We start from the raw sequence: 60,948 nt of genomic DNA, 5'->3' as shown, positions 1-60,948 counted from the left end.
GTTTGTTCTCCAGCTGTGAAACAGATCTCTATTTCTTTAATTGGGATGTACATGAGGGGCACACACTCTCAGAGCTGCCATCTTGTGAGGAAGCTCTTGCTGCATGCAGAGGCCACGTATATGTGCTCCACCTAACAGCTTCCCTACTTGGGTCCCAACCACCAGCCACCATCAACCACCAAATATCTGAGTGAACCAGCTTTCAGATGATTTCAGACCCCACCCTTGAGCAGCCCCAGGCTTCTAATCTTCCAGGTGAGGCCCCAGATATGACAGAACAGAGATAAATCATCCCCACTGTGACTGTATCTGAATTCCTGATCCACAGAATGGTCAGTAACATATTGCACTTTAAAGCTAAGTGCACTATGTATTGTGCATTAGGACCAGATAATTTGTGTGTATCCTTAAACATTTCAGTAACACTCAGATCATCAAGAGGCTCCCACTAGAAGAAGTACACCAGAACCAAGACCGACAAGTGGAAAAGCAAAATCAACTCACACACCTCATCAGGGCATTAACTTGGAGACCAGAGGCAAAGACCTTGCCATTTAAATTATTTCTCTCATTTGTTCTACAGGAATGTGTGTAGCTCAATTCTTGTAGGTTAAGCATATGAGTGATGGAGTCCACCACAGGAGCTGCATAAGGAGTTGGAGCTTGATAGATGATAAGCTGGTTTTTCTGGAAGGACATGCCAGGGTTTGTATGTGATTGTCCAATGCAGCTAACAGTGAACACACTCAGAGAGCATCGGTCATCCTCCTTGGCAAACATGAATGGCAGGCTCTAGGGACAGCTGTGCTACGTCACACGATGGTACAACCACAGCAGTACCGCTCAGGATAGTCCACCGCATACACCTGGTGGTCAGTGCCATAGATGTAGTAGACATAAGTCTTTCCTTGGTACCAGTAGTGAACTTCTGTGAGGGGGATCAACTCAATGGTCTGGCGCTAAGGAAACAAATAGCCAAGGAAAATGTCAGTGTTCCATTCAAGTCACTCACCTGCTCAAGAACTTTCAGTAGCTCCCTACTGTCTGTGGTATGAAGATCCTGCTCTGGAGTTGGCATTTGGTATGGTTTGGCTCTGTGTCCCCACCCAAATCTCACCCTGAGTTATAATAATCTTCATGTGTCATGGGAAGACCCAGTGGGAGGTAACTGAATCATGGGGGTGGGTTTTTCCCACACCATTCTCATGATAGTGAATAAATCTCATGAGATCTGATGGTTTTATAAAAGGCAGTTCTCCTGCACATGCTCTCTTCTTGCCTTGCCTGCTGCCATGTAAGATGTGCCTTTGCCCTTCCTCCACCTCCCGCCATGATTGTGAGGGCTCCCCAGCCATGTGGAACTGTGAGTCCACTAAACCTCTTTCCTGTACAAATTACCCAGTCTCAGGTATGTCTTTATTAGCAGCATAAGAACAGACTAACACAGCATTCTACAATCTGCTACAATATGCCTTCAATCTGCCTTTCTAGATGTATCTCCTACCGTGCTCCTTCATGCGCCCTAAGCTCTGGCCAAAGCTAACTTCTCATCTTTAGCTACCATTTGATTCTAGGTTTCACCAAGTGGGGACAGGCATCCCCAGGGCAGTTCCAGGGTGTATGGAAAGTCACCAGCCAAGTAGGACAACTTCCAGAAACATTAATTTTTAGATGGAGTGCTGGGGGACAGTGGAGGAAAAAGTCAGTTTAAACATGTGTATATTAAAACAACCATAGAGGTATTAGGAAGTGGTTTATAACATTTGAATCAAATTTTAAGATAAAACATTGACCCCGAAGACATTTGAAAGTTTAATGGGCTGTGCCAGGCTATTTTCAGGATGGAGACCTCATTCCCTCCCACAGGGTGGTGCTAAGTCGCTCATTCTCTGGCCCCTTCTCTGAGAAGTTACTCAATAACTTTTTACAATCGTGAGGCTCTAAACAGAAACAGCAGCCTAATGTTGGGAGCAAATATTAGGCTCCCATCTGCACTGGCTTCTGGTGTTGTTTTGTTATTGGCAACTACACTACATAGTTGAGGTAGGAATGTTGCTCCTAATCATTTAAGCCAAGCTTTCTTGTGGACTTACTGTGGGTCAAGCTCTGTGCAAAAAGCCCTAAGTTCTTCTGCACAAGCTGCTCTCTTGTCCCAGACTCAGATTTGGGGACCCAAACCCAGGGAGAGGTGGCATGATTGGTCTGGGGTCAGGCCCTCTTTACTTGCAGGGAATTCTTCCTGTTGGGAAAAGAGCTCCAAGTCCTCTTGCTGTAGTTGATGGCTTGAAGACCCTAGGGAAAAGGCAAACCAGGCCTGGTGGGGGCCTGAGGCTGAAGCCATCTGGCTGTTTCGACTTCTCTCTCCATCCCTAGAAAAACTGCCCTGGCCATCCCTAGAGATCTGGGCAGTGGGGGTGTATTTTGAGAGGTAGGCCCCTGTTCTGTCATAAGAGAGGCCAAGGGCAGCACGACATTGCAGAAGGAAGAGGGGAATCAGAATCAGGGCACGAAATTTCCACACAGCTTTCCGTGTGATTTTGTGCTCCAGTTCTCTAGGCCTCAGTTTCCTCATCTGTGAAATGGGAATAAAAACTCTTATTTCACAGAGTTGTTGAGACAACCGAATAAGACCCCGGCGATTGAGTTTTCTTCATATGCCAGAAACTGGAATCCAAATGACAATTTTGGAAATAAAAGGTGGAAGATGCCTCTTGAAATTTCAGTGCAAAGGACCCCAAATAGGGACTAAAGGGCACAAGGAGATGGGAGTCAATGTCAGTGCTCAGAAGGCCTGGACACTGAAGTCAGCACTACTCTTGTTCCCAGAATTTTCTATTAAGATCCAATGGTGAGCATGGCAATACCACCACTCCCCCGCCCCAACCTCTGCAACCCCCTTGCCTCCATCTGCTTCTGGCTCAAAAAGTCTCCAAGTTTGAGGCCACAAATTGCTCAAGACATCAATTGCCATCAAGTGGTCATCATGTAATTGGCTGTTTATCTGTCTGTGCAGCTCAGCCCCCGCAATAAGCAGATTCCAGGTCTCAGAGTCACGGCCATGGCCAGGAGATGTAATTTAGCCACCTATGCCCTCATGGTTGGATTTCTGTTCTAACTTCTCCATCTTGAGTAAAATATTTGCATGAATCTTTGTCTACAGCTCTAGGACCAAAGGCAAAATCAGAAAAAAGATTCAGAAAAGTGACCTCCACTCCCATTATACTCCTTTTTAAAGAAAACTATGTATTTGCCCCCTGGTTTGCCCTTCCTGGCTCCAGGATTTGTTTACAATGGCTTGTTTTGGCAGAGGCAGGGCCTCAGGAGACCTGAGTTCTAGTCCTGGACCTGCCACCAACATACTGTGTGACTTGGGACAGGTAACTTCCCCTCCTTGGGCCTCAGTTTCCCCAGCTATCAAAATATTGAAAACTAGAAGGTTTCATCTAAAATCTGGACTTCAAACAGTCTGGAAACACTGGGTCTTGTGCCTACAGAAAGCTGAGCATTGACCGGCCCCTTTGAATGAGGCTCTGTCACCACCTCCTTATTGCCTGGCCCTGGTAGGCATGTAAGTTTGCAGTGTCTGAATTGCTTGATTTCTCAGTCCCCTTCCAGCTCCAAGATGGTCCATATTCATTTAGATAAAATGCATCTTCTCTCTCCTACAAATCAGGGAGATGTGCAGAAAGAGAGAGAGAAGGGGAAATGCTCATTGCAAAGGGACATTTTGAGCACCAGGTGCCAAACACATTAAGAGGGTTTTGCTGCAAAACCCTCTGATGTGCTTTACTGTCTTTTTTCACAGGTGAAGAGAGTGGCTTTGAAGGAGGAGAGAAGTGGCTGGCCCAGGATCCTGCTAGGATGCAGGAAATGCAGGATCTCGGCCCAGTCTGCAAGGCTCCCGTCCTGGCTGCTGAGTCCCACTTCATGCAGCTCCAGCAAAAGCACGTTACCAGGCCAAACTCCCACCTTAGGGCCCCCTGGCAGCCTGCAGCAACAGTATAAGGGGCCGCTCAGGGCTGCTCCTGGGGATGTAGCAGCCACCACCGCCACCTTGTGGCTGTCAGGATACAGCGGCCAAAACCCCAGAGGCTGGGAGAACAGGCTCGCGTTTGGGAAGTGCCAGGGCCTCAGAGGCAAGCCAGGCCTGTGACCTTCAAACTCAAGCTTTTCCTTCCCCTATCTGAACACCAGGGAGTCAGAATCAAAATCTCATGACACCACATTCGTGCTTGAAACCCTGCAATCGCTTCCGGGAATAAAAATGCAAACTTCCCCCTGGCCCAGGGTCCTTCCTGCCTCTGCGTCTTGCATGCCCTACTCTATGCCCTGGGGCCTTAGATCAGGCCCTAGCCCTTCCCAGGCTCCTCCCCCTGGAACCTCTCTCACTTCCACATCCTCATCCTTCCGCTCTGACATTCTCAGGAAAGAGGGCTCAGCAGCCCAGGAAGAGAAGTCAGAGCCAGGTGGCCCCTCACCCCCGGCTCACCTGCTGCAGGACGCGGGCACGGGAGGCCAAGGCAGCGCTGTGCTCTGCAATGCCCCTCTGGGAGGCCAGCGAGATGTCCCGCAGGGGGAAGTCCACGATGGGGTACACCTGGGGGAGAGAGAGAGATGCGGACCACCTGGCTGCCGCACGTGGAGCTTTGGAAGTCAATGGGGCTGGCCAGAGCCAGAGCCAGAGAAGAGAGCCGAGAGAAGGCCCCATATGGTGGTCTCAGGAATTTCAAAAACAGGAAAACAGGGGCCTGCAGTCAGAGAGAGAACCCTATCACCTGCAGCCCACTCAATCCCCCAGCTGCGTGCGTCCTGTGTGCCGCGCATCGTGCTAGGTGTGGGGCAAGGCAGTGACCACAGCAGGTGTGGTCCCCATCAGTGTGGACTCGTGGGGTCTGTACATGTGTAGCAGAAAAGGAACTCAGATTCATTTCTCATTTAAACATTCAAACGGCCCACTAAGGGTCAGGCACTCTCTGTGAGCTGTGGATACAAAATGAACCACAAATAAGCCCAGGTGCTTGCACTCAACCTACAGAAAGTCCAGGCACTGGGGCATGTCCTCGGTCCCCAAAGCCCCCACATCCCCTTCTGCCAGGCTTGAAAGCCTTCCACATATTAAGGGCAAGCATAGCCCTCCCCTGGGGCTCCCTGGGAGTTCATTGTGGAACTGTGGCCCCTCCCTCCACCCTCCTTCTAAGTGTCCACCTGGGCCCAGTGCTGCTGTGGACACTGAGGGTGAGACAGCAGTCAGAGCTCAGCACCAGGCAGGGTCAGCTCACAGAGCTGCCAGCAGCCAGTGACGCCTAGGGATGGGCCCCAGTCTGAGCTGAGCACAGGGGGAGGCCTCTAACTCAAATGGAAGAGAGGGGTACAGGGCTTCTGATGGGGGGACGCCTGAGGTGAGCCTTTAAAAAGCCAAATTACTGGAGCAAAGAAAGGGGCTGACACCCCTCCCTATAGTTTGAGGACCCCACTCAGAAGTCCCATTGAAGCCAATCTCTCTGCCAAGGCCAACGGCAAGAGTAAGAAAACCTCTTCTGCTAAGAACCAAATAGTAAATATTTCAGGCTTTCAGACCCTGTAGTCTGTCATTACCCAGCCCTGCCCCACCATCAGGAAAGCGGCCATAGACAACCTGTCAACAAATGGGTGGGACTGTGTTCTAATAAAGCTTTATTGACAAAAGCAGGCAGTGGGCTGGGTGTACCAACCCCTGGCCCACAGGACCCTCTCCTCTGGCTGAAGGCACCTCTCACTTCTGAGCTCCTAGCTCTGCCCTGCTCACTGCCCTCTGCCATTCCTCAAGGCTTCTGCCCCACTGTCCCCTCGCTCCCACACCACAAGGTCCACTCCCCAACTGCCCTGCGCCCAGGTCTGTGCCCAAGGTCACTTCCACAGAGAGGCCTTTTCCACCTCCAGCTGGAACGACACTGCCACCCCTCCCTGCCCCTTACCCTGCCTGAGTGTTTCTCAGTGCCCCTTCACCATCTGACACTGCTGTAAAAGGGTCCATCATAGTCCCCTCACCAGACTGTAAGCTCCATGAGGGCAGGGTCTTTGTTTTATTTGCTGTGGTCTACCCAGGGTCTAGAATAGTGCCTAATATAGGAGAAGGGTCTCAAGGTTTGTGGAAGGAAGCAGGGAATGAAAGAGGAAGGAAAAGAGTGGGGAAGAAGGGAGGAGGAAGGGAAAGAGAGAAAGAGGGTAGGAGGAATGAAGAATGGCAGATGGTGGGGGAAGGGGAGGTGGGAAGGACAGAGGGTTGAGTATGTAAAAGTCAAAAGAAAACTGACAGCCCCCAGGCTCCCCATAGCCTCATCCATGTCTGGGGAGCTCTGGTCTTACCCAACCTGTCCTTCCAGGGAATGCAGACTGCACACACAGCCAGCAGCTCCAGGCCCATGAGAGCGGAGGAGGAACCCAGCTTCCTTTGCTCCCATCCACAATGCCCTCTTACCACCGAGTTTTCATCCTTAAAGAGGTTTTCTCCTTTGGCTTTAGCAAGGAGCTCCCTGGGGCAGTTGAGCCGTTGTTCAGACACAAACTCAAACAGGCTGTTCTTCCTGGAGGGAAGGAGGATGAGGGATGAAAGCACACAGTGGCAGGTTAAGAGCACGGCCTTTGGAATCAGAAGACCTGGGGTTGAGGGCTTGAACTGCTACTGGAGGGACCTTGCAAGAGTTCTGTAGCCTCTCTGAGCCTCAGTCTCCTCGTCTGTAAAATGAAGCTAGTAAGGATAGCGACAGTTCAGCTCCATTACCTCATTTCATCTTTGCCTGCAAAGCACTTAGCAAGGTGCCTGATACAGGAGAAACCTTAATGCATGGAAGCCCTGGCTGACTTAGGGACATAGCAGGATGCTACAGCTCTCTTCCTACAGGAAGGGCTCAGTTGTCGAGTGGCTGCCGCACTAGAAAGTGGTGATGGCAGAATTTGAACTCAGGTCTGTCTGTTCTAAAGCCAGTCAGCATCCCACAACCCCACACTTCCTCTTTCCAGGAAATTCTCCCCCTTCTAAGTCCTGGCAGGTTCTTGCACTGCGAAAGCCGCAACCAAGCAGAGTTTCTCTGCAGAAACCAGTCCAGGGTTAAGTCCCTCAGCCACCCCCACATACCACAGCATTGAGACACTGCCACATACCACATGATGACAAGCTGGATGAAGTGCAACAGCTTCTTCTCCCCCTTGCAGGTGGCGCAGGTCTTGTTCCCTCTCCCTGAGCAGGTGCTGCATCTGAGAAGGGCACAGAGTCGGTACCCCCAGATCAGCTGCAGGTCCTGGTGGCTTCCAGAGGCTCCCACCTGCACCTCCTTCCTCCTGAAGGTAGACTGTGGTGAGCATTGTTTGTATCTGCCCACCACCTAGTCCTCCTTCTGCTGGCAGTACCCCAATATCCCTGTGGGGACCACCCTTCCTCCACCCAGCTCACATGGCTCTAGGGCCTACCCAACCCCTTCTGTGACCAGCTTGGGACCTGGGACTGGTCAATGATCTTATTCCATGTCCCTGGTCTCAGTGGCTGATACAAAGATGAGTATATGACCCAGGCGAGTGCAATGAGATCTGCCCCAGGATGTTTGTCAGGACTATCAGGGAAGGGACATCTTTTCTCCTGGCTTGGAGCTACTGGTGGTCTCTTCTGCCACTACAAGGAACCCCCTGCCTGAGAATGAAGCCCACACAAAGGAAAGCAGAGTGAGAGGTGAAGATAGATTCCTGGTGGCGTTGTTTAAGCACCTGGATCCAGCTGGGCCTGAACCCATCCCTGAAATATACCCCTGGTCTTCATTCTTACCTAGGCCTGTAAATTTACTTTTTTGCCAAAGTCAATTTGAATTGGATTCTTTTCACTTGCAAATGAAAGAAAATAAGCATCTTTTCCCAGTCAAAGACCGTCACTACCAACCACAGTGGAAGGTGCACCAAAGCTTCTCCAACTGGCTTGTCAGAAGGATGGCCTGGGCTTTGGTGAGGCAAACATATCATTAACCAACCCAACCTTGAGTATTTTCACTCCTCATGGTTTCCTGTTTCCCTTAAAAATTTATAAATACATTAAAGGATAGGATTTACAAAATGCAATGGCCCAGTGTTTGCAAAGCTGTGAGCAGTGATGAAGCTTTGTTGATTGTTTAGTCAATCAACCAACTTTCCTTGACTCCTCCTCCATTCAGACCCCAAAATGAGTTATAAATAGGGGCTTGCCCAGGACCTGATCCTCAGAGAGTTATAAATCTGGCCTTTCAGGTGGTTTTTGATATTCACTTCCCCACCCATTGGCGGGAGAGGTCTCCTTTCCTGGTAACCCTGTCCCTGTCTTTCCTCCCTGAAGTGCCTCTTTCTTCTCATCCTTTCCACACATATATTGCGTGACAAGTTCTGGCCTTGTCCAGAAATGCCAGGCCTTGAGAAAAGCTCACCTACTCTTCAAATAACCACAGAGCACCTACTATGTGCAAAGCTCTGGGGACACAGCAGTGATGAGACAGACGGGTGCCTATTTGTCTTTCAGATGGGCAGGCAATGAAAAGCCAGAAAACCAGAAAGCAAGAGCACTGTGGTGCTGGGAGACACTCCTACCTCCGCCTGCCGGACCCGGCGCAGAGCTGACACCTCCGGGACTGCTTGGCTTTGCGCTTGGCTCCGCAGCAGGACGGGCACCGCACCTGCGGACACACCACTGCCTCAGCCCCACCGGCCTCCCAGGAAGCAGGGCCAAGGGCATCCCAAGACCTGGTTCAAATCCCAGCCTGTTGACCTTCCTCCCCCTGGGCCTCAGCCCCTTCATCTGCAAAATGATACAGGGTGAACATGAGGTATCTTTGGATTCTTCCAGTTGCAGCTTTCAGACTCCACTCCCTAAGATCCCTGTTTCTTCTGAGACATCAGCCTCTCCTGCCTCTTCTCTAATCCCCACAAGCCCCCAGACCGGACCCCGACCAAGTGTTGGGAGGAAGCTGGGACAGAGGCACTGGTCAGGGGCCTGGCACTAGAGACAGGGGGCTCCTTTTGAGAAATGGCCCCAGAAAAGGCCTAGGCTGTGTTCCCACAGTTGGCTCATGTGGGCTTCAGATACATTCCAGGGAAAGCCTGAGGGAGGTGGGAGGGGAGGAAGGGACAGAGAAGACAACAGGGAGGGAGCCTGGGAAAGCCACTTGAGGCGGGTGGCAGGAGTGAGGACTTGGGAGGAGAGAGAAAGGCCAGGTGAAGGCCACTGCTGGGACCCACAGGCAGTGCAGGAGTGAGCAGGAGATGCAAACTCAGCAGGCGAGGGGTGAAAGGGCTGGTGGAGAAGACAGTTCAGGGTAGCCAGTGTCAGAGCATGGCCAAAGCATGAGCCTCAAATCAGGACAGCATGTAACATGAAGAGTTTGGTTTTACCCCCTGGGATGATTAATAGGCCTGAAGGTTTCTGAAAAGACAAGTAAAGCCATGACTAATGCCACTGAGGGGCCTGTGCTGGGTTAAATAGTGGCCCTTCCAAGTTCAAGTTTACTGGAATCCCAGAGTGGGACCTCATTTAGAGATAGTCTTTGCAAATGCATTTAGTTACGATGAGGTCGTATGACCAGGTAGGGCCTAAATCCGATGATGTGTTCTTATTAGAAGCCCATGTGAAGACAAAAAGCCATGCAGGGAGAAGGCTGGGTGACAAGGGAGGTGGGAACTGAAGTGGCACAGTCACAAGACAAGGAACACCAACGACACCCCACAGCTGCCAGAAGCCAGGGAAGAAGAAGGGGATGGCTTCCCTCTCGGTGCCTCCAGAAGAACCAGCCCGTCCCAAACCTTGATTTTGGACTTCTGGCTTTCAGAACTTTGAGATAATAAGTGTCTGGTTTTTTGGTTTGTTTGTTTGTTTTGTTATGTTTTGTTTGTTTGTTTTTGAGACAGTCTTGCTCTGTCACCCAGGCTGGAGTGCAGTGGCACAATCTCGGCTCACTGCAAGCGCCACCTCCTGGGTTCACGCTATTCTCCTGCCTCAGCCTCCCGAGTAGCTGGGACTACAGGCGTCCGCCACCATACTCAGCTAATTTTTAATATATACTTTTTTATAGAGATGGGGTTTCACTGTGTTAGCCAGCAAGGTCTCGATCTCCTGACATCGTGATCTGCCGGCCTTGGCCTCCCAAAGTGCTGGGATTACAGGCGTGAGCCACCGTGCCTGGCTGTGTCTGTTGTTTTAAGCCTCCCATTGGTGGTCATGGCTTATAGCAGCCACAGGAAACTAACTCAAGTGTCCTGTCTACTTTGTCTCTCCAAGCCTTCCAAACTTCACCTGCTCAGTACCCACCACCCTATTCGACAAGTGGAGTCACTTGTTGGTTTCCCTGGCTGACAGGGACTCCCTGATAAGAAGAACCCCAGGCCTTGGTCCTCTTACAGGACCTAGTGGCCAGAGTCAAGCAGGTATTCATTGTATGTTGGTAGATGGATAAGAAAAGAAGAGAAAAATTAAAATCGAACTGTCAAAGTGAAAGTGTCATTAGAGACCACCCAATCCCACTTTTTCATTTTATAGATGGGAAAATGGAGGCTCAGAAAGGGAGGATGACTTGCCTGAGATGACACAGTTGCTGCAGGGAGCCCCAGGCCACCAGCCCAGCCCTCTGTCCCCAGGATCCCCCGCCACCACACCCTCACTGACTCACCAATGGTTCACAGATGACTCACCGTGCCTGCCCCGTGGCAGCCGCTGCACTTGTACCGCCCACGCCCGTGGCATTTGTGGCATTCCTGAAAGTGCAATGCTCTCCTGGGATCTAGTTTCCCAAGGGCCACTTCTCCCAAACCCATGACATCACCATCTAAACCGGAGGTGCAGCGGCTCAGGACCAGGATAGGAGGATGGCGCAGGAAAGAAATGGCCCTTCTCATTTGACTACAATTCCAGAAGACTTGACTGCATCAAGAGATCCTGTCACCATTTCCTCTGAGCCCCAGCCCAGTCTGGATGCCAACAAGGGGAGACATGTCTGGGAGCCCCACATCCTAACTCACACTCTACAGTTTCCTACCGGGCTGAACCACAAAGGCTGATGGCATTTGCCCATAAGGTAGCTAATGTGGTCTTTGGGAACAGAAGTCATTGAAAAATGGACAGGATTTTTGTGAAAGGCAAAGAGCTAGCTAATAGTATTTAATCACTAATTTAAAATAGCCTTGCCACCCTTGAGACAGGATTAGAATACTTTCTTGACCTCTCAAAATCCTCTTTGTCTTAGAACTGTGTAAAAACTTATAGAGCAAAATTACACCCTTAAATCCAGTCCGAAAGTGTAAAACAGGCAGCAATCGGAAGAGAACACAATATGAGCTATCTCATTCACGTTTTTGTAATCCACTAGGCTTCTCTCCCTTCACGCCATGATTATATGTCCATAAAGCACGATGGAAGTCAGATTCTGTTTCCTAACTCTCATGGAAAATCCCAGCAAAGTTTTAAGTTTTTATTTTATATAAATTTCATTCAGCACTCCAGCTGCTTAAGCTAAAATACATTTTTTTAAAAATGAAAACCACACTCAACCAATCCAGGAATATCACTGCTCACTAAAGCTGGTGACAATTTGTAAATCGGATGATCTGTTTGCTGCCTGAACACTCCCAGATTTGCTTGGAATTTTATTTGGGACTACATTCCATACACCAAGTTTTATTAAATTATGTTCATTTATAACCAAGAAATGAAGCACTGGCCTGAATTTTGGGTTTCCCTTCAAAGGATGAGTTTGAGGAAACACGCAGTGCCTGGAAAGCCTCTCAGGGAGAAGGGCAAGTACTCCAGTAATCTTGTTACCTTGACCAGTGATGAGTGAGGGACCTGGAACTTCCTGATGTCTTCCCGAAACATCGGGGGAACCTGAACCTTGATGTCCCAGAGCCTGGGGGAGGCGCCTCTTTGTGGCCCATCCACAGAGTGGTCTGATGCAGAAAGGGGTCATTGTAAGAATGACAAAGGGCAGCAGGGTTAAACTTTCATTTATCCAGCAAACAGCAGAGAGCCTTCACTTGGTACCAGACATGAGTCTAGATCGGGGCTACAGGGATGGGTAGTCAAAGCCCCCCTTGGAGGCAGTGATTAAGCAACCAAGATTTAGAGAGAGACAGATCTGGGATTGACTCCTGGCTCTTTTATGTCCTAGCTGCTTAACTTTAAAGAAGTTTCTTACCCTCTCTGAGCTTCCATTCTCTCATCTCTAAAATGGGGATCGTCATGGCACCTACCATACAAGATGGTAGTGAAAATTAAATGGAAGAATGTGTATAAAATTCTTAGCACCAGGGCTGGCACATACTGAGGGGCTGACAAACAGGAACTGTCATCATTATCGTCGCCATCCCCTTCACCATCCCATCCTCTTCCTCTTGCTCTGTTCAAGGAGACAGACAGCACCATCACAATAAGATGTGATAGGATATGATACATGCTTTGGACAAGAGTTTCACAAAAGGCTCTGAAAACTCAGAAGACTGGCCCATTCTGCTGGGAGGGGAGCAGCAGGAGGAGAAATCCTGAAAAGCTTCTTAAAAGAAGTGACACATGAGCTGAGTCTTGAAGAATGGACCTGAGTCTTGAAGAATGGACTGGTAGAGAAAACAGGTAGGACATAGGTCTTCCCAAATAGAGCAACTTAGGCTTCCGGTGGGGGCTCAGCAGAAGGTGGATGGCAAGGGGAATGGGGAGCACAGAGGCTTAGAGGCTTAGGAGAAATTAGGGGTGGCATGAGGGGGTAGGGGAACGTTTAAACACACATGCTGCTTTACAACCTGCCCCCATGTGGCAGCACCAGACTGTAGCAAAAGCAAACACTTGGCTGTTTCAGGACCTCCTGCCTCCTGGGCAGGAAGCGTTTACTAAGATCAGCACTGGAAAGTCTCTGAGATGAAAGTTCACCCTCTCATTTTGCAGGGAATAAGGAAGCCAAGGCTTCAAGCAGGAGACCATCTTAAGATGACTGCCTGAGCCAAGTCCTGATATTTTCCACCAGCACCCTGACTTATTTGCCCCCAATTAAACTAATTTCAGACAATTCACTTACTAGTAAAGGGTTGAAATGTCCACTCGCTTATCCTGGATTCACTAAAGGTCTCTAGTCGATACTAAAAGGAAAAAAACAGCATGTTCACATTCATGCCCCTTATGAAGGCAGAGCATTATGCAAAAAGAGGAAGCTCTTCCCCTGCCAGAGCTCAGTGGGGAAACTGAGAGATCCACGCACAACACCCTCGGCTGCTGGAACTGGCTGACAACAACGATTTCTGTTCCACATGCCCCCAGATGTCTGCCGGGAAGTCAGCCAACCCCAGGAAATCTCCCCTAACAGGCTCAAACTGGAGCTAATTCAGTTCCCCATGAATTTATACAAAGATTCTATGAGACAAGCTTCAAAGTAGTAGCTGTCTTTGATAGCTGGAGGCCCCTGGAATCTATGGCTTTGGGATTTCCCTTGTGGAGGAATTTATCTGCCTGATATCAAAATCTTCCTTCTTGATCTTCATCCACAAAGTGACAGAATGGGAAGAGGTCTTGGACATCCCTTGCCCTCTCCTTTTACATGTGAGTAAATGAGGGCTCAGAGAGATCAGCTGATTTCCTCGAGGTCACACAGCCACACAATGGCCACTTCTTCCAGATTCCTGCTTTAACCACTGCCTGCAAGGCTCATCTGATTTCTGCGCAATTATGTGCTCCTCAGAGGAGCTGAGGAGGGCTCCCCGGGCCACCTCCTCCGTCATCACAGGGACTCTGCAGGGGACCAAACAGAGAGGCAGGGATTTCTGGGAAGGGCCCGTGGGCTCATGCAGGCCAGCCAGACTCCAGAGGACGGCTGGATCAGCAACACTAGAAAATGTGAACATAAAAGCTGCCCCTCTGCTCTGTCAATAGAGGAGACAGAAGTGCCTGCCAGAGGTAGGACTGCCCTGCAGCAATGAATAAATAATTTCTTGGCACAGTCATGATTTGGGGGAGGCAGAGGGAGCTGAAGTCTAGTGGCGGGTAGATGAACCTTTCTCAGCCCATCCCTTGTAGAAGTATGGAGTGAGGACATAGGCTTTGAGGCTACCAAATCTGATTTTGAATCTCACCTCTCTCACTTCTAGCTACATCTTCTTGGGCAAATCACTTTGCCTCTTTAAATTTCCAATTTCTCATCTGTAAACCAGTGACAGTGATGCTACCGTATAGGGCAGCCATGAGGATTTGACAAGGCGTGAGTGTAGCATGCACTCTATGATGCCTGGCATGTTCAAGCTTGCCAGTGGTGTTTGCTGACACCTGTCCTTTTTTCTTTTTTCTTTTTTTTTGAGTTGGAATTTCGTTCTTGTTGCCCAGGCTGGAGTGCAATGGCACCATCTCGGCTCACCGCAACCTCCGCCTTCCCGTTTCAAGCAATTCTCCTACCTCAGCCTCCTGAGTACCTGGAACTACAGGCATGCACCATCACGCCCAGCTAATTTTTGTATTTTTAGTAGAGATGGGTTTTCACTATGTTAGTCAGGCTGTTCTCAAACTCCTGACCTCAGGTGACCCACCTACCTCAGTCTCCCAAAGTGCTGGGATTACAGGTGTGAGCCACCGCACCTGGCCTGACACTTGTTCTTTTTATTATTACTCACAGCCACAGACAAGTCAAGTTGCAGATGGGATTCAACATCACCATCGTTCACACTCACACACACTGCCCCCAGGACTCCTTTTCCCTGGCTACATCACACAAATAGCCCACTACTGTCCCAAAGCCCCCAGCCCACCAGCCCCTAGGCCAAGGCCCCCCACCAGCCCTGGCCTCTTACCCTGCAGAGGGTCTGCTGATTCAGCTCCCGGATGACAAGGTCTCCAGCCACTGTGCTGCTGTAGCAGCATTTAGAGTTCACGAAGCTGAGGAGGGCTTCCCGGGCCACCTCCTCCGTCATCACAGGGACTCTGCAGGGGACCAAACAGAGAGGCAGGGATTTCTGGGAAGAGCCCATGGGCTCATGCAGGCCAGCCAGACTCCTCAATGTGTAGGTGAGAAACTGAGGCCACAGTAGTGGTAAAATGTAAATCCCCAAGCCCCATCCCTGGAGGATCTAGTGCAGTAGGTCTGGGGTGCAGAGGGTCCCCTCCAGGGATCCTGATGCACTACCAGGGCTGAGATCCTCAAGGAAGGCTCCTGTGCGGCAATAGTGACATAGGGAATGCACACAGCACAATCTGAAACTCACCTGTGTTCCAGGAATGAGGACCAGGACCTTTGCTCCTGGGGCCTCCCCAGAGCCTCCAAAGGCGGGAAAAATGTCTGTCCTCCTGGAGAAGGGAAGAGTCAGGGGCTGGACAGCCCAGGCCAAAGGAACAAATACTTGTGTGGTGGAAGAAGGAAAGACTGACTGAATGTGAGAAAGAATAGATGAAGAAAAAGTGATGCATTTAATGCATCTAATGCAAAAAGAATGAGGACTCCAAGACCAGCACCATCTAGGTCTTAGAGGGACCTGTTGTGGCCATGGACTGTTCATAGACAGAAAGCCTATGCCCTGTTGCTTCCTATTTCCACTTACCCTTGATAAGGGGCTTCCCAGGGTCCCCCAAGGGAAAGGGGAGCTATCTCAGCACCACCTTTTTCCAGAGACATCCCCCCAACCAGCATGAGCCCTAGGAAGAAGCCCAAAGAATCAAGCCCCTTTGGACTTACTGCCTGCTTGAAGAAGCCAGTCATAGCCAGGCAGTCTCTCCAGGAGCTCTGTGGGGGGTGCCAGAGGACTCTCAGCCTCAAAACTGAGGTCTACCACACCTGCAGAAAGACAAGCATTCCTGAGCCTTGGGCAGGGAGGGGAAGGCTGATGAGGGTTTCACAGGAAGCTGAAAAATGAGGGTGGGTGCATTATAAAAAGTCTCACAGTTTAAGCCAGACTCACTCTGGCATCCTTGGGACACAGAATACATCTGCAGGGCAGGTGGTGGTAGCAGCAGTAATAATAGCGATGAGAAACATCAAGAATGCCAGCTCCTATTTGCTGGGTACCTACTCTGTGAATATGCATTATTGCATTCATGAGTCTGTAATTCACTGTGGTGAATTACAGATGGCCATGTATTCTTTGATGCTTCCCTTCCATTGAACCTAGGAAGATATGTGATTGCCTCAACTAAGAGAATACGGTGGAAGCATTAAAAGACTGCAGCTTCTTCTGCCTCATGGAACATTTGTCTTGGAACCCTGAGCTTTAAGTCAGGCTATTGTGCTGGAGGAACCATGAGGAGACCCTAAGACTACATGGAAGGAGGTCCAGTTGAGTTCAGCCTTCCAGTCATCACCACCAAACCAGCAAAGCCATCCTGGACTCCTCAAGCCATATCAGCCACCTGCTGAATGCCACTGGATGACCCTAATCAACACCATGTGGAGCAGAAGAATCTCCTGGCTGAGCCCTACCCCAATTCCTGACCCACAAAATCATGAGATATAATAACATTGCAGTTGTTCTAAGGCACTGAGATGGGGGGTTATTTGTTATGCAGCTTCCTCCAGTGGACAATCTTTGCTCTGGGATTCCAGGCAGACTTGACCAAGACTTTCTTGGAGCCACATGGAGTCTGAGACTACTCCTGCTTAGTCTCCTTCCTTCCCTCTCTCCCGTCATAGATATCAGACTTGCATTGCAGTCTGAAGACATTCCCTCCTCTTTTCTCTTCACAGGTATCTTCAAGAAACCCCTTGCACATCCAATGCCATCTTGGTGTCTGTTTCATGGTTGACCCAAACTGATACACTAATGCCTTCCCCCATTCTACCAATGAGGAAACTGAGGCTTAGAAAGGTTGTGACTTGCCCAAGATCATACAACCAGCAAGTGGTGGGTGGAGCTGGATTCAAACCTAGACTTGTCTGACTCCAAAGTTCATGTTCTTTCCAAGTACAGACAGTCCCCAACTTAGGATGTTTGGACTTAATTGATTTTTCTGCTTTATGATGGTGCAAAAGCCATACGCATTCATTATAAACCAAACATCAAATTTTGAATTTGGGTCTTTTCCTAGGCTAGCAATAGACAATATGATACACTCTTGTGATGCCAGGCAGTGGCAGTGAACCACAGCTTCCACTTCACCACTGCCTTGTGTATTAAATGCCTTCTTGACTCTTCTGATATTTTCAATTTATGAGGGGTTTATTCGGACATAACCTCACTGTAGATTGAGTAGTATCTGTACTTTTCATGAGGCAAAACTACAAAAAAGTCATTCACTATATATCTGTTTTCAAAACCTCGTCCTAGCCTGTCAGGTGTGACATAGATACATAGATAGGTGTGGCCCTGAGATGCCAAGGAGGAAAACATAATATAGAAACTGGCCCCTGAAGCACTGGATGGTTCATGAAACAACTTCCCACACCTGTTGCCTTATCCCACACTCCCAACTGGGGGTGTGGAAGGCAGCACTTCTGACCCCACTTGACATGAGGCACATGAGGCTTAGAGAGATTACTCCAGTAATACTAGGTCACACAGCTGTGGAGTTAGAGCAGGACAGAGGTCCCAGAGGCCTCTGGACCAAGAATTCTAGTTCCAGCCCACTGGGCCACCCCTTAAAACTGTTCCTATAATCCCTCACACTAGGGGACAAGAATTCCTTGGCTCTGTCTAGCAGCCAAGTCAGTCACAGGAGTTGACTTCAAATGGTGCCTGTGAAATGGTCATGGTAGGGGACACTGTCTCAGTCACTGAAGCAAACTCAGGTCAGACTTCCAGCTGAACTGCCCCATCTCCTAGAGCCTTTTTTTTTTTTTTTTTTTTTTTTTTTTTTTTTTTTTTTTTGGTGGGAGGAACCTATTTAAAGCCTGTAGCTCTCTCCCTTCACAAAAGTAAAAATAATATGCCCTGTCCTTTCAAGTTTAATAAAAATAAAGACCAGACAATAGCAAGTCTTCTTTTAAATGAGACCAACCTAGGCTAATCTGGAAGTGTAGCTGTCAGCAGGTGAGGAAGAAGGAAATCTTGAAACACATGGCTGAGAATGATATAGGGAGTGAAGTGTCATTAAGACAAACGAACACTCCCTTTTGCCACCTTCCAAATTAGGAATGCCCGTGTCCTCTGAGAATAAGAACTATTATCTGCATCTCTAAGGTTTTTTCTCCTTGCAGAAAACCCACAAAGGAAAGTGGATAGAAGAAGGTTCGTGATGTAGAGAGCACCTTTCTAAGCAGGAAAACCCACCTTTGTAAGCAAATGGTTCTGCCAGGAAACAGGGGAGAGATCTGAGATAGATGTGGCTGGGATGCAAAGTGACATCATCCCAAAGCTTCAAACTGATGCCTGCCAATGTGCGTTGAAATCTCCAGTGTGACAGTTCATCTGGAATTACTATTAATATCTTGATTCTCAATATTGCTTTGCTTCTAATTAGTTTAGTAGCATTTGAAGCTATGTTAGCCACCAGGGACCCAAGGGTTAGCAACAATTATCTATAAAGAGCCATGTGGTAAATATTTTAGACTTTGCAGGCCGTACAATCTCTGTCTCAGTTACTCAAGTTGGCTGTTGTAGGCTGTTGTAGTGTGAAGCAGCCATAGTCAATACACAATTGAATAAGTGAGTGTGGCTTCGTTCCAAGAAAACTTTGTGAAAATAGGTGGTGGGTCTGATTCGGCTCTCTGAGTCATGTTTGACCCATCCCTGACTTAGACACTCACCTGTGTGTCTACTTGGACATTCTCCTGGGAATGGGCTTGAGGGGATCAGAAAGGTAGAAGCTGAAAGCTGAGCCTTTCTGGGGCAAAGGCCCATGCATGTCCACTGTAGTTTCTGTCAGCTCCATTATCAGAATTAAAGATCAAGTTCAGGGCTGGACTGTAGCCCTGAAATACATGGCCCAAGCAGTGGAGGAAGGAGGGGATGCCCTTAGGACGAATGAACACCCCGTCTCTACCACCTCCCAAATTGAGGATATCCTTGTCCTCTGACAATAAGAAATACTATCTGCATCTCTAAGGTTTTTTCCTGCTGGTAGAAAATCTACAAGGAAGGTAAATAGAAAAAAGTTTCACAGATGTAGAGTGCCTTTGTAATTAGGAAAACACATCTTTTTGAGCCAATGATTCTGCCACATTTTGACCAGAGTCAGAAACCCAGAGGCAGCATGGTTAGAAACATGGGTTCTGACATGTCACCTTGGGCCCAGGCTCTCCACATGATGTGACACCAGGTAAGCCACACATCCCTGTAGAACTCAACTCCCTCCTTGCAAAACAGAGCAGATGATATTAATACCCAAGCAATGAGACAATGTGTGCATAGTCCTTCGTCCTGTGCCTGGCCTATAACAAAACCCAGTCACTGCCTTGAACCAGAGGAGGGTGGGTCTTCCTCTTTCTTTGTGCTCATTTAAACCAGGAGACAACAGTGAAAATATCAAGCATAGAAAGACTGTCACAGCCCTGTCCCCTGGGGATGGCCCCCCACCCACCCAGAAGTCTTGGGTCTGCTGGGGCATCAATATTCCTCTTGACAAGAAGACAGGGAAATACCATGCAGCTGCAATGTCCTGCTGGAAACCAAACAAAAGGAGCAGGAAGAGGGGAAGAATGAGAGGCGGGAAACTCAGACTCCATTCCTCAACCAGGAGCCACCCTGACCTCTCAGGGCAGCTACAGTTCGTCAGAGCTAAATTAATCTCACCATTCTGTTATGTACAAAAATAAAGGACTCCAGACTGAACTAAGGAGGATGTGTCATTTCCTGTACAGATCTTGACGGGCTCAACAGGGAATGTGGACGTCAAGGGGCATTGTGTGACACCCAGCATGGGGCACTCAGAAGGGGCTACCAGCCACAGTGCTGTTCCCATGGTGTTGCAGCTGAGTTTCAGGCAGTTGTCCAGCTGGGCCACCCTGCCCTAACACACACATTGTGTCCCGTGGCTTCCAAAAGGACAATGTAGGCATGATCTCCTTTGTGCTTCATAATAACCAGTTTTCCCTATTTCAGAGAATGAAATGAGGCTGAAAGATGTGGTTTGGGGCAACTTGCTCACACACGCATGGCAGAGATAGAAATTGCACTTAGAGCTCAGATCCTGTCTCCAAGCCCAGTGACCCTTTTACTTAGCTGAACTCCCTTTGGCTCCATGCAAACAGCATCAACTGAATGCTGAGAAGACTTTGCAAAGAGAGTCGCCAAGGTAGCGTTTCAGCTCACCAGTCACAAGATATTTTTCTTTTGTATAGAAAGGAATTTTCCTTGTGGAGAAAGGCATTATTAATGGGTAACCCCTTTAATTTTCTCCTTTTAAAAATGTCATTCCTTTGACTTCAGATGAGAAAGGAAATCAATGTCCTTTGCCCCTAATTCCACATTAATCATCTTAAAAGCACTGAAGTGTGCCCAAAGGGCTTCCCATCACCATCTTACTTGAGTTTGTTTCATACATTGTCTCCTTTGACAAGTGCGAGGGCCCCTTTTGGACAGGGGTCCCTCTCCCGTATAAGAAAAGAATGGCATTCAACACTCAAACAAAGAGTGGGAATACAACAGGCACACGTAAGTGTTAGGGGAACAACAAACCTACCACAGTGGGCATATTGTCGATATGCACAAATGCCTCATGATTTGAATTATACTTGAGATGATGCCAAAAAGATTCAGGTGGTCAAACTCAGACACACAAAGTAGAGTGATGGTTGACAGGGGCTGTGGGGAGAAGGGAATGTGGAATTATTTAATAGAGACAGAATTTCAGATTTACAAGGTGAAAGGAGTTCCAGAGAAGGATGCTGGTCATGGCTGCACAACACTGTGAATGAACAGTACTACTGAAATGTGCACTTAAAAATGGCTAAGATGGTAAATTTTATGTCATGTATATTTTATCACAAATAAAAACAACTTGAGAAAGAGAGAGGTGATCATAAGAGAAAGAAAAGAAAGAAGTTCTGTTTTGCCATAAAGAACAAACAAATAATTGGCCACACTAGTTAAAGGACTTTCTAGCAAGACCAGAAAACCTGATCACATCATCCCCTCACCTAACCCCTGCAGTGACTCACTGTTACCCACAGCTAAATCCAAGCTCCTGAATTTGGCAGGTAATATCCCTACATTAGATGGCCTTTACCCCCAAGAGAGGAAGAAAGGATTCTCATCTGCCCTTATGCCAGGGAAAAGCCTCCTACGGGTGCAGACCAGGATGAGAGAAGGTAAGGCAGCTAACTGTGGAAGGAGGCAACAGTAGGGAAGAAGAACAGAGAAAAAAAGGAAGGAGAGAGACAAGGAGAGCAGAAAGAAAGAAGGAAGGAGAAAGGCAAGCCTGCTGGAGAGAGAAGCATGAGTACTTGGTTTGAGAGCCATTGAGAAAATATTTGGAGGAGCAAATGTTCACCATGTGGTGAGACCAACATCAAGAGAAATGGGTGAAGAGTTGGGAGAAGTTTTGCTTTAAATTGTGTAGGCCGCCCTGGGTTGCCAAGCAAGAATGCAGCAAATATTGCAATTTTCGTTTTCAATTATTTGAGATTGTTATTTGTCAATATTTTTCAATTATTTGGAATGTGAAATTAATGCTTCTTAGAAAGTATTGTGATGCCAAGACAGGGCCACACAGGGGCTGGGCTTTCCAGAGGTGCCCTGTGGCTTCATTATACGGACATTTGTACTCACCCTCACACACACTGTGCCATTTCCCCAGCCCTGGCTGGGGCTGGTCCTGCCCGTGGCACCCCGGGCACCCCCTCCAGCCTGACTTAGCTTAGACCTCACCGTCTCCAAAGGTGTCTGAGTGCAGCTCCCTGTCCTGTGTCCCTTAGCACTCCATTCCACTTCTCCACTGTTGTTCTGCCAAATGACTTTTTAAGAATCCTTTGTAAAACGTCCGTCTGGGTCTGTGTCCCCCACCAGACTTGGAGTACCCCAAAGGTAGATCAATGTTTTATTCATCCTCATTTTCCCAGCAATGAGCATGGCACAAAATACTTAACCCACTATGCAGTCTCTGGGGAGGAAAAACCACTCAATTTTTTAGGGCCTTGACTTCCTTTCCCTAAAAGTAGGGCTGAAGGGAGTAGGGTCACTGACAGGAGCAAATGAGACAATGCATGAGAGGGGACTCTGGAAACTGATTCAGGAGAGCCCTGGGTATCCTGCCTAAGCTGTAACAATTTCATTAAAGCATTTTATTTCTTACTCCTCCCCAAAGTAGATGCTGTATCTTCCCATTAGGGGCTACCAGAACCACTATCCCCCTCCAGAAGTATGCAGCCTGTGGGAAAGACCAGATGGGCCCCCTAGAGGCCAGGGCTGACCTAGCCAGGAAGGCTGCATTCTGGTGGCGTGCCTCCATCCAGGGCATGTGTGAAAAACACTGAGATCTCGCATCAGTCGCCAATGCTAATGGCAGCTTGGTCCTTGCCAAGAAGTCCAGCACCCTTTCTGACCGAGATACATGGAGAGACTGAAAGCTAGTCTTGGTACTGAAAGCTTGCCATCCCTAGTCGTGGAGGGCAGCGGCATTCTAATGAACAAGCTTTCTGGGAGCAGAGCTGGCCGGGGTACCAGGGGAGAGTCCCAGCTCCTCAGCACTGGGTCAGGGGTGGTGATGGCAACGTGGCCTCAGACCAGGGCTCTCACTCATGAACTCAACCCTGCCCCCGTCCACAGGGACTCATGCCCAGGAGTAAAAAGGTGCAACCCATGTCTTATAGTCCTAGACCAGAAAAGCTGCCTCCTAGAATTACCAGGGGCTGCATTTATAGACCATCTTACTTGAAGAGGCTCTTGCTCACCATTTCTGGAAGAGGTTTCAGTCTGCAATCAAAGAAATAAGTTCCATCACAAGAGATATGGTATATAGAATAAAGGAGGGGTTCTTTTCTCTTCTGCTCTGTGCTAGGATGCTACACTTAAAGAAAAGAGTGATTACATCTGGGACTGTTGAAGAAACAGCATCTGGTTAGGCTAGAAAAGAAAAGACTTACAGGGCTCTTATTTTAAACAGGGAGCAGACATTCTGAGTAGACTTGGGGCCTGGAATCAAGACCAAAAAGTAGAAGCTCCAGGTAGAGAGATAGCGAATCACTGTAAGAAAGAACTTTGGACAGTCTTGGCTATAAAAATAGGACCAGCCCATCACTGGAAGTGTGCCAGCCAAAGTGGGAGATGCTGCCCTAGTCAGGGATGCTGTCAAAGACAGTCAGCACCTGAGGGTGATGATCAAAGGCCTCTGAGGAGACCTGCACGTGGGTGCCACATCCCAGAATGTTCCTATCCATGCACTTTGGTCCCAAAACATATCACCAGAGGAAGGTTTCCTCCCTCTGAAGTCGCTCACATTATAGACCTGAACAGTGAGGGGACAATACTTTAGTGCCTGCAAAGTTAACTCAAGGGGATAAAATGGGCAATCACCTCTCCCCTAAACAGGCACATTTAAATTACGTAAGGCCTGTAGCGGGCTCCCTTTCTGACACTGGGGAGTAAAAAAAAATCTACCTAGTTTCTGATTTCATTAACTTAAGTTTTTCTAAAAGCTTCCCTGGGTGCCCCCATACCTTGCAGTGTACCCCAAGTGCTCACCTGCGTTCCATCACATCTGAGACCAGCACTCAGCATGACCCTATGAAAGACTCAGGGTTGCTAGACTTGTAATGGGGCCAAAGACCACCTTTCTCTCACCTTGCTCACCAAAAGGCATGAGGTCAAAACAGGAACTTCACAGGAGATAGTATTTTCCATTAATAGCAGTTTACTTTTAAAGTTCTGGGGACCTGATCGTTTCCTAGAGTCAATATTGACTCCATGTCTACTCTGGGCTGGTGATGTGTTAGGCACTCACTTTGTAGCCAATGACTCTTTGATCAATCTTGCAAGATGACACCATCCCTTTAAAAAAATTATGGGAAATGAAGTTCAGAGAGGTTAAGTGACTTGAGCAAAGTCACCCAGAAACTAGGAGGCAGAGCATAGGTTTGAGTCCATATCTGACCTAGTCCATTGCTACTATGAGAAACTCTAATCATAAATGGAAAGACTGCTAATAAACAGTGTTTTGAAGAAAAAAGATTGCATTAGAATGTTATTTGAAACTTATTAGAATAAGAGTATGGATACACAATTTCCAATATATTAGAGGTCAGATTAAGTCCTCCTCCTCCAATACATGCTAAAATATCTCCAGGCAGTCTTCCACTTCAATATGAAAAAAGATTCCAACAAAACTTAAATTGAGCTCTCTAAGTTTAGTATAGGTTAATTTCATATTCTACTTCAGGTCTAAAACTTCAAGCTTTAAGATACCAACATTAAAGACAAGAAAGAGTATTATGCCTGCAAAGAAGCTCTGATGTCATCAAGTCTGGTGACTATGAAGGTGTGTTAGTGTCATGGGTCTCTCTGGATTCAAACAAAAGCTATAGACCTCTCTCTACATTCCCCACAAAGCATGTTCAGAAAACACTTTGCCCACACCCTCGTGGTCCTCAGATTGAGACCTCCTAAACCAATCTCGTTTTATAGATGAGAAAATTGCAGCTCAGAGAGGTTAAGTGATTTGCCCAAGATCACACAGCCAATTCAGAGCAGAGTCAGGACTTGAACCCTGGCCTCCCACTTCTCAGTCTCCTGCTCTTCCCCCCGCCCCCCCCCAACACCACCCCACTGCACTGCCTGTTTCAAATTCGGAATCAAAAATTCCTTTTTTAAAACATAGCACATTTCTTCCTGAAATATCACTTCCTTCTTCATGTTTTAAATAGCCCTGAGAATCCATTGTATTTCTGTCCTGGTAGTGACAGGATGGGGTCACCTGGGGTATGTTTCATGAGCGATAATGAACGAGCCAGCTGTTTGCCAGAGAAAGATCATGAGTGAAGACTTTTCCCAACCTTTCCGTAGAGTTAACCTCATCTAAGAACTGAATCCAATTGTGACTGAAATAAGAATCCTGAAAATCTCATTTACATTTGGCTGGGAGCAGGAGATACTGTCAACTGGAGAAAAAAAAAGGAAAAAGAATATACGGTTTGCACAGTGTCACTGTGATAGAGAGAAAACTTCTCAACTGCGTCTTTCACCTTCCTTCTCCATTGTCCAAAGGCACATAACAGAAGAAGAGATTGCAAGCTACAGGTAGGTTTTACATATGAGAAGAAGGAAGAAAGGGGTGCTCTCGGCAACCCAGATGCAGACCCAGGACTGCATTTAGGGCAGATGGAAGAGTTCACACAGTGCTAGCTACAGAGCTTATTAGAAAAAACTATAGATACACAACTTCCAACATATTAAAGGTCAGATTAGGTCCTCCTCAAATGCAGGCTAAAATATCTCCACACAGTCTTCCATGCCATCTTCGAGGCTCTACTTACTGTCATCTTCACTCAGATCCCTGTCCATGGTCCAGACGTCCTGCCAAAGAGATGTCTGCCCTTCTAGTGTGCTTGGACCGATGTGCTCTGATGGACCACCCTCAGGCCCCTCCCAGAACAGCAGGCCCATTGTTACCAGTTTGAATACAACAAAAGGAAACATCTATACCATTCATCATAGCTGCTCGGCACCCAATCCACCGGGTTCTGGGAGCTCCTCTTCCACAAGAGCCTTCTACTGGCCAAGCTCTTGTGGATGCTTCTAGTTACTCATGTCCTCACTGCACGCCTTTGAGAGGGGCACTGGTATCATGCCCATTTTTCTGAGCAGGATGATAGATTCACACCCTCATCAGTCTGACTCTCCAGTCAGAGTGCCTGACCACTGAGCTACATTGCCCAGCTGTAGGAGGCAGAGTCCTAAGTAGGAGGCAGAGTCCTAAGTATCGTAGGGGGCATGCAGAAAAAAGGTCATAACCACAAGGAGAGTACCTCCCCAAGGGGGATATTATATACAGATACTCAGGCTGGGCAGGGCCTCTGAGGTCTTGAGCAGCACCAGCCTCATCTCCCAGGGGAAGAAACAAAGCTGGGATTGTGAGGCCACACCGCAAAGCCACACAGCACCTCATGGGCAGAGCTGGCTCCCAACCCAGCCACGTGGGCCACTACAGTTTGCCACACCAGCCTTGCCCACTGTGAAACATCTTTGGATTTGTAAAAGGTCTTTTCCTAAACCTTTTCCATTGGAGTTTGACACCCCTTCAACCTCAGCCCTTGGAAGATCATCCTCCTCTGCATGAGTCTAAACACAGAACTTGTGAGCTGGTCCCTGAGGCTCTACGGGTCCCACTCCTTCCACAGCATTCTTGGTAATCACTCCTCTGCAGCTGAACCTGGGGTTCTCTGGCCAGGGCGATGAAACTGCCCTATGCCTTGACTTCCCCATCCCAGCAATGCACCTGGGATGTGCCATGATATTCCTCAATGACAACCTGGGATTGCCTTCACCAGGGAAGCATCAGGACTATTTTGTCAGTGTCCTAAAGTTTGGCCTGTCTGGGATGGCCACACTGAACAGAGATGGCTCCCAGCTGCTCCGTAAAGAGCGTGTCTTTATTCTCTCTACTGTCTTCACCCTCCTCACTGAATGCCCATCGCCGATAGCATGCAAGTGCAATCTTCAGCATTATTCACAATTTCACAAACACTTTAGGTGACTCAGTCCTCACAAATAGGTTTTTGTGGCTGGTAGGAGCACTGGATTTCTGATACTTGAGAGTCATATAAATTTCATTACTGTGTATACACAAGGAAGACCATGATCCTGAGGAAGAAATGTGGTCTTTTGATACCTTTATACAAGAAGCAATGATTTTAAGCCCTTATAGAATTGTCCCCATGGTAAATAGGATTATCATTTGTGTGCCTTTCTCTGTGTGTATATTTTACCCTAAACATGTGTGTGAGCATCCATTTCTGTGTCTGTTTATGCGTGCTTGCATATGTGTATGTATTTGAGCCAAAACATGATAAATGATAAATTAATGACAGAATACTTGCAATTTGACTAAAACAATATACCACCATTATATCTTGAGTACTTTTTAAGCAGCAATATATGCTTACCTAAAACCCTCCTCAGCATTTAAAAGGAACAACCACAGAAAATTCTTTAAATGTCAAATTGAACAAAATGTTAAAGAGAATTGAGCATTACAAGGACCCGAAATCTAGGCTGCAAAAATGCAGACAACTCTGAGCTGTGTCTTCGTAACCAGGGAGTGGTGATCAGCAGGAATGACAGTCATTTTCTGAACATTACTTAGGTCACATAATAGTAAGTTAATAAAAAGCTCTTAAAATGCATGGAAGATGAACAAACCAACAGCTAGACCTTTCTAATCTTGCTTTGGCATCAGTACGGAAGTGCTGTCTGCAACAGTGTGCTTGAGTGACTCGGGGCAAATAATGTACCCATCAACACCTACCATCCGTGGTGTCAGCAGGAACAAGCAGCATTAGCTCTAGGACCCATAATAGTGTGAGACTAGTACTGGTCCCTGCCTCTTACTATTATAGAATCAAAGGAGGTTGGGGTCAGGGAAAAGAGGCACCCACGCTGTGCCTGACATCTGACAGTCATTCTGCCTCCCTGCTGTTGACGGAAATGAGTGGGCTCTGAGAGCTCCTCCTGAACTGGCCCTCAGGGATCCACGAATATGAATCATTGCACACCTCGTGTACTGCATGTGCTGAGTGCTCATGAAACATTTGTGAAATTAGCACAGCTGTCCAGGAGCTGACTCTATCCATTGATTGCTGTCTGAGAACGTTGTTTGTTCTTGGAAATAAAATCTATGTAATCTCACAGGTGGGTGTCTGTCTTGGGATATGTCATGGCTGCAGGAAGGATTAGGGTACGGCAGAGCTTTAGAAGGGAATCAAGGAACCATGTGGTCAGACTGCAGTTGAACATGATAGTGAGGGAAAAGCCTAGAAGCAAGGCTCAATAACTGTCTTCAAGTATTTAAAGGGGCATGTGGGAAGGCAACAGCAGAACAGAATCTCAGGACACCTGTCCTATCCATGAGCAGGCATGTGGAGACCTGGTCTGGAATGGAGATCATTTTCACCTGAACAAAGAAATTTTCTGTGAGAAGAGTTTCTTATCTTTGGACTGAGCCCTTCAGAAGAATATTAAAGCAAAAGCTTGGTGATTAAATGAAGTGGGATGTGGGCAGTAGTAGAACATCACAGTCTATGGCTTCAGAATCAGGGTAGACTGAGTTCAAAGTCCTAAAGTGGACACAACAGCACTGCAGCCTCTTTCTAGATCATCCCTGAAGGACCGTGGTGAGGAGAGGTACTCCCAGGGGGCAGAACCTTGAACAGTGCCTGGTCTGGTTATTTCTTTTTGTCTCAGAGAAGCCGGCTACTGTTCAGCTCCTGTTGGATGAAGGTCTCACCCCACCATCTACAGAGCCCTCACTCTCATTCATCCAGTGAATGCTCCCTGCACATCCCCCAGGAACCGGGCCCTGCCTCAGGCCCTCTCAACCCAACTGAACCTAGAGCCACCCGGAACCCTCACAGGAGCCAAGACTACCAACAAAGGAGTTCTGCCCCAAAGGGCCTGGCAGCCACGATAACATTGTTGTTGGCTTATCTGCAGCCTGGGTGGATGGAGACCAGCGGTGCCCATGGTGTGAATGGAATATGGAGTAGAGGAGAATGGGCTTGATACAAATAAGAAACTTGTCCAAGTAAGAGGTCTCAAAACACTGTGCCTGAGCACCCTCCTCTCTCTGGGAGCCAGGGAAACTGGCACATCCCTCCAGGCCCAAGTCGTGGACTTCTAACTGCACAGACAGAAAACAGGGACTGAGATTTTTTGATGCCCCCAAATACCACAAAGGAAAGGAGATGCTTTCCCAGATGCTTTCTCATTTAAACCTTCACAACAGCTCCGTAAGATAGATATGGTTCTTATAGATGAGAAAACAAGGGCTTAGAGAGGTTGAGTGACTTACCCAAGGTTACACAGCTCTGGTGTGGCAGAACCAGAATGAGAGTAAGTTGGCACCAAGGCCCTGATGTAGATGACAAACAATTCTGTGCATTATGTGTCATTGTAAGAAGCTGGGGGAAGGAACGTGGCATGGTTTTTACTGACCTGGCTACTTAGTGGCTTGGCCCGTGTAAGTCTGGCTACCCAATCAGCTGAACAGAAAGCAATGGAGGAAAGCTGAGAAACTATGATGCCTGCAGGCCAGCGGCCTTCAGGAAGGTCACCCTCCACCTTTCCCGTTCCTAACCAAGCCTGAACCTTTGTCTTCTCAACAACAGCAAAGCCACACCAGTGCCCCCAATCCCGAAGTCTTTCTGGAAGCTTCCAATGAGTGCTCACCAAAGCCATACTGTCTTCTGTGACTCTGGTCTGCTGCTGCCCTGGGCTTCCCTCTGTCACCTCCTCCAGGCCCCAGCACCCCTTCCCTCATCCCCTTGACATAGCTGAGGCCCCTCTTGGAAGCCTCCCAAAATGCAGCTGAGGAAATGATGAAACACAGCACAAAAATTAACCTTGACCCTGGACACATCGCAGCTCCAGGATTCCACCAATCCTGATGCTCCAGGAACCCAACTCACCAACTTTATTAAGAGACTCTGGCCGGCCCCCACTGTCTAATGACGGCCTGGTTGCCTTCCCCTGGGTGCTTTAGTGAGTGCTGGGCTGCCCTCCCAGGTCCCCTCAGGACGAGAACCTCATCTCCAGTGCCTGACCAAGCCCTTCCCTGACTCACCCTGGGCCTTCATTCAGGGCAACTCTTCAGAGCTGCCCTGCTCCTGAGCCCCTACCCTCCAACAATGGGCGAGACCTTCATCCTGACTGCAGCGTGACTCAACTCCTCCCTATGCGAAATCCTGCTGCCTTTGCTTCCTCACAGGACTTGATCCCAAAAGGACCCCCAGCTAACTTCCCACACACAAAGTTCCTCCTTCTCAAAGTCTTCTTCCCAAGAACGCTGCCTGCAACAGGAACTTTCACCACATCTCACCACATCCAGGGCCCCAAGGCTCCTGTAGTTCATGAGAATGGCAGGAATTGCATTTCTCCTCATTCCCAGAGCAATTCCCAGGGGCGGGCAAGGTGGGATGGTGGCTCCTCTCCCGCAATCTCTAAATATCAGGGTGTGCCCGTCCATCCGTGCTCACTCCCTTGGTGACCTCCTTCGGTGTGATGGTCGTCCACACACTGACCATTCCCAATTTCTGCCTCTGCCTGGACCTCTCCTCTGAACTCCCGACTCCTCTATCTGGCCGGGACATCTCCCCTCAGTTGTCTAACAGACACCTCAAGCTCTCTGTGTGTGTTCAACGCTGAACCCCTGGTCTCCACCCGCTTTCACTCCTCATTTTCCTCATACCCTCATTCAATGTCAGCAAGTCATATCGGCCTGGGTCCCTTCCCAGTCTGCTTCTTTGCTCCCACGCGTGCCTGAGTCCCCAGCCCCCCTCACCTGGATTGTTGCAGTCACTTCCTCATGTGTCTGCTAGCTGTTGCCCTGGCCCTGACAAAGCCCATGCTCAACTCAGAACTCAGACTGATCCCTCTACACCTGTAAGTCAGGAGATAGCCCTCCTCTGCTCAACACCCTCCCTGGCTACAAAATCACTTGGACTGAAAGCCAAGTCCTTGCCGTGCTCTGCGAGGGACACTCTGCACCCTTCCTGCCAATATGGCCTCTGCCTGCTTCCCTTCAACCCTTTCCTCCAGCCCCACCAGCCTCCTCATCGTTCACTGGTCACACCAAGCACATTCTCACCTCAGGGCCTTTGCACTGGCTGTGCTGGTGACCTGGAATTCCCCTCCAGAACTCTACACAACCTGTTCCCTCACCACCTGCAGGCCTTTGCTCAAATGTCACTCTCCCAGGGAGGCTGTCCCTGGCCCCTATTTAAAATTGAACACCCTGCCGCCACCACCAAATCTCCAGTCTCAAATTTTCTTTCCTGCTTTTGTTTTTCTTCATGGCTCTTACTTCTATCCAACACATTAACTAACTTATTATGTGTTTTGTTCAACACCTGTCATAATCCGGATGTAGGCTACCAAGATAAAACCCAAAAGCATATTTTCTCTGTTTAGTTCCCTGCTGTATACTTAGCACTGTGAACAGGGCCTGGAAAATAATAGATGCTCTATAAATATGTGATGAATGAATAAATAAATAAATATACATTTTTTATTATTAGGCAGGGACTTTATCTTCCCATTGTCCTGGACTTCTAAACAGTTTTCTTTAAAGATATGCTTTGTTCCAACTGTGGGGAAACTGACAGACAAAAAAAGGCAACTAGTAATTTTTAAATACCAGTTTGTCCCTGTTTCTAGACACTCACTTCTTCAAAAACAGGAATCCAGTCTGAGTGCCGCATTACAAGAATAGCAGGAAGGAGTTCAGTTTGACCATGTAGCTCAAAGACTTAATGAAGGATGCCTCCCTGGAAGCTGGGACTACAGGAAGCTCCATCCTGTGGTTGAAAAACCGACCGGTGACCGTTCCTGCTCCATCCGTGGCCTGGACTCTGAAAGACATTTCCCATGGAGGTCTTCTGTGGGTCAACGCAGATGCTCCTGGGGGCTTCAGATTAAACCAACTAAAACAAGTTTCTGTGGTTCTGGCTGCTGTCCTCACTAGGCTAGAAAATGGGAGAGGTTTTAAATCGTGGCTCCTGGCAGGCAGGGAGAACAGAGTGGCTTATTTCCAGCAAAAGGCAAAGATGCTAATCTCATAATGCAGAAGCTGCCTGCCAGCAATTGCACGCACATTGCACAGTCCCTCCGTTTCTCCCTTCCTTCCTACTAATCTGATCCATTTATCTACAAAACCAATTTGGAATTTTAAAAGGCCAGTCTATTTGGTCACTGAAATTTTCAAACACAAATTCAATTTGCTTTGCAAGGCACCACCAGCCTTCCCAGGCCATGGGACAACACTAACTTCCAGTCCTTGTGTTTGCAGAGGGTGTTTCTGTCATAAATGCTTCAGGATCCAGCCCATTGCATCTCTCTGCTATCTCAGCAAGAGGGGAGGCAAGTGAGGGAAGCCATCATTGCTGATGGTGAGCACTTGTTGGCACCTCAGAATTCTTCTTGTTCTACTTCTTCACTGTGCACACGGGGAAACCAAGGTCAAGAGAAAGGAAGGGACTTGTCCAGGCTCCCATAGCAGTGAGTAGCAGACCATAGCCCAGGATTTCTTCCAGGACAAATATGCTTTGCATGTTGCCCTGAGGTCCCCAGAGGTGAAGTGACTCCTGAGGCCACACAGAAAATTGGGAGCAGGAGCAGAATGAGGCATCGTGTATTTTTTTCACACATTATTAAGAAGTTTTAGTTCCTTGCAGAGACCTTGATGGGTACCAGAGCGGTAAGTAACATCAGACATAGCCCCATTACAGAGTCTCCCATGAAGCCAAAAGTGGCAGAAATGATTTTTTCCTCCATCCCCTGATGTTAGGCCTCCCATCTAATGTCAACTGGAGAGACAGGCCTCAGCAAGGATGGACATGTTCCCATGGTTCCAGCCTAATTCTCTTTTTCCCCATGCCAGCTCCTCCCCTCCTCTGCCTCTTCACCATCATGCCCAGCCACACATATAGGAAACCCCTAATTATCCTCAACTCCAGTCTCTTATCTTCCCACATACACACACCTGCCAATCTCTCCTCCCTCCATCTCCGTGGCAACTGCCTCAGGCAGGCTTCTACTCACTCCTCCATCCTGGGGTCTCTGCCCCCCTCCGCACCTGCTTAGCACTGCCAGCCAGTGGGAGCTGTTCTACAGCGTGTCCTGCGTGCACAGTGATGACCAGGAAACGATGGAGGTCAACCATCCATCTCCAAAAGGAAAATCAAATGATCACATGATCAGGATGACACACAGTGACCACAGTGTGACAGAACTCTCCCACCTTTCCTGTTGAGTCCTTGATCCAAGCACACAGAGTCCTCCTTGGGATGTCTCTGATCTCCCTCCATCTGCACCTGTACCACAATCTCCCCCAATCCCAGGGTTTCAGGTGCTTTGTGATCAGGAGTAGCCTTATGGACCGTTTACAGAAATGACTTTACCAGCTCTGGATTTTTCCCAATAAGACATCCACAAGGCAAGCAAACCTTTGTGTCACTAATAGCAGCTGCCTTCCATGGCATAACCTCAATGCTTATCTTGTCTACCCAGACTGTCTTCTATTCCTGCTGCTCGGAGTCTCCCTCCCAAGAAGGCAGGATAAGAGAGAGGAAAGAAAGGGGAAGGGTGGAAAGCTTTTCCTGCCTACTTAGATCTGATTAAGTCTCCTGCTTCAAATCTTCTATGGCTCCTTATTACCCTAGGATAAAGTCCAAATCTTCAATCTGCCTCCAAACGGCCTTTCCAGCCTTAGCCTTCACATGTTTTCCCCTGATATACCTATACCAGGTTTTATGCATACAGTTTCCCCTATTTGAAACATTCTCCTACCATTTTCTGCCTGGCAAACTTCTACTCATGCTCCAAGGACCATCTCAGATGCCCTCTCCTCTAGGAAGCCTGACCAGAACCAACTGTTCTCTCCTCTGTGTCTTCAGGCCACTCTCCACAGGGCTATTATTTATGAATATAAGCATGTGACTGACTCCCCCTTTCCCTCAGGCCATCTCCCTGGGAGTGGGGAGGAGACTGGGCTCCTCTTTGTTCTGGGGATCACCACCTAAATGGCCTGAGACTCCACCATTGTACCTGGCTTCCAGAGCCAGTTCCACATCCACTTGGAGAAAGAGAATCCACAACCAAAAACTCAAATGACAGCCACAAGAATGGACACTTTTTTGGATCTAAATTAAGAATCACATGGAGATTTAGTGTCGTCCAACTCAAACCTGGCCATCTATCTGGCTGGACATGAAGCAGGTCAATGTTAATCACAGACTTCAGAGCAAGAGGCAGGGGCCGCAGATGTCATCTGCTTCAAACTCTCTTTCATTGTCCTCTTTTATTTACCTTCACCATTATTTTTTATATTTATAAAAGAAATATCCTAATCCTTAAAAAATCAAAGTTTTGAAAGATTAATAGCTAAAAACTAATGGTCACCCCACTTCCAATGTCCATATGTCTATTTACATGTAAATCTGCTGATAAGTGTGCATATACTTAGAATTTTTAAAAAGCATAAATGAAATCATGCTATAAATATGGCTCAATCTTTTTGTTAAAAAAAAACACAAAATACAATATGGATATCTTTCTGTGTCAATAGCACACACAGTTTTATCTTGTTTATTTTATTGTTGCTGTAGTAAATTTTACATTTAACACACAATCTGGTTTAAATTCAGGCACTGGGCTAGATACTAATAATATAGAAATAACTAAAATATTGTTCACAAGACTTTTGTTTTACTGATAATTTTGAATGAGATTATTTTCTTTGTGTACATTTTACGGAATTATAACACACATCATTTAAAAAGCACAAATCTTAAGCACACAACTGGGTGCATTTTGACAAAGTAAATGTACCCGTGTGACCAAAACTCAGATCGGGAACAGAACATGACCAGTTCTGAAGCCACCTCAGGCCACTTTCCAGTACTCACTCTCCACCTCCTGACCCTCCCACCACACCCAGTGGGAACCATTCCCCTGCCTGTAATACCATGGCTCAGTTTTGCCTATTGAACTTGATACACTTGGACTCAAACAGCAGGCATTTATATTAGTCAACTCAGGCTGCCATGACCACAGAATGGTGGCTTAAACGACAGAAATATATTTTCTCACCATTCAGATGGCTGGAATTCCAAAATCAGGGTGCCAGCATGGTTGGGTTCTGGTGAGGGCTCTCATCCTAGCTTGTAGATGGTTGCTTTCTTGCTAGGCTCTCATGTGGAGAGGAGAAAGACAGAGAGCAAGCTCTCTTCTGTCTCTTACAAAGGCACTAATCCCATCCTGGGGACCCCACCCTCACGATTTCATCTAAACCTAATTACATCCTGAAGACCCCATCTCCAAATATCATCACATTGGGGGATAGAGTTTCAGCAAATGAATTTTTAACAAAAGAATCTGGCTTCTTTCACTCAACATCATGTTTGTAGAATCACCCACGTCATCTCAGCCTCCTTTATTTCTAACACTTCATAGTTTCCCATTATAGGAATGTATCATGATGTATTTAACCATTCTCCTCTCAATAGACACCCAAATTGTCTCCTATTTCACTGCAGTTACACTGTTGTGCTTTAAGATAGCCTTGTACTTATGCCTGCACATGTGTATGTGTTTCCATAGGGTAAATTAGTAGGACTAGAACCATATCACCCCACTTTACAGATAGATACCGGAGCTCCAGGGAAAATATAAATACCTCAATGTCTCAGTGGGTGTCCTCCCCAAGGTCTCAGTGTGCAGCCTTCCCAAAATCACAGTATGTGGTCTTCTCCCGCAGATCTCAGGGTGTGGCCTCCCCAAGACCACAGTAGATGGCTTCCCAAGGTCTCAGGGGGTCATTCCTGCCCCCATTAGTCCCCACAACCTCTATCTATTTCATCCCTCTGAAAATATTGACTTGGAATTCACTATGCACACAAACTAGTTGGAATCCCAAACATGCCTCGAATCAATTTTCTGATTGACGTCAATGAATGAACTGACAGCGTGGAGAGAAAGCACCATTTCTTTGTTCAGAGCCAGTCAGCAAACTGATAACACAGCCTCTCGCTCTTCTGTTTTTGTCAGAAGAATGATTGAAGGTAGAGTAGAAGACTCGGGAGGCAAACACACAGGCCAGGATTTCAAAACCCGTTCTGTTCTATCCTAAGTTCAGAACACTGGGGAATTTTTCAGATATCTCCACTTTTTTTTCTTCTTCTCCTACCACTGTGGAATAGGGGATATCGAATTTCAAAAGAATATTATTCTAACTGAATATAAGTCTGTGCTGCTATGAAAACAAAGTTTCTAGTTGTTGGGTGGTTTGTTCTGTTTTTTAATAATTTGTGTCCCACTTCAACAATAACCAAGGAAATAAGACTTTAAGAAAGAGAGAGAGACAAAGAGAAAGAGAGACCAGGTTTGTGCAAATCTCAAACAGAACACGCCCAAATGAAAAGCCTTCATGTTTAGGTTCGAAATTGAGAAACTTAAATCTCTGACAATATATACTCTCCCTCTTTTCCATGTTCTGCTAAAAGCAGCTAATTTTCCCATGAACAAGTCTGGCAGGAAAAGGAACAAAAGGTTTGGTCCAGGACACTTTTTACTATTTATTCCTCTAACATACAGGAAATGAGACCTCCTGGAACCTAGCTGCTGCCTGCCACCTGGCCACCTCTGCCCAGTTTTGTGTTCCAAGCCTCGCACAAAACTTGCTTATGGGTTGATCATTCCAATTCTTGGGCTCTCAGCCCCTCTTGACAGCACCAGGCAGTCACTGACTGTGACTCAGGGACAGAGCAACAGCCATTCCACAAACAGTTGTCATGACCCACCATGTGCCCTAGGCTGGGGACACCACTGGGAGTGAGGAAGACACAACCTCTGCCCATGTGGAGCCAACATGACGGAAAGGACGAAAAGGCTACATCATCTCATTCAGTCCTCACTACAACCCTGTGAGTTGAGAATTGTTATTAGTCTCAGTATATAAATGAGAAAACTGAGGCACAGGGAGGAAGTGACTTGACCAAGCTCCTATAGGTGGGAAGTGGTGGAGCCAGGATTTGAACGTGGGTTTTTCTGGCTCCCATGATGTGTCTGCCTCCTCTTCCATGGGATTTACCACTCTGTTTCATTTTTTGGTTTGTTTGTTTATTTGAGACGGAGTCTCACTTACTCTGTCACCCAGGCTGGAGTGCAGTAGCACAATCTCGGCTCATTTCAACCTCCACCTCCCACATTCAAGCGATTCTCCTACCTCAGCCTCCCGAGTAGCTGGGATACAGGCACACACCATCACACCAGGCTAATTTTTGTATTCTTAGCAGAGAAGGGATTTCACTCCTCTGGTCTGGAACTCCTGACCTCAAGTGATCCTACTGCCTCGGCCTCCCAAAGTGCTGGGATTACAGGCATGCGCCACTGTGCCTGGCCCACCACCCTGTTTATAAACACCTGCTTTCTTAGCTCTCTTTCCTGATTGACTCTAGACTTCAGGACAGCGTCTCAGGCATCTTCACATCACTAACACTGCACTTGATGAGTATTTGTTGAATAGGTGGGTGGATGAATAATCAATCCAAAGGGTAGTACAAGTCATGGAAGGTTTGGAGGCAGAGGAGTAATACAAAGTGGCATGAAGAAGCCCAAGACTCAGCCCCTACCCTCAAGCAGCTTTCAACCCAGGTAGGAAGGCACAACATGGACACGTGGAAGGTCTCTAGCACTGACAGGCGGCCCTCTTTGAGGTGTTCCATGCTCAGAGACAGTGAGGTCAGATGAGCCCACTCCTGTCTGGGAAGGGGGAGATCAGGAAAGTCTGCCTGGAGGAGGCGAGGCTGACACTGGGCACTGAAGGATGAAAAGAGTCAAGTACGTGGAGAAGAGGAGGGATCAAAAGCTGACTATTGAGACTGTGCTCTTTCTGCTACATCCTACCAAGAGGTGAGTACAGAAGGAAGGGAAGGAGGGAAGGAGAAAGGAAGAAAAGCCTTCACTATGGTAACTCATGGAGGATTCAGTTCTGTAGGCTTTTACACCCTGGCCTCCCTCCTACTCATCAGAGAACCAGGCATGGTGCCACCCTTGCTCTCCAGTATGTGTGCGTATCTGCAGGCAGTGGGGCTCTCCCAATCTCTTCCCGGCCTCCACACCTTCATAGCCCTGCATGGGCAGGACCACAGGCACCCTTCTCCCCATGACAACTCCGAGGCTGGCTCCTCCCTGTTCTTCACCTGTGTGGGGAGACAGTGAGGGAGGTGAGAAGAGCATCCACTCTGTAGTGAATGGGCCTGGGGTCAAACTGCATCCTAGCTGGGTAACCCTGGACAGGTCACTTAACCTCTCTGAGTCTCAGCTTCTACATCAGAAAACTGGGAATGTCCCTCATGGAGATATTTATTACAGGCTAAGAGACAATGACATATGTAAGCAGTTAGCACAGTGCCTGTGGCTAGCATAATTTCAGTGAGTGGAAGGCATTGCTATGAGTAGGATTGCTGTTATTCATATCGAATAAGGAGGCAAAACTAAGCCTTTATTGCTCCTTGCCTGACCACTTCAGAAACTCTCTCAGTGAGAGTTTCTGGTCTCCTAGTCTCTGGCTAGAGGAGAAAGAGGGGCACTCTGGGCCTTTCTGGAACACCCGGTCTCCTTGCCAGGCAGCTGGTCCCCAAGGGGCAGGGCTGTTTGCTTCCCACTTGCTTGCTAGAGACCAGCCTCCATTGGCGACTGGCTTGGGTCGCCAGGCTGGGTGGGGCAGGTGCGTAGACTCTGTGATGCATTCTTGGGTTCCCCAAGGTAAAAATAGTTTTGCTTTGTTCGGCTGAGTGGTTTACACACTCGTTGGCCTGGCAACCTGCCCGCTGGAAAGGCAAAGGCCAGACTATTTCTGGCTGCAAAAACAAGCCCCCGCCAGGCCCCAGCGTCAAGCCTCCAGATAGCAGTATTAATATTCTGCTATCTCATTCTTTCAGGCCACAAAAAAAAGAGAAGAAAAAAAGCCCTGTGCCTGCATGACTTCTCCTTCTATTACCCACAATCACAGCTGCCACAGCTACTGCAGACAATGCCCAGGACTCTCAAATGCCACGTTCCCCCAAACAAAACAAAACAAAATAAAACAAAGTACATAAAGGCTATAGTAGTCATAGTATTAACAATAACATCAACAAAGTACTTACCATACACAAAGCACTATGACAGGCATGTTGCTTCCATGGTATCCTTTGTTCACAGTAACCCTAAGAGGTACATATTACAAGGGCTATTTTCTAGAAAAAGAAACTATGGTTCAGAGAGGTAAAGTCACCTGTCCAGAGTCACACAGTAAAAAATCAGCAAGGCTGAAATTCAAGCCCAGGTCTGCCTGACTCCGAAATCCATGCTGTTTCTTGGCACCACTTCTCCATACACCTTACTAAAGAAAGCATGATTGTTTCGTTGTTTTTCTTTGTGGTTGTTTTTTCTTTAAAGTAACAAATCCCACTGGGGCATTTTCAGTGGTTTTCTGGTGTCATTTCTCCCAACTTAATTGCCTCCTCTCCTCTTTTCTCAACAAAATCTCCAAGCTTTACTTGTCTCCTGTCTTCCCTTTGGCCCATCAGATTCTCAGGCCTTTGTTCCCTCCACCTCTCCAACCATCTAACTTTTCCCATCCTTCAGTGCCCTACTCCAGCCTCGCTTCCTCCAGGCAGCCTTCCCTGATCTCCCCCTGCCCAGAGCAGAGTGAGCTCCTTTCTTTCTGACCTCTGGTCATGCACACTGTTGATACCTCAGCAGAGGGGGCCTTTCAGAGTTAGAGAATTCCCATGTCCATATGATGTCTTTCCAGCTGGGTTGGAAGAATCTGCTGGAGGCCAGGGGCTGCCTGTGCTTCCATGTGTCTGCTCACATCAGTCCCCTGACCCAAACCCTCAATGGGCATGGGATCAAGTATTCATCCATCTACAGGCATCATTCGTCTGTCCTTCCATCCATATATTTATTCATTCATTCAATGGGTATTTATTGTGTGCAGTATAAGAGATACGGAGATTCATCAGATACCTGAGGTCAGAAGAGAGAGATAGAAAAGGATTCAGTTAGAACACAGTCAATAAATGCTATGGAAAGTGGAACGGGTTCATGGGAATCTTTCCAGGGAAACAGACATCTGAGTTGGATCTTAAAGGGAGAATGGAGTTAATGAGGTGAAACTAGGAAACCATCTTCAGACACGCTCCTAACACATGTCCTCTAGGGTTTAACCTAACATTCTTCCCATCTCGTCCCCGTCAGCCACTCAGATCCCAACAGGGAAGCTAGCCCACTCCAGTCAGATCCCAGGAGGCGTGTTAGTTTCCATAGGGACTACACAATCCCTAACAGGCAGGGTTGGGGACCACACAGGAGAGTGTGGTTACCTGGCTAGTTGTAAAGGAGTCATTACCACTTGAAAAGGTGAGAGGAAGGAATTTATAGAAATCAAAAAGAGAGAGATGGTTAGAGACCCCCTTGAGGGCACAGTGACTTTCCATCAAAGGACAAGAGTAGTCCGAGGCAACCTCGCAGGCCAGGAGCCAAGATCAAAACCCTGACCTCACTCGCCTCTCATCCACATGAGGCAGAAACTTAAAATAAATATGCATTTATTCACTCCAAGAAAAGTAACAGGCAAGGCAAGCGTTAAAAAGAAAAGAACTCTGCCTAGCAAGCTCACTTCAAGGACAGTTATAAGATAACGTTGTGTAAGAAGCCAAGGCCAAAGGAATGGGCTCCAGACAACCCCCCGCCAGAGAAAGGTTGAAGGGAAAAAAAGAGAGAAAGACAAAGTTCTTTACTGTTACTCCTCCTTTCCCTGGCTTCTTAAGTACAACTATGTTTTATAAATGTCTGTATTTAGCCAGTTCTTGTTTTTCTTTCAATGCAGCTACAAGGCCAACAGCTATGCAGGGCCACAAGTTATACTATGCTATGGATTATGTGACCTGTCATATGATTCACTGCTTTTGTTTTGCTCCTGTAAGTCCACTTAAAAAAACCCCGCTCAGTCTTTGTTCAATGCTCAGCTTTGTGGATATGAATCCACTGAGCCGGTGAGTACCTAAAATAAACAATCCTCCTGTTCTCCATATCAGTCTCTCCTGTTATCAGTTTCCTGCAACACACTCATCTCCCACTGGCGCCTCCCATTGGCCAACCCAGACAGAGCAAGGGGACAAGGCCAGGCTGCCAGGACAGTGAGCAGGAAGTGAAGGGTGAAGAGTGACTCTGGAAGGATGGACGAAGCAGTCCAGCCCAGCTGGTCACGCTTTTCTGGCTCTCATGCTCTTGGACTTACTGTCTGACTCCGAAGTCCATGCTGTTTCTTCTAGTCACTGCTCCTTACACTTTACTAAAGAAATATTTTACAATTGTAGGTAACCAGACACTGTCCCCTGAATTTACTCTTGGCCTTCGCATGCACCTCTGTGCTCCCATTCACTCTGTTCCCTCTGCCTAGAACTCCCTTGCCCAGCTTCCTAATCCATCAAAATCTCATTCCTCTTTCAAGCCATGCCCAACAACTGCCTTTTCCTGTAACTACTCTGAAAGTATTCACTTTTTAACTTGTATGTCATTCTCTCATGTATCCTTTTCACTCTGCACCCATTTGTCTTTGAGCAATTTAAAGTGGGTGCTATGGCTGATTCATCATTAAAATCCTAAATTCTGCCTCCTCTAAGTCATGAACCTGGAAGCTGTCAAAAACTGTGAAAACGATGAGATTTTGCCCTACCTGCAAGCCAACAAATAAACCTGCCTGTTTCATGGATGCTGACAGAATACATGAGAGACTCCTGCATCCGAGACAATGGATTTTATTATCACAGCAACAGCAGTAGCCAGACAATCAGGATTTTTGCACCAGTGCCCTCAGCCTCAGTTTCCAAAGGACCACATGAAGAAGGCCAGGTAATACTGTATATGCAGTGGGTTGCATTACAGAACAGCAATGCTGAGCTTGGGGAACCTGCATGTTTTACAATTGTAAGTAAGCATATGGGTTATGCTGATATGGTTTAGCTGTAGCCTCACCCAAATCTTGAATTGTAGCTCCCATAATTCCCATGTGTTGTAGGAGGGACCCAGTGGGAGATAATTGAATCATGGGGATGGTTTCCCCTCATACTCTTCTTGTGGTGGTGAATAAGTCTCATGAAATCTGATGTTTCCTCTTTTTCTTGGCTCTCATTCTCTCTTTTGTCTGCTTCCATGTAAAATGTGCCTTTTGCCTTCTGCTGTGATTGTGAGGCTGCCCCAGCCATGTGTAACTGTGAGTCCATTAAACCTTCTTTTCTTTATAAATTACCCAGTCTCAGGTGTGTCTTTATCAGCAGTGTGAAAGTGCACTGATACACATGCCCACCTTTGTTCCAATGGGAGACACTCTCTCTGTCTCCCAAGAATGTTTGTTATGCACAGACAACACAGAACAAAAGGCAAACAGTGCCTCTGCTTGCAAGACATGCAGAAATGAGAGAAGGCCATGGGAAATTTTCCCCTAACAGAACCTGTGTCCCCTACCAGAAGCTGACTGTGAAATGTACACCTTTGGTCACACTCTGCCCTCCTGATACCAAACATCAGTACTGAGTATCGAGTCAGAGCCCTGACCTGGTCCCTCCTGAGGTCTCCCTCCCAGTGAATGCCAGGACCCAGAGTGGCGCTACTCACCCCACCTGTGAAGGGAGCATAACGACAGGAACTAGCTCACAGGGTTGTTGAGAAGATGAACTGAGTTTTTCCTGTGAAGTACTGAGGCAAGGATACAGTGATACAGTGAGTGCTATGTGTGTTAGCAAAATCAAGGAAGGAGTGAAAGAGGAGGAGGAAGAAGGACAGATATTCATAGGTAGAAGTAGACTGAGCACCTAGACCAGAAAAACCTGGCCCTACTCAGAAACAAGGAACAGAGTTACAGCTGTGAAACATCAGAGACCATTATTACCTACACAGCCCTGCTTTCCCCAGGCTCCAACAGGGCCACTTAAGCAGCTGTAATTTCCTACCCCATTGACTCTGGTCTTCATTCAAAATCTGAACTCACAGACAGGGATGTGACGACACCCACGTGGCTGAAGATGGCTCCAGGCTCCAGTGGTACTCACTTGGGACAAATTACCCACTAAAAACCTGAGATGAATGAATCACTTTGGAATTTTTCCAAATGCAAAATAAGTACCAAGGCCACATCGATGCTACTGCTTCCACTATCGTGTAGAGATTGATTTGCTCTCTTCAGCAGGTCTCCTGGATCAAATCATTGGAAGATCACGGTGGCATTAATAAAAACAGCCACTGCCATGAACTGAGCCTGATAACTAACGTGCCAGGCTGAGCCAGGCTTTGCATGCCTGCTCCCGTGTGATCTCCACCATAAATCCAGGGACAGCTATTATCATTATTATCCCCATTTTACAGCTTATAAAGCTAAAGTTCGTGGCACTAAGCAACTTTCCTCAAGTACTAAGCTCAGATGTAAACCCATGTTTGCCCGACCCCAAAACCCAAGCTCTACCATACTGCATTATTCTGCAACAAGGAGCCTTGGAATTCACCTACCCCCTCATGTCTGACATACAGAGAAGAGCAATGCATCTGCTGAGCCCAAGGAAGTGCCTGGAACTAAAACTCTTTACTCTGGATTCAGACCCCTGTCTCTCGTCTTTTGTTCCCTGATAGTTTCATCAGGGCTTTGTGAGAAACAAACACAAAGCAACATAAAATCACAGAGAAGATTAAGAAGGCGTGGTTGGAAGTCGGGATCAGGTGGGGGCTACAGCAGTGGGGCGAGGTGGGTGGTGGCTGGCTGGGTATGATATCTCCGGCCCGCCAAGTCCAAGAATTTCAAGGTCAGTTAGAGCAGCAACGTCCAGCAGGGGGTGCTAGGAATGTGTTAACCGATTAACTCAGCCTCCCCTATCCAAAGCTTTTGGGATGCCCTGGTCCACAGATGCTCTTACCTTAACAAGGATTTCCCAACAACTGGTTTCCATAGGTACCACAGGGGACACACAGGTAACTGTAGAAGGCACACAGATAAACTTACAGGAAAAATTCTTAATAATGATGCATGTCCTAAGAAAACTTTGTTTTCTTCTAGCTCTACTGGACAAAGGAGGGATTTGCTTTCCGAGTGAGATAAAGATATTTTCCTTAGTTAGAAAGTGAGGGATTCTTTGGCTTGTTAACTTACACAATATAGCTTCCAAGGGAAGCGCTGGGAGACCCAGGTTATTTCTCTCCCGGCCCACGTCAACACGAGGCTTCTGCTGACCCATGCGCCCTGCCAGGACCTCTTAGCAGGTCCTGGACCCCCATGGCTGCTGCAGATCCAGACAGCACACATGGACCTGTGTTTCTGTAGGGAGAGAGAAAGATGGGGAGCCCAAGTGGATTATTTCGAAGCTGCTAGAAAACGACCCTTGATAGAAGGATACAAGGGATGTTACATCTTTCAAGAGCCTCATGTTCTTCTCAGCAGCTTCAGGTCATTGAATCCTTGTCCATTGGGATCAGGCAGCCATCTGGCACAGATCCATGGGGCAGGATTGCCATCGCCATCTTCATGAAGCATGTCCGCTTTCCCTTGGAGCTGTGTATAGCACAGCCCCACAGCCTGCACAGTCACCCTCGGAGGCCCCGATTCGGAGCATTCATTCATCTATCCACTCTTTCAACAAAATTTCTGAGCAATTAACTTTTTTACCACATTTATGCCTTTAAAAAGCATTTATCCAAAAGTGTAGGGGGGCAAAAAACAGCTTTGAAACAGGAAAATGCACCCCATTTTGAGAAACTCAACCATCTCATTTCATGGATGAGGAAAAGATCTTCAGAAGCTATGTACACACTGACGATTACAAACCTGGAGGACAGCAGAGCTGGATCTAAGGCCCAGATCTGGCTCCCGGCTCTGTGCTCTGATCTCTCCTCACCATGCTGCCTTCCAGTGGGCCCTTGGCCCTCATAATACCTCTCACCTATGGAAATGAATCACGATCCTTGCTCCCATTTGACAAAAAACAAATTAAGGCATACAGAAGACAACCTAAACAGGCCATTAAGATCAACACCAGCCCAACTCAAACGTTTCTCAAGAAAGGCATCTCCCGATTCCTGCAAATCATTTCTGGATTTGAATCCTCATCCAAGGCACAGAGTTTTAATTCCCTCTGGCTTCTGGCCCCTGCAGACCCCTCCCTTACAAATGCCTTCCTTAAGAATCACCCTCACGCAAGAACAATCCCTGCTGTCTACACCCACTTCTTTTCCATCAGATTTTCTGCTTCACATTCAACTGCAGGAGTCCTTTTCTGTCGATGTTGTGGAATATTTATTATCAAAAAGGTGAGATGTTGGCTGCAATTATTTTGGGATGTGTATATTTCCCTTGCCGTGAAAGAAAGAAGAAAAAGAGAAAAGGAAGAAAAAAAAGAAAATGGATGAAAGAAATGAATTGAAAGAGAAGGAAGATAAAGAAGAAAAGAGGGTAGAAGGGGAAGAGAGAAGAAAGGAGAAGCAAGGAAGGAGGCAGAGAGGGAGAATGTCCACGAAGAGGACCCTGGGTCATCTTTTAATTTTCCCAGATCAGCCAAAGACAACCATGTTAATTAGTATAGTCTGTTGACACAGGGAGAGGTTCATTCTGCAGTCTCTGTCCCTCGGTGTTTGGGCCTGAAACTCAAAATTTAATGCAATTTCCACAACATCCTTATTTGGAAGAAAGGGCAGTCTGACTCAGACTCAAGTATTAGTTAAGAAAAAATAAATAAATATTGTTATCAATGAATGTCATTGCAGGGAAAGACCACAGAGGTCACTAAGGGAGCCCTCAGAACCTTCTGCAACCCACAGTCCCTTGCTGTCCATCAACCCAAAAGCCAAACACACAAAACATGCCTTTCATGTCACTTCAAATGTCTCAACAAATTAAATATCATTACTCAAAGCAAAGCAAGGCTGTGGCAATTTTAGATGAAAATGGTTCATTTTCTCTAAAAAGAAAAATAGAATCTTTATTTTAGTCGCAAGGTCTCCATTTGCTTGTCTGCCCTGGTTCGTCTTTACTGGTCAAAAGTGGCCATTAGAACATAATCAAGATCATTTTCAACATCAAAGTTGTTGCCGGCTTTTTTTAATGTTGATAAAAATGGGCAATGATGTTCGATAAATGTTTACTTGTGTTCAGAGGATCAAGGAGATCGTTTACTCCCAAAAATCTTGAAAGCCACCTTGATTAAGTTGTCTTAGACTCAAGCCTGAGCTCCCAAAACACCTCTGAGAGATCTGTCAAAGACTGAACACGTGAGAAAGGGTTTCCTTATGGAGTTTCAAATGTGCTTTTCAGACAAAATATCAGAAAAATATGGATTTCTTAAATTCACTCTGCAGACATATTAGACAAAACTGCTTTTTTTCTCCTTGAGAGTAAGACTACCAAATCTAAACATTAAAAAGAAATGTTTAATGCTAATATAATGTATTTATAGGTAAATGTGGGCTATAAATTTCTTGACATATGCAATATTGAGAAACAAGATGGATATTTATTTCTCGAAGTTTCACAATCAATATATTCAAAAGTTCAAATATATCTGCTAAGTACGTCAAGTATCTTAGGCTGGGCTCCTAAGATGCAGACCCTCAGGGAAGATGCAGCCACACGAGGTTTATGAAGGAGAAACCTGTAAGGTATGAGGGAAGAAGAACAAGGAAGGGGGAGGAGGCCAGCTAGGGGACCATTTCTGGAAGGTGCGTGTTTTGGGAAAAACTCTCCCAAACCATGTTTTTCCTCTGCTCTTATACCACCTCAACAATCATCAACACAGAAGACGACATCTGTGACCAAATGCAGGCAGCGGGGCAGGAATTTCCCCACCACCAAGCAGCGGACGCTAGCTGGATGTCCTCCAATTCAATTCCAACACGATTTACCTGGACATAACGTCAGATCCCACAGGCTGAATACTCAGTCCCCAAGACTACCCCACTCCAGATACCAGCTGCAAGTCCAGGCCTCTGGAACTTCTGACCGATCAGTTTCAAGTTGGGGTTCCCAAAAGGCCCTCTTTGGGTTTGACCAATTTGCTGGAGCAGCTCACAGAACTCAGGCAAACACATTTGCCAGTTTACCACAAAGGACATTACAGAAGATACTGATGAAGAGACGTGTAGGGTGCAGAGCTTCCATACCCTCCCGTGTCACAGGGTGAATCCCAAAATTGGAGTTCAGGCTGGGAGTCCACGCACGTTCTCCCCTTCACACGCAGATTCAGGAGCAAGACGACACAGTAAAGTGAAAGCAAGTTTTTTAAGAAAGTGAAGGGATAAAGGGATGGCTACTCCATCGGCAGAGCAGCAGCATGGGCTGCTGGACTGAATAGACTTATGGTTATTTCTTGATTATATACCAAACAAGGAGTGGATTATTCATGAGTTTTCCAGGAAAGGGGCAGCATATTCCTGGAACTGAGAGTTCCTCTCCCTTTTAGACTATATGGGGTAACTTCTGGACATTGCCATGCCATTCAGAAACTGTCATGGTGCTGGTGGGCATGTCTTTTAGTATGCTAATGCATTATAATTAGCACATAATGGACAGCGAGGACAACCAGAGGTCACTTTTGTCACCATCTTGGTTTTGGCAGGTTTTGGATGGCTTCTTTACCGCACTTAGTTTTATCAGCAGGGTCTTTGTGACCTGTATCTTGAAAAACCAGTCCCTCCAATTCCGGTCTCACCCATTTGATGGAGTCACTCTGGTTCCAAAGCCTCTGACACCTGGGCAGGCCACCCTCCAGGAACCACCACATGTTCAGAGATCCAAAAGCTCTCAAACCTTGTCCTCCTTTCTTCTTATGGAGGCTTCATTACATAAGCATGATTGATTAAACCATTGGCCACTGGGGATCAACTTGACCTTCACCCCCTCTCCCCTCCTGGGGCTAAAAGTCCCAACCCTCTGATCCTGCCTTGGCTTCTCTGGTAACCAGCCCTACCCTGAACCTATCAGACAAAAGACACATAAAAGACAGCACTTTGGAGATCCCAAGGACTTTAGGAGTTGTATGCCAGGAAATGGGAATGCAGACCAAGTAATATTTCACAATATCTCAGCCTATTACACCTGAGAATCTCTTAGCACCCACCCATAGAGGGAGGTGGATGAAAGCATCCAACCAGTAAAAAGACTCAGGCCTTCTCTCCAACCTGGGCAACATAACAAGACCCCATCTCCTTACAAAAATTAATTTTAAATTTTTTTAAAAAAAATTAATTAACTAATTAAAAGACCCAGGATCTCCAGGTGAAGCACTGAGAGGATCTGCCACACCCAGCCATGTGGAGAGTTAACATTATTAAAAACATGTAAAGTTCTTTCCCTGGGTATTCCACAAACACAACGACTGTGGCCTTCATTAATTCCAGCCAGGCTAATTTCCCTGTAGCAAGAAATGAACCTGAGTATTCTAAGATCAGTGTTCAAATCTTTACACACAAAAAAGGCAAACAGGCTGATATTTTAAGACACTATTTTTCACAGTCTGGCTATCTGGAGAGCCAGGCTGAGATGCTCTTATGGAGTTTTTCACTGCAATGCTTGGCAGGAATGTGACATCATAAAATGATTCATCTCTCTTGGATTATTGTCTTAAATGTTTACTGCGAACCTAACATTAATGAAATAGCATCAGTAGACATCCATTCTTTCTTTTTTTTTTTTTTTTTTTTCATGAAGCTCATTACTTCAAAGAATTTCAACTATGCTTCAAAGACATCATCAACTTAAAAGGAGTGCTCTCCAGGGCTTAGGAACAGTTTATTTTGCACTGCAGCATGCATAAACAAGCGGTGAGTACAATTTTCCTTTATTAGGGATGAATTAACCTTGAAATTCGATTTTTTCAGCTCAGTCATCTTTTCAGCCTTTCACTGAAAAATCCAACAAATCAATATTCTGGAATTTATTTGTAATTTTCTCCCCAAGTGAAGTTTGGGCAGCACTCAAGTTCAGGGATTTCATGAGTCTCTTTAACAATATGAAGTTCTTGTTATTCTTTGTGATTTAAAAAAAAGAAACAGGTTCACATATTATTCATGTTATTTTCACAACCTAGGTAGATTCCTGATTCTACATTTTAGTACCATTCAGCCTCATATGCCACGGAGAATTATGCGTATAGAGGAGAAACGAGAGGGGTGGAGAGGTAGGGCAAGGACAGGAGCGAAGGGAAGGGAGTAAGGAAAGTAGGAAATGAAGAAAGGGAAAAAGGAAGAGGAAGGAAGGAAGGAAGGAGGGAGGGAGGGAGGGAGGATATCTTTTAAAGATTTGTTTATGTACCCCAAATGAATCTCACTTGCTCCTTGGCTAGTCTCAGCATACTCTCTCATTCAAATGAAACAATAAAATAAACAGTGGTGGACAACAATTTTAATTATTTGTACTTTGTTGTATTTTTTAAACTGTAAAAGTAATACATCACGTCAAAAGGACACGGGAGCCAACCTAAAAGAGCTCCCAGTGGCCAAAATTGGAACAAAACTGAGCAATGAAATAAGTAACAAAAATATTTTTATAACCCAAAGAATAAAATAAATAACCATAAGCCAATACTAACATAAAAAAGTGATTGAATAAAAAGTGAGGGAGAACAGAAGAATTCCAGTTAACAAACAGAGACAGAAGAAGGAAAACAGACAAACTTTATCAGAGCAGTACAGCAATAATTGCTGCAAGATTCATCAAAGATAATAAAATTCGTGGACGAAAGTTTAACAAGATATAGGATATTAAGAAGAAAAGGGATAAGAAGAAAGAACTTTCCCCAAAAGATGCATTATTTACAAAAGGGGAAACAGCAACTTTGAGTGGGGAAAGCAGACACCACCCAATCACATGATCAAGGCTAACACCACCAGTAACAGATGTACCAATAGCACGTACCCCCAATATTCTGGGCAGAGAAGAGCACATCATCACCACGGCATTCTTCCCCGAGATCCATAACCTCAATCTGTCAAAGCGTGAGAAAACATCAGACAGACCCAAACTGAGGGGCATTCTATAAAATGCCTGACCTGTACTCTTCAAGACTGTCAGGGTCGTAAAAGTACAAGTACAGGTTGAGGAACTGTCACAGATTGGAGGAGAACAGGGGGACACGGGACTCAGTGTAACGTGGGATTTAGGAACAGAATAAGGACATGAGTGGAAAAACTGGTGAGATCTGAACACAGTCTGCAGTTTACTGAACAGTATTGTCCTGGCATTAATTTCTTGGTTTTGATTAGTGCATCATGTTAACATTAAGGGAAATTGACTGTAAGGTTTATGAGAAGTCTCTGTGCAACTCGCCTGTAAGTCTACAATTATTCCAAAATTTAAAAAGTAATATATGCTTATCGTAACAAGTCAAAGCCTGCAGGAGGTATAAAACACTTCACTCTCTCTTCCTCACCCCAGGCCTATCTCTTGAAGTGACCAGTTGTTGTTAACCTTAGGGTTCTTTTTCCTTGTAAAGATACTACAGGAACACTTTTTTTATTGTTTTGTTTTGTTTTGTTTTGTTTTGTTTTGTTTGAGATGGAGTTTCACTCTTGTTGCCCAGGCTGGAATGCAATGGTGTGATGTTGGCTCACTGCAACCTCTACCTCCTGTGTTCAAGTGATTCTCCTGCCTCAGCCTCCTGAGTAGCTAGGATTACAGGCACGCACCACTACACCTGGCTAGTTTTTGTATTATTGGTAGAGACCGGGTTTCACCATGTTGGCCAAGCTGGTCTCAAACTCCTGACCTCAGGTGATCCGCCCGCCTCGGCCTCCCAAAGTGCTGGGATTACAGGCGTGAGCCTCCACGCCCGGCCTGGCACACATTTTTATATATACACATTGATTGGGTTCTTCACTTTTGTTTTCGTTTACTTGATTGTTTTAAAAAATGGGTCATTGCGAAAACCAAAGGTAAATATTTACTGATTAAGCCTTTAGAGAAGTCTCTTTAAAAAGCTCTAAAAGGAGATTCCAGGATCCTATAGATGAGGCTTGGAGGATGCCCACAGAAACATGCTGGAACCCTCTTCACCCCCAGTTTCTGAGGCTCTCAAAGTCTCTGCTGAAGACCCTTTCCTCTATATCTCCATGATATCCCTTACCTAGCAGGGATTTCCTTTCCCATTTATTCATCAGCACACACCCCCAGCATTCTAAGTACTGTGTTTATTTCACTCGTCTGGGACTGCTTCCCTAGCCTTAAACCTTCTCAGCTCCTGCAAATGCCCCAGTCCACACCGTAGCAGGAGCTTCACCACCAGAGTCCAAAGTAAGTAACAAAGGATCCTTCAAGGTGTCAGGGAAGCTGGAAATATACCAATATCTTTGTTCTTGCCACACTGCATTTGACTCAAGTTTCTTTCAAGTCAAGAGGGCTGTGTGGTGGCATTGCTCATCATTTTTAGACATAACCCATCCCAAAGAAATTACATCCCATTCTTTGCAATAAACACGGGTCCAAAATTGATGTGAACCTTGGAGATTTAAGGGAACGAGGTATTTGCTGCCATAGTCAGCAAATAGCATCCCAAGAGAAGAAGGGAGGCCACAGCAGCGACGAGAGGTCAAGTTGCGCTCTCAGGGTGATAAACAGTGTCACTGATGGCCTTGGAGGCAGCGGTCCCCAGAATCTAGTCATCCTTACGACCAACCAAACAATTGTGACTGTTTATCTCCCTAGACACAGGCAGTGGCAGCCTACAATCTGATGTCTCCCACAGCTCAAGGGAACCTAAAGGCAGATCTGTGAGCCCTTATTCTGATTTCTCTTTGGCAAAGATTCAAGAACAAGTACCTTGCATGAAAAGTGCAAAGAAAACTGGCAGGGGTTAGGAATCGGTACAGGAAAAGGAAGGTGCCAATAAAGGCTGATCAAACCAGTTGCCGTTGTGGGTGACTGGCATGTGATCCTGCTGGGGCCCTCTAGGAGGCAGTGTCGAGCACTCATGGGAGAGGTCAAAAAGATGTCCTCAGGATAATTGCTTCTGATACTTGGTCATAGCAACCACAAAAAAAATTAAACTCAGTTTCACACAAGTCGGTCCCCATCTTACATGGTTGCTGTGAGAGTTAAACAGCTAATGCATACAAAGTCCCTAAACTAGAGCTCGGCATTTAAAATACCCTCCACCCTACAGAAATAAATTACACAAACCGTTTATTGAAATATATATATAATATATTTAATATATATATGTATTATATATTATATATATTATGTATTATATGTATTATATATATATATATATATATTTGTGTGTGTGTGTAATTTAGAGACGTTTTGGTTATCTGACAAGGTCATTTATATGAAAGTGCTTACCCACCCAAGGCTGCTGGAAAAATGAGTTGCCACACGCATAACGGAGCCTCTCAGAGCTTCTGCAGGTGCCAAGCAGTGGCTGCAGAAAGTGACGATGGGGCTGGATTGTTCTGAGGATACACCTGGAGCAATTTTCCAAAGACAGAATATGTGCTGGATTCTACTTTCCATTTGGAAGCCATCTCAGTGGGTGGAATGAGCATCCCTTCTTTAAGAAACCAATAAAGGGGGAAAAGTTTCATATTTTGAATAAGTATTGGAAAGGGGAAATCACATATTTTGAATAAGTAATCTATTGCACTCATACCTACTGGCCGTTTATTTTCATGGCATTAGTGGGAGCAGGTGAAATTGACAAGGTTCTAGCAATGATGAAACCAGGCCCAGAACTGAAAGGGAAGTGCTGTTTATCGAGTTCCATCACAAGCATAGTATTTGGATTGTCTGAATGAATCCTCAAAGCGACACTTTGAAATAAATACCTGTACTGTGATTTTCCTCAGAATTCAACTCAGAAAGGTATCATGCATATAAAGTGCTTAACGATGTGTTAGCACACAGTGACCATGCAACATGTTGTAGTTATACTTAGGATTCCTCACCAAGGTGTCACAGCTAGTGGGGGGGCAGAGCCAGGGTGTTTTGAACACACGCATCTGGCTCCCAATGCCATGTGTTTCTCAGTACTGCAGAGACCAGTCTTCCTCATTCCTCTGTCCCCACATTCACCTGATAAATATTTTGGGGGCACCTACTTCATGTTCATCCCCAGTAGCACCTCATTATTTGCAAAGTCCTCTCAAGTTAGCCATCTCCGTTGCTTCTCAATCTTGCATGGTTAGCAGAATAGAAATTGCTCTCTGCACTTTACAAATGAGGAAACTGAGGCTCCAGAAAGTTCTGGGAGGTGCTCAGAATTCTTAGATACCTTTCCCTTAGCACTCACATGCCCACCACACACCACACACACACACATCCCAATCACCTGAGGTTAGGGTCATTCATTTTTTTCTTCAATTGTGGAAATACTATACATTAATCCTATAAAACTAGAAGATTGTTAAAGCTTTGATAAAGAAAAATTAGATTTTCTGGTAAGCACACTGGTAAGCTAGTGTCAACATCTTTGTGTATTTCAAAGGTAAGTAGATTGGTAGACCAAAGGCCAAAGCCAAACTACATAATTTTTATTTGGCCAATACAGTGCTTTTAAAAGTGTAAACTATTACCAACATTTAGAGAATTTCACATACATATCAGGATTTCTAACCTCCATTAAGAAACTTGAAGAGCTAGCGATATACAGCAAAAGTTGGCCAGGAGTCTTTTTCAGAGGGCATATTCTCTCCAATTTGCCTCAGTCTCCACCATTCCCTATTGTATTACAACTGGTCCAAGTCACTAACCACTGGCTCCTGTACTCATCAAAGTTATAATGACTGAGTGTATCTTTCCTGTCCTTTGTCTATACAAATAACTTTCCACATGTGACATCATCTTATATTAACAATTTTCACTTGACTCTATATCATGAGCTGTTTCCCACAATATTAGAAAATCTTTTAAAATAGTATGATTGCTGTTTGGCATTCTATTACAGATATATGTACACCTTAATTAATTTCTGATTTTTTTGCCATTATAAATAACTATGATGATCTTTTTTAGATTATTTAAATTTGGATTTTTTGAATACATGTGAGCCTCAGATGATTGGATGATCTCTCTTTTAAAGTCCCTGGCCCTAGAGTTAATCACATTGGTTCCCTTTCAATTCAACTCATGATCTATGACTTCAGCTACAGTGGCTATTACTTCTTAGTAATCCACCACCAAGTGCCAGCTGTCTAAGTCCAAGGCTTGAAGTGAGACTCCATGGAGTCAAGGTTTTTAGCTGTTTGCAAATATGAAAAGAGAAATCACCTGGGTCTGGTGCTGCATGGAAGAGATTCTGGATCAGCCTTCAGGGACGTGCATCTCCTGCCCATCACACTGCCCCTGAGCACAGGGCAACCTGTAATGATCCATCTCATCTACCATTACTTCCAACCTCAGAGCCACGCTTTTTACACTTCACCTACTATGGTCAAATGTCAAAAGTGATGTGGGAATTTCATCCTTCATTACTCAGCATGTAGAAAAAAGCCAAAAAAAGGCTTTGAAAAAGTCAAAGTTATTGTCATCACCAAGCGCAATCACCAAAGCCTTCATTCATGGCCATAACTCACATTTGAGACAAAATTTTAACAAAGTTAGTTATCTGATATTCCAAATCACCGCAGTTTAGATATAATGAATTAAGAGGGGACAGAAATTTTGGAGGTAGATGATGGTAACAAGAAGTGGTGGTTGATAATGAGAAAAGAAATGGAAACATTATATAAAGCATCTAAAAGATTCTAAACTACACAGCAAGCTGAGGCCAGTTCTAACAGAGGCATCATCTTCCAGAGGACAAGGCACAAAGAAATGACATAAGGGTTGAGGACCACAAGTGATCCTCTGCACAACTTCATCTAGCTCAAGACTGAGCCAGATCTCGACTGCCCAAGCCTCTGAGGGGTGAGGTGACCTGCCCCTGAGGTCACGCAACAAAGTAGCATAGAGGCAGGATGAGGAACACATCTCTAAGTCCCCAACCACTGATTCTTTCCCCACCTCCTCTGCTTCGTAAGTTCAGAGGTGCCAATGGCCTGGGGCAGTCCCAAAGGAGCGTCTGGGAGCTTAAGTTGACCAAACAGAGGGAGGAGCACATGAGAGTTCAAGCTGACCAACCAGACGCCCCTGTGGCCTGGAGCTCAGACAGGAGTGACCAGGCAATATGAGGGACCCTGGCTCCTCAGCCAATTTTGGACTCTACTTGCATTCTGATTTGGATGAGCTTCTTAACCCCCTAAACCCCAGTCCACTCAGCCACCAAGTAAGGATTAGAGTCCCTGTCCTACCTGCCTCATGGGCAGTCTCAGTGGTAAAATTTGTTAAATGTCAGGGAGCTTTAGAAACTGTTATTGCTGTGGGGGCAGTTGAGCACAACAGAGGGGAAAAGACTAGACTCGCTGGCTCACAAAAACAAGACAATTCTGCATATTGCACGTAATCATCGAGCCCGCCTGCGGGAATATCCAGGAAGATTGCTCAGTGACAAATCGATGCTGGAGAAGCTGTTGTTCTAAAACAGAGCAAAAGAAAAACTTGACTACAAAACAGACACTGGCAGGTTACTCTATCACAATAGAGAGTCTGCAGTTATTTATTTATTTATTTTGCCAAGCAATTTTTACAATATGATATATTCATTTTACAGTTTTGGATTTTATTTTTCAAACAGATGTAGTCCTTGTAAACACTGGGTGCGATTTTCACATGGTTTATGTTAAATCCAGTGTGACCCATTGGGGTGAGTTTTACTTTGATCCTAATAGAGGTCATTCATGAATGTCGCCCTGTCTCTGTTTCAGTGGGTCATCTGAAGACTGGTTGGATGAGAAAACTGAGGTCCAAAGTGAGTATGGAGCTGGCCAACCAAGGCAACTGAATGAAAAGATGAGATTTAGACCAAACCTTCTTTACTTCAAAGACTTTGTGGGTGTGATGGTAGCTTTAAGGGGGGAAAGAAGGCTCAGAGCAGGGAGGCCAGGGCTGAAGACTTGGACATATTAATTGACACTGTACATCTGAGGGAGTTGGACATTTCATCCTCATCACGAGGAACCTATCTTTTTAAAATTTCTTTGAGAAAAATCTGTGTTACTCTAGCATAGATTAAACTTACGGTTCAGGGTTTTAGTCACCCAGTGATATTCCAGGTGGGTCCTCTCTGGGCTGCTGGGAGTTTCTGGGAGGAGTTCCTGAGTGCGTATTGAGATGATGGTTGTGGTGATCTGGGACAGGAACCTTGCCTTGGTGTCAGAAGAACTGGAAGCTAAGACCTGAGAGGACATTTTTCCTGCTGCATAGAGATAGCCTGTTGGCAGCAGGAAGAAATGGAGCCCTTTGGAGATTAACAGAGAACTAGGGAGATGGGGAGTGAGACAGAGAGCATCCTGGTACCACCAAACCCCTGCTCTGGTCTCTGGGGCCCTGGTTCCTGCAAGCCATTCCCCATCTGTTTCTGGGCATATGAGCTCACAAAGTCCCCTTGCTTCTGATGCAAACTAAAGCTAATAGGAGTTAAAAAGTTGCCAGTAATCAATAACTACAATGGTTGTGTTCTGTGAGTTGCTCTGGGAATATTGACATCAAAGTCATCATGTAAAATGTGGGGTGGAAGCTTGCACTAACACTCCCGTTCAGATTGCCTTTCTTAGCCTCACTGAAACTGAGTCACCTTACTGTACAGTGGGGATAATAAACAGGATCCGATTTTCAGGGTGGTTGTGTGACTTCAGTGGGATTGGGCGTGGAAAGTCCTTCCAGCTTGAACATTTGGTGACTTAGAGGTGATAACCCAAACTCTTCAGGGGAGACAGCCAAGGGCCAGAAAAATCAGTGGCCCTCTGGGCTTACACAGCCAGAAAGGACAGAGGAACTCGTACCCAGGTCCATGGACTTGAAGCCCAATGCTGTTTCTACTCTAGCACAACCTCAGAGGGGACGAGGTGCCCGGGTGGTATTTTTGCACGGTTGGAAGAGGAAATTGATGAAATGACAAGAGACAAAAATCAGTGAGTTATTATTTGAAAGTCACCCACTAAGTACTAAAGTAACTGTCTGACTCAGTGGACTCCTTGACCAAATAGGCAGTCATGAGTAGACAGAGTCAGCTTTACCTGGGTCCCAGGGAACCCAAAAGATACCCAGGGGTGTCCCAAAAGGTAGTAAAGGAAGTTAGATCCCAACAGTCATTTCTTTTACAGTGACCAATGGCAGCAACAGAGCTTACTATTTATTTGAGGGATGCCTGTTTGGATTCATCCTCAGCTAGAGTTAGAAGAAAGGAGAAGAAAAGGGAAACTCAGGGCATAGGAGGGGAGAATGCCAAACTGCACAGTTGGCACTGGACTGAAGACATCAGGCACTCAGAAATCCACCCCTGTCCAGACTGCCAATTGATTTCACTGCAAATTAAACTTCCAATACTCCAAATGCTCAGCCTCTGGCAATGCTGTGAGTTTATCAAGCATCATAAGTTAGAGGCACACGGAGTTATGTGATTACAGCTCTTGGCTTAAAAACTAGGTTGAGCTGAGGGAAGAATATTACCACAAATAAGCAAACAAACCAATCAAAGAGCTAATATCTATATAAAGAGCGTATCCAAACAATCATAATGTTAAGACAATATGCAAAATACAGGAGGTGAACATTTCCCTAGAAGTGAATAAAAATAAGAAAATAACAGGAAAAAATGTTTAGCATCACTAAGTACTAAAGAAATGCAAGTGATGTGATACATAATAGCTATTAAACTAGCAAAAACAATGAATAACAATAATGCCCAATGCTGGCAAGGTTGCAGGGAAGCTGGTAAGTTCCAACAATGCTAGTGGCAGGGTATTTTGGAAAGTAAGTTTCTTGAACCATCAAATGACTAATACCCTATAACCCAACAATGATTACACTTCAAAGTATTTCTTCTAAAAGAATTTAAAAGCTTAATGCCCAAAGACATTGGCACTGCAACATAATTTGACAGCATCAAAAAAAGTTACAAAAACAATCTAAATGTCCACAGTATGAAAATAGTTCAACAAATTATAACATGTCCACCTAATGAAATATCTGGGAGCCATCTAAAATGGTAATTTTGAAGATTATGTAGCATCTTAGAGAAGTTTTTAATATGCTTAGTGCAAAAAAGAAAAGCCTATAGAGGTTGGGATTATAATTACGGAAACTTTATATATGCAGGAGTGCAAGAATAAAAGGAGCTCAGGATAATGAAAAGTGCTGTACCTTGCTAGGCTAGTGGAGAATGGGTAATTTTTAGCCTCAGTTTCTGCATCAAGCAATCTGGAGCAGTGTGTTATCCTTCTCCTCCCTCCCCTCTCCCCTCTCATTTCTCCCCTCTCTCCTTTTCCTGCAATCGGGGTTATGAATGAGCTAATATATGGGAAGAATGCTGCACAGTGCTACGTTACGCTCTTCTTTGCTTCTCCCTTCAGCTCAGGAGGGTGTGACCTACAGGGTCAGGGCAGCTGTCCAAGGAGCCTGAGGTCAGGTGTGGAGGAAGCCTTCTGGCCCATGACCAGCATGCCTCTCACTGTCTTCAAACCCATTTTCCCAACAGGCCCTGCACCCCACCCCCAACTCCTTTTTTGGTTAACAGAAGACCCAGGCTTTCAGCACCCAGAGGTTGTGCAGAAGAAGAGAGAGAGAGACGCCACTGGAGCCCCCGCCTTGGGAGGTGCCTAAAAGCCATGCGGTAACCACTACCCCCACCCCCAGGTTTATGGTTTATAAAGGACCTCTATGTCTTTGACCTCCTCTGAGACTCACAAGAGTCCTGGGAAAAGGTCAAATGAAGACTAATTTGAGAAAGAAAATTAGACCCAGAGAGGTAAACCACCCTCCCCAGGGCTCCACAGGCTGTAAGAGGCAGAGAGCAAGACCAGAATCCAGGCAGGATGACTCCGAAGCCCACGCTCTGTTGGCTGAATAGGAAGAAGCTGAGCTGCCTCCCCCAAAGCTCAACTCCCCTTGAAATTTTCTTAACAAGAAGACATTTTGATTCGCCAGAAATCTCCCAAGGGAAAGCATACTTACTGTCTAGACCAAAGCTTCTCAAACTTGAACATCAGTCAGAATCCCCTGCAGGACATTAAAACAGATGCCGGGCCCCATTCCAGAGCTTCCAAATCAGTAGGTCTGGGGTGAGGCCTGAGAACTTGCATGTCTGGCCGGCTTCCAGGAGATGCTCATGCTGCTAGTCTGGGGACCACACTTTGAGAAGGCCTGGTTGGAAAGTCTTGATAAATGCTTGAGGTTAAAGATATACTTGGGGCAGAAGGGGAGAAATAATTCCACATGGAAACCAAGGAGGAAATGCATCCTTCTGCTCCCCAAAGGGAAGTAAAATGAGAAAAGAGGATCAAGCAGATGGGAGGAAGGCATGGGTTTGGAGAAGTAACCTCTTTAGCGACTCCACCAACAACTAATGACAGTAATTAGAGTGATGAGTACTCAGTGCCAGTGGGTTGGTGGTGTGGAAATTGAGGTGACAGATTGGGTGTCATGTGGGAACAGGCTGGGACATACAGCCCACAATGGCCAGATGGGCTGGCTGGCCTTCTGGATTTCAGCCATAAATTAGCGGAAGGGCTTTGGATGTGTTGGCTGTGGTGTCAGGGGACTGAGGACATGTCATGCACCTCCTGTGGGCAGGCAGGCCCATAAACCAAGGAAGCAGGTGGCCGTCTGTGGCAGCTGTCATGGCCCAGCATAAAGCTAAGCACTTCTACCTATTATGTCATTCAAAAGCTGCCTCAGCCTGCAAGATGGGAGAGGGGCCTGGGGCGGGGATGTGAGGTTGCTGAACTTCCGCCAGCTCCCTGAACCACAGTATCTGTCATGCCACCACCGGAGATGAATTCTTCTAGGGAAGACTTTGGCGTCTTTCAGGATCCTCTGTTCAAATGTCCTTCATAAGTCCATTTACCCATTAGTTCCACAAATATTTGCAGAGCCTCTACCAGGGGCCAGGTGATGTCACACCTTTAGATGGTCATGAGCTAATGCTTTAGAGGGTTTAAATTGGCAATCGGCCTGTCTCATTTTAATTTAGAATGATCAACAGAGTAAAGAAGCAGGGAGCTGAATTACAGATCTGGTGAACTGGGACTTTAATGCTATTTGTTAGCAGCTGGTGTTGTTATTAGTGTTAGGAGGGTTTGTCACAGAGGACAGCGTGGTTCAGAGTTGTCCATAGGATCTGAGACTCTGGAAAGCCAGAGTTCTTTTGTCAAGACTCAAGTCTAAGGATGGAGGGTGTGAGTATCAGAGGTGTGAGAATAGGGGGCTAGGCAGTAGGGGGCACAGGAAAGATGGGGGCTCGGGTGGCCCGGGTGCTCCAGGCTTCTGAAAATGCTCACTCTGACAAGAACTCCAGAGAAGTGTGTGCAGAACAAATCCCTGCTCATCCTTGTTCTAGGACTCTAAAGGGGTAGTTCCTCTGGAAATCTATCCAGGGAAGTCATTCCCAGATCCCCAGAGACCTCCATCCTAAGGAAAGCACTTTACAGTCTGTTTGGAAGTAGTTCTGTTCTCTATGTCTGATTGTGCTTGAAAGTTTTCAAAAGTACAAATGGCGGGGCAAGTAAGTGAGAAAGAGATGTTTAACATATAACCCTGGGGAGAAGAGCAGTGGATTTTGAGTCATCAGCCCAAGTTAGAATTTGGCCTCTGCCACTTAGGAGCTGTGTAAACTCAGCAAAATTATTTCCCCTCTTAAGCCTCATTTTCCTCTCTTGTGAGAGAGGTGCTAACACCTACATCCCAGCCTCTGAGACACTATAGAGAGCAGTGATTGGAGACCTGACTGCTGGGATTCAGATCCTCGCTCTGCCATGTGCAAGCTGTATGACTTTCACAAGTTGCCTAACCTCTCTGAGCCTCAGTTTCTTCATCTGTAAAATAAGGTTAATAATCATAGCTATCAGACAGGAGTACTATGATGATTAAATAAGATGTAAAGCACCTAGAACAACTTTTGTCATTTAGCAAGTGCTATGTAAGTGCTTATTTATTTAAAAGATAGTCAAATGGGATACTTAACTGTCAAACCCATCACCTGCCATTACATCTGTAAGGGAAGGCTAGAGATTTTTGGAGGGAATTTGCTGCGGTAGCAAGTACCATGGCATTTCCCTATGGGTGAGAGAAGAGGAGGTCGTTCCTCCACCTCCCAAGCCAAGTGAGGGGACGCCCAGGAGAACTATTTGGGTAGGCTGGCGGGGAGGACTTGCAGGATGTGGACGTAGCCATCCTCTTCCTTGCCGGATTTCTACTGAGCTGCAGATTCCCAAGGTCCACCGTAAGTGTCAGCGAAGTTCATGGAGTTCTTGATGGTGCCT

General features: G+C 46.3%; 1 protein-coding gene across 2 annotated transcripts; it reads right to left on the bottom strand.

Moving 5' to 3' along the window:
• Nucleotides 1-344: 344 nt before the first annotated feature.
• On the bottom strand, nt 345-25,402 carry SSUH2 (ssu-2 homolog). Of its 2 annotated transcripts, none has more exons than XM_017874127.1 (12): nt 25,341-25,402; nt 15,678-15,776; nt 15,211-15,292; nt 14,800-14,929; nt 13,044-13,104; nt 11,801-11,925; nt 10,675-10,737; nt 8,581-8,666; nt 7,141-7,317; nt 6,458-6,563; nt 4,490-4,597; nt 345-959 (listed from the first exon to the last, which is right to left on the bottom strand). In XM_017874127.1, exons 1-12 carry the CDS (start codon nt 25,366-25,368, stop codon nt 813-815), a joined length of 1,212 nt encoding a protein of 403 aa, XP_017729616.1. In that variant the 5' UTR covers nt 25,369-25,402; the 3' UTR covers nt 345-812. The 2 variants fall into 2 exon arrangements, with proteins under 2 accessions (XP_017729616.1, XP_017729617.1); XM_017874128.1 differs by having other exon boundaries at nt 7,141-7,233.
• Between the last annotated feature and the right edge of the window lie 35,546 nt (nt 25,403-60,948).

This window comes from Rhinopithecus bieti, unplaced genomic scaffold, assembly GCF_001698545.2.
Source record: "Rhinopithecus bieti isolate Rb0 unplaced genomic scaffold, ASM169854v2 scaffold_7049, whole genome shotgun sequence".
NCBI lineage: Eukaryota > Metazoa > Chordata > Mammalia > Primates > Cercopithecidae > Rhinopithecus > Rhinopithecus bieti.
This window is presented reverse-complemented; position numbering and strand designations above follow the sequence as displayed.

Bases quoted from the DNA above. Each gene is read 5' to 3' on its own strand.
- SSUH2 (XM_017874127.1), bottom strand. From the start codon at position 25,368: ATGGACAGGGATCTGAGTGAAGATGACA. The intron at 15,777-25,340 runs GTAAGTAGAGCC...GTCTTTCTGCAG, and splicing joins GGATCTGAGTGAAGATGACA to GTGTGGTAGACCTCAGTTTT. The intron at 14,930-15,210 runs GTGAGTTTCAGA...GGTCCCCTGCAG, and splicing joins TCCTCATTCCTGGAACACAG to AGTCCCTGTGATGACGGAGG.